The 71,102-nt window shown below is 33.0% G+C and overlaps 6 protein-coding genes and 1 long non-coding RNA gene across 11 annotated transcripts; 5 read left to right on the forward strand and 2 right to left on the reverse strand.

The window, feature by feature from the left end:
* The first annotated feature begins 4,305 nt into the window (after nt 1-4,305).
* Nucleotides 4,306-5,640, forward strand: LOC107894284 (uncharacterized). Its single transcript, XR_001683206.2, has 2 exons — nt 4,306-4,996; nt 5,110-5,640. It is a non-coding gene; the product is annotated as an uncharacterized lncRNA (long non-coding RNA).
* A 9,488-nt stretch (nt 5,641-15,128) lies between these two features.
* On the forward strand, nt 15,129-20,298 carry LOC107894285 (O-acyltransferase WSD1). Of its 2 annotated transcripts, XM_016819563.2 has the most exons (6): nt 15,129-16,482; nt 17,088-17,160; nt 17,246-17,313; nt 17,393-17,605; nt 17,687-17,824; nt 19,922-20,298. In XM_016819563.2, the coding sequence occupies exons 1-6, from the start codon at nt 15,685-15,687 to the stop codon at nt 20,075-20,077; spliced, it is 1,446 nt and encodes a 481-aa protein (XP_016675052.1). In that variant the 5' UTR covers nt 15,129-15,684; the 3' UTR covers nt 20,078-20,298. The 2 variants fall into 2 exon arrangements, with proteins under 2 accessions (XP_016675052.1, XP_040940530.1); XM_041084596.1 differs by lacking the exon at nt 19,922-20,298 and having other exon boundaries at nt 15,177-16,482; nt 17,748-17,781.
* A 2,213-nt stretch (nt 20,299-22,511) lies between these two features.
* On the forward strand, nt 22,512-23,909 carry LOC107894696 (uncharacterized). The gene has a single exon (XM_016819948.2). It carries the CDS (start codon nt 22,512-22,514, stop codon nt 23,907-23,909), a length of 1,398 nt encoding a protein of 465 aa, XP_016675437.2.
* Nucleotides 23,910-29,963: 6,054 nt separating this feature from the next.
* LOC121212215 (protein IN CHLOROPLAST ATPASE BIOGENESIS, chloroplastic) lies at nt 29,964-33,580 on the forward strand. 2 transcript variants are annotated; one of them, XM_041084597.1, is made up of 11 exons: nt 29,964-30,213; nt 30,767-30,850; nt 31,582-31,656; nt 31,766-31,808; nt 31,929-31,986; nt 32,157-32,324; nt 32,433-32,495; nt 32,596-32,690; nt 32,788-32,869; nt 32,965-33,075; nt 33,215-33,580. In XM_041084597.1, the coding sequence occupies exons 1-11, from the start codon at nt 30,114-30,116 to the stop codon at nt 33,353-33,355; spliced, it is 1,020 nt and encodes a 339-aa protein (XP_040940531.1). In that variant the 5' UTR covers nt 29,964-30,113; the 3' UTR covers nt 33,356-33,580. The 2 variants fall into 2 exon arrangements, with proteins under 2 accessions (XP_040940531.1, XP_040940532.1); XM_041084598.1 differs by lacking the exon at nt 33,215-33,580 and having other exon boundaries at nt 29,995-30,213; nt 32,793-32,869; nt 32,965-33,035.
* A 10,751-nt stretch (nt 33,581-44,331) lies between these two features.
* LOC107894287 (filament-like plant protein 7) lies at nt 44,332-48,559 on the reverse strand. Of its 2 annotated transcripts, none has more exons than XM_016819568.2 (7): nt 48,422-48,559; nt 48,254-48,333; nt 47,992-48,062; nt 47,735-47,870; nt 45,706-47,602; nt 45,348-45,408; nt 44,332-45,210 (listed from the first exon to the last, which is right to left on the reverse strand). In XM_016819568.2, exons 3-7 carry the CDS (start codon nt 48,049-48,051, stop codon nt 44,692-44,694), a joined length of 2,673 nt encoding a protein of 890 aa, XP_016675057.2. In that variant the 5' UTR covers nt 48,052-48,062; nt 48,254-48,333; nt 48,422-48,559; the 3' UTR covers nt 44,332-44,691. The 2 variants fall into 2 exon arrangements, with proteins under 2 accessions (XP_016675057.2, XP_016675056.2); XM_016819567.2 differs by having other exon boundaries at nt 48,158-48,333.
* A 7,906-nt stretch (nt 48,560-56,465) lies between these two features.
* Nucleotides 56,466-63,217, forward strand: LOC121212217 (probable E3 ubiquitin ligase SUD1). Of its 2 annotated transcripts, none has more exons than XM_041084600.1 (9): nt 56,466-57,145; nt 58,125-58,817; nt 59,516-60,283; nt 60,376-60,587; nt 60,669-61,034; nt 61,691-61,848; nt 61,934-62,097; nt 62,186-62,332; nt 62,480-63,217. In XM_041084600.1, exons 1-9 carry the CDS (start codon nt 56,780-56,782, stop codon nt 62,975-62,977), a joined length of 3,372 nt encoding a protein of 1,123 aa, XP_040940534.1. In that variant the 5' UTR covers nt 56,466-56,779; the 3' UTR covers nt 62,978-63,217. The 2 variants fall into 2 exon arrangements, with proteins under 2 accessions (XP_040940534.1, XP_040940533.1); XM_041084599.1 differs by having other exon boundaries at nt 56,561-57,145; nt 61,688-61,848.
* Nucleotides 63,218-63,493: 276 nt separating this feature from the next.
* Nucleotides 63,494-68,433, reverse strand: LOC107894289 (polyadenylate-binding protein 8). The gene is made up of 9 exons (XM_016819571.2): nt 67,613-68,433; nt 66,238-66,356; nt 65,463-66,119; nt 65,301-65,378; nt 65,138-65,227; nt 64,905-65,039; nt 64,593-64,766; nt 64,297-64,500; nt 63,494-63,931 (listed from the first exon to the last, which is right to left on the reverse strand). The coding sequence occupies exons 1-9, from the start codon at nt 67,851-67,853 to the stop codon at nt 63,683-63,685; spliced, it is 1,947 nt and encodes a 648-aa protein (XP_016675060.2). The 5' UTR covers nt 67,854-68,433; the 3' UTR covers nt 63,494-63,682.
* Nucleotides 68,434-71,102: the final 2,669 nt, after the last annotated feature.

Consider the following 71,102-nt stretch of genomic DNA (forward strand, 5'->3'; position numbering starts at 1 on the left):
AGTTAATTATTTCGTAGCAAACAGTCTTTAATACTTTTAGTTATCCCTATTAACATGACTCGGACCTGGACGGATACACGGATCCAACCCACACACTGGGGATAATATACAGTGTTTCATCGGCCGAAGCCGGAATACACCGTAAGGGTAACAGTAACAGTAACAGTCACAGTTAGGTACAGAGTACCTCTTCGGAATGAATCCGAAACAGTCACAGTAGTCGATACATATAGTGTCTCATCGACACACAGTCGGAATATCCCTGAACACTTCCAATCCTATGGCATGCCAAATATATTCGACTAGCCCGACATTATTAATAGGGTATTCAGTCAACTTTCAATTTCTACTTTCCGTTCTTAATTTACTTTCACTTCATTTAAATACCTTTCTTTATCAATTCACATGTAATTCAATTTTAATACAACATACCTTTTAATTCATTTTCCAATAATCACACATTCAAATATTTCATACGTTAATTACTTGTCACATATCAATCATGATACAACAATCAATAATCAAATTCAATAAGTTATAAAACATTATAATTCTTACCTTAGCATTTACATTTTCAAGCAATTCAAATATTAACATAACAATTAACTATTAAGTTCAGTTTTTAGAAATACAAACCGTAATTCTTGAGTTCACTCGATATTCCTCGTCCATTTTCTTTTTCCCTTTCCTCGATGACACTTTCGGCACTATATTAGCTACTGAAAAATTAACACAACATTTAAGATCATTAATATCATATTCTCTAATTTTCCATGAAACTTTTTCATAAATTCTATTTTAGTCCTATCACCATAACCTTTCTTTTTCTTCAAAATTAACCTAGTTTTCATCTTTATACTTACTTTAAAGTAATTTCTAGCTTTTCATATTCAACATAAAACTTCAATTTTGAATTCCCTTTAATTTAATTCTTATTATGTCAAAACTTATGAATTACTTTACAATTCAATTCTTCTCCTACTTCTAACTTAAATTCCTATCATTTAACTCATAATTCTTCAATTTTTTTAACTTAATCAATACATAAAAAAATCATTAACTTCCTAACTTTTGACATAATTCATGTAGCACTCTTCTCTAGGATTCCATAAACATTAAAATTACAAAGAAAAGGATCAAATTGACTTACCAATTAAACTTGAAACATCAAAACCCTAATTTTTCCTTTTTCTTTTTCTTTCCTCTCTTCTTTCTTTCTCCTGCTACCCGTGCCTTCTTTTTTTCTTTTTTTTCTTCATTTCATTTCTTTTATTTCTTAATTATATTACTTTATAATATAATAATATAATATAATACTTTAATTATTATAATTTTACTTATCAATTAAGTAAATACATATGTATAATACATGTGTACATATTATATTTTTACACATCTACCTTATTTTCACCATACATTTGTCGCCACCTTTTGGCTTAATTCCTATTTAGTCCCTTGATTTTTCTTTATTCTATAATTAGACTTTTATTCTTTATTCAATTTAATCCTTCTACTTAATTATTCCTAATTAAGCTAAATTCACTTTATTAGACTTTAATTAATCACTTACTTAACTTCGTAAATATTTTTAATAAATATTTACGAATCCATTTTTCATAAACGGAGACTCGAAATTACACTTTTCCAGTATCGGTAAAATTCAGATCATTACAGCATGGGGCATTCATTTCCATTAATCATGCCATAATGAGATTCTTGGTTCATGAATTTGATGCATGGATCCTTGAAGTTCATTCCCCACTTTGGTGCATGTATATTCTCATTCAATGGTTGAATTTATGAAGCACATTTCCTTGATTTGTTCATGAATTTTTCCTCATTAAGAAATGCATGAAGACATGTAGTTGAGTAACATTTGAATGGTCATAATGCATCTTCATTGAAAGCTGGTTCTTGAATATTTTAGAAGATTTTTGTGTGCATGCATTCGGCTAAATGAAAGGTCACTCTTGGGACACCAATAGGTCACCTACAACCAATATAAATAGCCATCATACTTTGCAACAAATCATTCCAAAATTCGACTAAGACTCACACGTATAAATAATATAAACACAAGACAGCACTTAGTTATTAACACACATGCACTAGACACACGCATATATGTAACATTTACGAGCAATGACCCAAACATACTATCATACGCATATATATATCTTAACATGCAACATGCAATAAAACACAACAACATAAAATGAACAACACACCACACACATATAATATGGACATATGACTCAAACTCATGCATTAACATAAATAACTCATGCAACATATTAAATATAATGCAAGTAAAATTTGTGGATTAAATTAAAATGCAACTTATTAAAATAAGAAAAATGTCTTTGAAATAGTTAGCCCAATAATCAATCAAGCCCATGAGATGTTTCATTTTGCACTTGGGCTCCTTGTGTTTGGGCCAATTTCGACTTCGTCGAATTACTTTGTACCATGATGTGACCTGAATCACATCAAAGCAGCACCACTTCTTATGTTCTATAGATAAAGTTCCTTTAATAGTCTCTATTAAACTTGTTTTAGAATGAGTTTTACTAATGCATCACAAACACAAACGATAACTTGCTTTTATCCATTGAACTTTAAAATTAAAAGTTACTAATTAATTGTTTGGTTCTCATTATCAATGTCTAATAATATGGTCAAAACTCATTCTAGTTGTGGTACTACTAGTTAAACAAAATTATTTCCTCTGCCATTTCATTATCTTAAATTTGAGATTGGATCTCTAATATAATCAATTCATAGACTAACATGGCCAAAATATATTTTACAACATATTTTTAGACATCGTCCCCTTTTATTAGGAAATAGTCGGCATTGGTTATGACCAGAACTCTAATTTTCATTCATATAAATTTTAACCATTCTATTTCCATAAATTCAACTTTAAGTTGGATAAACTAAATAAAGAAGTCACACTTTAATCCTATAAGATTAAGAATCATTTCAATTACTTTTTCTTCATAAGATAGTTAAAATTATTAGATTGTATAATTTCATACTGTAATTTTACTACATTATGGTTGTAAAATGTAATGGCAACTACAGTGAGAACTTTTAAAATGAGAACAATGAGAACTAAAATAATCATAGCCATTGAATCAAAATAAATGGTTCTACCTTATTAAAATAAAACCAACAACACTCATTTTTTCTATTCTTTTTCTTTTCAGTGTGTTATTAAAGTATCAAGGTGAAATTTATTTTTTTTGGTAATCTTTACTTTCATATTTAATTTCTATTTTTTTTTGAAAAAAATGGGAATTGAAAGCAAGATATTAAGGTTATTAAGATTAACCAATTTGTGTATTAGATATTTGTTTTTTTATTAAAAAAATTGGTTGACCATTTCATTTTTAAAAAACTAGAACTTTTACATTGATTGAGTAAAAAAGTAAGTACTTAAAATCAACCAAGAAAAAAATTTTAATTTTTTTAGAATGAAACGGTCTACCAATTTATTCAATCAAGAAAAACTAGTACCTAATACCCAATTTGATGAATCTTAATAACCTAAACTCCTTCCATTGCATTTTTTTCTTAAAAAATTAAATCTGAAAGCAAAGATTACCTAAAATTTTTTCACCCTAAAACTTCAATTAGACGGTAAAAAGAAAAAATGAATTAAAAGATTAGGTGTTGCTGGTTTTGATTTTAATAAAGTAAGATAAATACAAAATCTAAGGCTTAGAACTATTTATTTTTGATCTAATAGCTAAAATCGTTTTTGTTCTCATAGTTCTTATTTTAAAAAATTTCACTATAGTTGTCAATGCAAAATGTACATCTTTTACTAAAGAATGTTTAAATCAACAATCACGATATTATATATATCAATACGCTCTTTCATTCATCTTTTCACTATATTTGATGGATCCTTAAAATTATTGTCACATTGTAAGAAGGGGCATAGTAGCCACAGAATAATTCCTGCTTCATAATAAATTGATATTACAGTGTTAAGATTGCTAGAAAAACATATTAAAAAATTGAAACATGAAAATTGTTAGAATTAAGTGACCCAAATTCTTATTTAAATAAAATACGATGGAAAATAAAATAAAAGTAAAATCCATATAGAACTAGACTTTTTTTATTTTATTTTAGAATAAGGTTTTTAAACCTTATTAAACTCCATCTATTTTATATTGATTAGGATAAGGTGTTTCAATCCTACTAGAATATAGCTTTGCAAGCCTATAAATAGACATAGTCTATTCCTGTTGTATTTGATTCAAAATTTTCAACATAGTGAATTTTCTTCTTCTCTGCCCGTAATTTTTTCCCGAAAAGATTTCCACGTAAAATTTGTGTGTTCTTTATTTTATTTTATTTTATTTTTCACAAAAATAAAAAAAATGAAGTTAGTAAAATACAAAGATTTTGAGACGTGTAGAATAATTTTCTTTTAAGCATTCAATAAATAAGTCTTTACATTGTAAGGCCCAATTTTAGCCCGGGCCATACAAAAACCAAAAAACAAAATAAACCAAAACAAAAAAAAAACCAAAATTAAAGTCCAATGTCCATAATAATATCCCAAGCCCAAAATCCAAAATAAAAAGCCTCAAAATACAAATCAAATTGCAACGGCCCAATGACAAAAACTAGCCCAGGCCCGAAAGTTTAATATTTTTAGAACTATAGGGTTCCCTTTCCCCCTTGTGCCGCTGCTACCTTCGTGCCAGCTTTCACGCGCGCCGTTGCTTCATTCTCCACGTCGACATGCCCACTAATGGCTTCTCCACGCCATACACACCTACAACAGACTAACAAACAAAAGAGCAATGGACAGCAAATAACAGAAATTACAGCAAGGAAATTTGATTTTCTTATTTATTTTATTCTTATTTTTCAGCTATAAAACGAAATGAAATTGAATGTAAAGGGGGATTTTTGGGAGAGACGATACAAAATCTATACCAAAAGTTTGAATAGGAAAAAGAGTTTTCCAAAGGTGATTTTAAATCTCATTTTTTGTCTTTCGTTTTTGCTTCTATTTTTCTTTGATCTTCGTCATTGTATGTAAAAAACAAAATAAATGAAAGCGTTAATACTTATCTTTCTTAGGAGGCTTCGAATCCTTGTTTACGTCGTGGTAATCGAAGCTAGATGAGGATTGAGGTTAAGCATAACAAAACCCTCAGATTTGCGGTCGAATAAGGCCAGGATAAACCTTCATACGTTGCCGTCCGTTGAGTATGGAGGTGAAGTGGTAGAGCTTTTTGGTTCGGCTGAATGAGAGTGGAAGGGAGGCTTTAGGTTTTATTTTGATTCTTTTTCAAATAGCCAAATGTTGTTTAGGGTTTTTTATTTTTGTTTTTGTTTTATGAAGAGCATGAAACGGCACCGTTTAGGGCCTGTTTCAGTGGCTCCAAAACGGTGCCGTATAGGCCTTACCCGTGCGACCCGACCCGGTGCCCATCGAGATCCGCATGTTTTGGTCTTTGAGGGCTAATTGTGCATGTAGTCCCTCCTCTCCTGCACCGATCTTTAATTAAGCCTCAATCATGTTTTATTTATTTTTTACATTTTCCCTGAGATTTGCGCATTGTTACAATTTAATCCTTATTTGAACGCTGCGTTTTGAGATTCGAGATATGTGTATTCCAAGTCCCCGCTCATTTGTGCGCACTTTATTTCGATCCTCAGCTCTGTTTTAATGATTTGCTTTATTTATAAATTATCCTCTCAATTTTGTTTCTTATTTCAATTAAGTTTAAGTTTATATTTTTATATTCTTAAAATTTATTTCTTATTCATTTTTTAACCTATTATTTTAACATACTATTTTGAACTATTTTATTAATTTCATTTTGTGTTTTTCCTTTTGTATCTGGTTGAATTGTTTTATTATATAATTTATTATTTTAAAATTTTCTCCATGCAATTCTATGTTTAAATTTTTTTTATATAATATTTATCCTCATACATTCATATTTATATATACATATATATAATTCACATCGAATTACTTATTTAAATTCCTTTTCAAACATGTTCATATACTACTTCTTTTAAATTTATTTATATATTATTTGTTTCTTTTCAAAATAAAAAAAAATAGTTTCGACATACATGATATGTAATTTCGTAGGAATATATCTTTTAATGACATCTCCTTTTATAGAATTGTGTTGTTTTATAAGATAATTTTACGTAAAATTATGTCTTTAATTTATAAGATACCTTTACGTACAAAAGTTATAATTTGATAGACTTTTCTAAATAACAAAATATTATTACCTACAAACATTATAAACTATTATTACAAAATGCAACTATATGATTTAAGAGAAATGATTATATGAAATTGTGATTCCACGACATCTTTATCTCTTTTTAATAGGAGAATAAAAAATCAGATTTTTTCTCATCACTTTTAACCTTTTTAGTTGGATTTGAATTTTTTCATGAGGAAAAAATTAAAAATCAAAATCAAAAAGAAAAATATAATATATCATTTTTATAATAACAAAAAAAAAGATAAAAATGATGTGAAACCACAATTTCGATCCATGAAAAACTTTTTATACCTTTTCACTTTCCACATTAATGTCGACAATGGAATTCCCCAAACTTTGGTGAATTTAATTTAATAGTCTGATCTATCACTTAAATAAGTTGGCCCCATATTTCTTTTATAATATACCAAAGATAAGGTATTAAATTAAGCATTTAATTCATAGCGGTTTCAAGTTTCAATCATTAATTTATTTAAAGTTGCTGTTTTCAAATAATTTTGTTCTTTGATGACTGACTTCGAAACCCAACTTTGAAGAATTTTAGATGGTTTAACAAAATTTTAGGGTTCGAATGAAATTTTAATTTTTTATAGTCTATATTTTTATAATTTTTAAAAGATTAAATCGAATTTTTATAATTTTAGAGAGCTAAAGTGTAACTTTAGTTTTACTAATTTAAAAATTTTTAAAAATTTAAGAGACTAAATAAAAATTTTACATTTTAGGGGGGCCGGGCCCCTTCCAGCCCCCCAAATTCTCCCCTAGTTTTATTAGTGATATTTAACAAAGAGTTTAAAAGAGTCACGATTCAAATAGATAATCTGGAGATAACTAAGACTTTACAAAAAAAATGTGATAACAAATTTCGATATCGTTGTACTCACTCAGAAGATTAAAATTTAAAGGTGATTGAATCAATTTTTTTTAAATATATACAAAAAAATCTTTCTTAAGTTATTTTATTATAATTTTTAATCATATTTATTCTTTTTTAACACAATAATTAAAATTATTCATAATCCTTCTTCAATCTATAAATAAAAAAATAATATACTTTAACATATTTAAAACTATATCTTCCTGTATTAATCGACATTACTCAAAAGGAAATTAAAGAAGAAGAAAAAGGACCACTAATTTCACGTCTAATATCATAAAGAATGTCGCATCTTAAACTTTTGCTTTAAAAAAAGAAAAAAAAACATAAAAAGGATGGATTCGATTGACAAATCGCCAAAAGATAATGTATATTTAATTAAGCATTTAATTCATAGTTGTTTCAACTTTCAAGTTTCAATAATACATAGTACTAAGTTAAATTAAATTTAAATAAACTATAAAAATTGTCACTTTTATTTACATGAAATTATATTTTAGTTATTTATATTTGAAATGTTACGTTTTAATAATTTAATATATCGTTTTGTTACGAAGTGGTTACTCTACCATTAAATTTCGTTACCTTCCTAATGACGGTCTTACGTGACAGACTAAATAGATTTTAAATGTCAACTTGGATGTCCTATGTGATAGTTTAGATTAAATTTATTTAAATTAAAAACCTATTTTTATCTCAATAACTGGATATCTAAGTTGGAATTTAAAACTCATTTGAACTGCCACATAGGACTATCGTTAGAGAGATAACAGAGTTTAACAGTAGAATGACCACTTCGTAACAAAACAATAACGTAAATAATTAAAACGTAACATTTCAACCATAAGTAACTAAAATCTATTTTTGTAGTTTACCCATCAAATTTTTAATAAAGTATAAAACTTTTTCAATATTATTTTTTAGGTAAAATGATCTTTTAGATTTCTAAATTAGTCCTTATCAAAAAAATGGAGTAAATTAACCTATTGTAATTTTGAATGTGGACAATTAAAAATAATTAATCACCGTATTAATATTTTTTGTCAATCGTGTATAATTTTAATTAATATAATATTAAATTTAATTTTCGATATTTATATACTTTATTAATTCAATCTTAATTTTAAAAAATTTAATAAACTTAACCATAACATTTATACAATTATAAAATATTACGAAATTCATAACCAAAATTGATACATTATGAATTTTTTAGTGATGTTTGTTTGGTACGGCTTCAACCAATAGTTGATGTGATGATGTAGGTAATGCGTACAGCTTAGCAGTGTTAAAAGTCGGCACGCCATCGGCATGTGCGGAATCGTACAAAGCTATGTCGTGTCTTGATGTGGCTGAGAAATTTTTGCCCACTCCTTCCTTTTCATTTTAGTTTCAAGTACCGGAACCTTTACAATTACTCCAACCAAACTCATTATTAGGTGGGCTGCGGTCCTCTTGTTTTACTCATTTTTCGCTGAATTGTCATTCATCGTCATTTAATTTTTAAAAAGAAAACATTAAAAGTGGATTTAGATGAGTAGTACTTCTATCTATAATTAATATAAAAATAGTGGTGATAATAAAATTAGATATTATAATGATACTGTCATATGAAATAAAAAATAAACTAAAAATAATATATTGCTCCGTACCTCACTTCACTGTCCATCCAAAGTCACCTTAAAACACAATAATATGTTTAAAGAGAATCCTCCTCAGTACTGTAAATGCTAAAAAAAAAACCATTTTAAATGAGAAGTAAAATTAAAAATTGTGTTGGGAACGACAGAATTAAAAATTTTAAAGATTAAAAGTTAAAAAGTTGTGTTAAAATAGCTAATGTTGGGTTATTAACTTTTGTTTTCACTTCTTGCTAACTATGTTGAAAGAAAAACGGGTGTAACCCATTCGACCCGAGGGCCTTAGTAGGTTTATATAAATAATGGTTTATTACGCTAGACATCCTCAAACTATGATTTATATTTTAAATTAATTTATAAACTTCAACATGTTTCAATTGAATGCTTAGTTATTCTCTTAATCTAGTCATTAGCTTAAACATTAAATATTAGTTGCTTTTCTACAAACTGTTGTATTAATAACTTTGATCTAAGTTGTTTATGTTATTAGTTTAAATGTAATTAAAATTTGATTAATATATTTTAAATATTCACAGTTTCGAAATGTGTAATGCAATTGACTTTATAAATAAATTTCATCTCGACTCGAAATTATACTTATAATTTAATAATTTGTTGTAACCAAAAAAAAATTATATATATTTTTGGTGAATTACAATAACAAGGTAAAACTCGAACAACAAATGCGACTAGTGTGACTGAAGCCCAAGCCATACCTGAGATAATGAACACCCTTAACCATTAAGCTAAAAAAATTGATATTCACCACGTTAAAACAAACAAACAAAAAATCTAAAAGAGATAATAATCCAAAAGCCTTTTTTTTGCCAGAGATAGGTAAAAGTCTCAAAGTTAAGTTACAGTTTCCTAAATTAAACAAATTGTCAACCTGTAAACAGTGGATAATGAGAAAATTTTGTCCAACTTTTTTTTATCAGATGTTTTTATTTTATTTTTAATTTAATTATTTTTTAAAAAATTTAAAATTTACATCTTAACTCAAATAATTCTTATTAAATTCATTAATTAGAATATCATGTGTGGAAATAACAAGTTGATAGAATATCGTATTTGTTATAAATATCTTATTAAGTGGATGTCCATCATTATCAAGATAAAGTTTTGATGTACTTTAAATTCTAATAGTTATTAGAATTAGACCTCTACTTCTTTTATACTTCTTATGCCTATAAATAGAGATTCTGACAAAGCATTGTAATCACCCCTTCGATTAATAAAGTACATTCTCTATTGCTTTCATATTTTTTTTGTTCTTTATTCTCCCCATCTCTATTTATTTTATAACACGTTATCAGCACGATGATTCTCTATTTTTTTCAAAATCTTTAGAAGCCATCCCACAGATCAAATTCTTTTTCACCTTAAACTTTCACCTTTACAACTTCATCTTCAAGATGTTGAAAGATTCAATCTCAGAATGGATTATGGTTCTTATTCCTGATATTTGATTTATTGTACAAGCATGAGTAAAGTATGGATTTGTGCTCGTGATAATAGTCAAGGTGGCGACGATGATGTTAAAAATCTTTAGGTATATTTTACTATATTTTATTTATTATATCATGTTTATTATAATTGGAGGCTAATTATGACAACATGAATAAATAGATTTTGATTTGAAATCTCACGCATATTTGCGATGGTGATTATGAAATAAAGAATCTATTGGTATGTTTATAAGTCTGTCCTACTAGATTTGTTGCATTTCCCGAAGTGAATGTAAACATAAAGAAAATAAAAGATATAATCATGGACCACTAAAAGTGAGAATATAGTAATAAATAAGAGAACAATGAGAGTTCTCAAGATAATTCTTCAAAGGGTAAAGATAACTTATGTTATCAATATGTGATATGAAATATTATTGGTCATATATGTGGTGTTTGCCCAAATATTTTGTTTCTATTAATATTTTTTGAGGAAGGATATGAGAATGTAGTAATGAATTCTATTGTTACATATAGAAAATATTTAACTTATTTGGTACTGAAACAAACAAATATTATTCCAATATTTAGTAGTACAAAATTAGTCGAAAGCTCTAGAAGAGCTAATATATTAATATCTTGTGATGGTTAATTCATTGGTTTTAAAAGATGTTTATAATGGATCTTATATTAAGATTGTGAATGAGGAAAATATTATATTTCATATGAATCATTATTGCTATAAATACCTATTTTGAAATGATGAAAAAGAGAGTATTTATATTTATTTTATAATCTTTGTGATGTTTTTTTGTCATCATCCCTATTAAAAGGTTGAAAGCAAAATATTTTACCATGAAAGATTTACTTATAAGCAATAGAATATGATAATTCTATCTAAAGCTCGTTATAATTGGATGCACCTGAAGTTGCAAGTTTTTAAAAACTGTTAGTATAACTCTATAGTATTCAAAATAAGTTTTCAATTAAAATTACGTGGAAAAATAGTACTAACGAGAACTTGCAAAAGAACTTATGCATGAAAAGTCATTGGTTATATACTTGTTGTACACCTAGAAAATAAAATCCATTTTCAAAGTTTGCTATTAATAGATTTTTGGCGGCATTTGAATATTTTGGCATATTCCTTGAAGCGAATACTGTATATAATTATTTGGAAATTATATTTATTGACTTAGTGACATTATAGACTGCAAATTGATTTAGACATTTCCAGTAGTAAATGTCACAATAGTACTTATATATAGATACAAATTAAAATGAATGATAATAAAATTATCAATTTGTTACAATTAGTACAATTGAAACATATGTTAAAATAAACCAGAAGTTTACTAATATAAATGCATTTACTACTTGGCGTGACCAGTTAGACCATCCTGGATCATATATGATGCGAAAAATAATTAAGAATTCTTGTGGACATTCATTAAAAAACTAGAAGATTCTTTAATTTAAAGAATTCTCATTTGTTGCTTATTCTTAATGAAAATTCATTTTTAGAAACTCCAAAGCTAAAGTTAAGATTTAATGCCTTGCATTTATGAAATGAATATGAGCCCTTTCATTCACCATGTAGATGGTTTTGATATTATATGATTTTGGTGGATGCATCTACAAATTAATTACATGTATTATTAACTCACAACCTTTCGTTTGCGAGATTGCTTGTTTAAATGATTAATTTCAGATTATGTAATTAAAACAATTCATTTTGCTAATGTTGGTGAGTTTACATCCCAAGTTTTCAATAATTATTGCATGTCAATTGGGATAAAAGTTGAACATTCTGTAGCTCATGTTCACACAAAAAATGATTTAGCTGAATTGTTTATCAAATGCCTCCAACTAATAGCTAAATCATTACTTATGAGAACAAAACTTTCTATTTCAACATGAGATTGTATTGATTTACATGTTGTACACATCAAGTCAATAAATTATAAATACTCTTCATTATAATTGAATTTTGGTTAAGAGTTAAATATTTCCCATCTTACAATTTTTAGATGTACAGTATATGTTCCAACTGCTTCACCACAATGCACAAAGATGAGTCATAATAAGATATTGATAATGTATATTTATATCAGTCTCCTTATAATATTTTTGAGCTATTAATTCTATATTTAATTATAACATGAGTTATCAATTTTCCCAACATTAAGGGGAGAGGATAAAACTTGAAATAAATTATCAATGTCTAAGATCCTTGTATAAAATAATATGAACCAGAAGTTTAACAGATGATTCATTTTACAAATCAACTATCAGATTCATTAAATCTCACATACCAGCTAAAAATGCTCCAATACGAATTGATGTCCTAATAGGGCAAACAGTTAGTGCAAAAGAAAGTAATCCATGCCTGAAGCGTGGAAGATCGGTCGATTTCAAAGATAAAAATTCTCGTAAAAGAAAAGGAGCAAACGTTCAAGATGGTCCTATAGTGGAGGCAGGAGTTCCTGAAGAGACCCATGACATAACTAATTATAAAACTCAAGAAAAGATTCAGGTACCTAAAAGTGAAAATGAAAATGATGAAAATAAAGAGATCTCAATAAGTTATGTCAATTCGAGAAAAAGAAGGAACCAAAAAAAATACAGTTGTTGACAACAATTTTGCTTATAATATTACTATTGAGATAATAAAAGAAAATGAGGATCCTGAGTCTAAATCTATTGAGGAATGTAAAAATATAAAAGATTGGAAAAAAATGGAAAGATGCAATTCAAGCAGAATTCAATTCACTTTCTAAACGTGAAGTTTTTGGACCTATAGTTCAAACACCTAAAGGTGTAAAGCCAATAGGATATAAACGGGTATTTGTGCAAAAATGAAATGAAATTGATGAAGTTGTAAGATATAAGCTCGATTTGTAGCATAAGAATTTTTGCAAAGGCTCAACATTGATTATGAAGAGACATGTTCTCCTGTGGTGGATGTAATCACGTTTAGATATCTTATTAGTCTGGCAGTACGTGAAAAACTTAACATGCATATAATGGTTGTTGTTACATTCTATTTATATGGTACACTTGATAGTGAAATTTATATGAAAATCCCTAAAGGATTTAAAATCCCTAAAGGATTTAAAATTCCGAAAGGATATACAGTTTCTTGAGAAAATTACTCGGTCAGATTAAAGAAAAATTTATATGGATTAAAGCAATCTAGACATATGTGGTACAATTGTCTTAATGAATACTTGTTAAAAAATAGGTTACATAAATGATCCAATTTGGCCATGTGTCTTTATAAAAAGGTTTGAATCAGATTTTGTGATAATTGCTGTTTATGTTGATTATCTAAATATTATTGGAACTTCTAAAGAGCTTCAAAATACAGTAAATTGCTTAAAGAAAGAATTTGAGATGAAAGATCTTGGAAAAAAAGTTTTATCTTGGTTTACAAATCGAGCATTTAAAAGATGAAATTCATGTTCATTAATAAACTTATATGAAAAAGATATTAAAGAAATTTTACATGAATAAAGCATAATCATTAAGTATAACGATGGTTGTACGATAATTAGATGTGAATAAAGATCAATTTCATCCTTGCGAGGATGGTGAAAAGTTTCTTGGTCCTAAAGTACCATATTTAAGTGTCATAGGGGCATTGATGTATCTTGCAAGCAACACAAGACCTGATATAACTTTCGCTGTAAACTTGTTAGCAAGATTTAGTTCTTTTCCAACACGTAGACATTGGAATGGAATTAAACATGTATTTAGATATCTCAGAGGGACTATTGATAGGGGGTTATTTTATTCAAATGATTCAAAATCCCCATTAGTTAGCTATGCTGATGCTGGATACTTATTAGATCCACATAAAGGTTGATTTCAAACATGATATTTATTTACATGTGGGATATTGCCATATCATGACGTTCAACAAAGCAAACATTAGTTGCTACTTCTTCAAATCATGTAGAAATAATTGCAATGCATGAGGCAAGTCGATAGTGTGTTTGGCTAAGGTTATTGACCCGACATATTAAAAAGATATGTAATTGTCCTTTATAGGAAAAGATGCTAGCTATCTTATACGAAGATAATGCAACATATATAGCTCAATTGAAGGGTGGTTATGTCAACGGTGACAGAACGAAACATATTTCACTGAAATTATTCTTTACCCATGATCTTGAGAAAAGAAGTGATATAAATGTTCAACAAATTCGTTCTAGTGAGAATTTAGCAGATCTTTTTACTAAGGCATTGCCAACTTCAACAATTGAAAGACTATTACACAAGATTGGAATGCGTTAACTCAAAGATGTAATGTAATGTTGCCATCAGGGGGAGTCTAAAAATAAGTTGTACTCTTTTCCTTTAACCAAGATTTTGTCCCATTGGGTTTTCCTGATAAAAAAATTTTAACGAGGCATCTTTTAATAGAAGATTGTGTACTTTTTTTCCTTCATTAGTTTTTTTTTATCTCACAGGATTTTTTCTAATAAGGTTTTAACGAGGCACATCATTTACCAATTACATCTAAGGGGGAGTGTCATGAATATCTTATTAAGTGGATGTCCATCATGATTAAGATAAAGTTTTGATGTACTTTAAATTCTAATAGTTATTAGAATTAAATCTCTACTTTTTTTGTACTTTTTATGCCTATAAATAGAGACTCTAATGAAGTATTATAATCATCCCTTTAACCAATAAAGTTCATTCTTTTTTACTTTCATATTTTCTTTGTTTTTTATTCTCTCAATCTCTTTTTATTTTATAACATTATTTTTATTTTATAACATTATTTACATGTGTATAAAATTTTTTCCTTTTTGGTAAATGTAAACAACAATTTACAAGAACAAATTCATATGTAGACTGTCTTTAATGTTTTTTTCTTTGTAGAATTTCTTGAATCTCTATAGTGAATCATCAAACATGTGTAATACTTCATCATTTGAGAGGGCCATTTTTGTTAATGCCTTAGCAATATTGTTGGCCTCCCTGGGAAGATATCTCATCGACCACTGCTTTTCCTTAGTTAGTAGTTAGAATCTATTGAATCCTCTTGATTAAAATAGAGATCAATCCTACAAATTTACTATCACTAATAGCTAAATTAGAATACATCGACTGACCACACAATTTTATGCATAATATAAGTACTGATAATAAAATTGGACGGACTTATATTATATATTTTAAGCTCAAGAACTAATTTAAAATATAGGCATTAATTAAAGGAGGAAGTAATCCTTACAGGATACAGGATACAGGATACATGATACAGGATACAAGAGCCTGGAGACATATGTTATATACAGTACAAAGGACGTTGCTGCAGTTTCATTGTATTTTCCTTCGCCGAATTACGGCTTTGTTTAGCTTAGTCTTCCATTAACAGTTGATTCTTTTGAAGAATCTAATTACCCTTTTTATCCTCCGTCATGGTTTGTCCGGAAACTTCCTCCGACGAACCACTGACTCCCGCCGGCCGCCTTTTTCTTCAGCCGGAAACAGACGTCGTCATCCATTGTATCATCCGCGGCAAAAACCCCGCCGACATGGATGCTATAAAATCGGCAATTAAGTCTTCCTTGATGGTCCAACATCCCAGATTTTGCAGCTTGCTGGTTCGTGACAAGAACGGATTCGAGCACTGGAGGAAAACCCCAATAGACATTGACCAACATGTAATTGTCGTCAACAACCGGCTCGATAAATCGGGCAATTTCATCGACGAAACCCAAGGTTCCACCACCACCGAAGAAGACGATGAAGCGGCAGTGAATCAGTACGTGGCGGATTTGTCAGTGAGCAGTCCTTTGAGTACGGACAAACCCTTGTGGGAATTACACGTCTTGCCGGCGCACAAATGCGCCGTTTTCAGGATCCATCACTCTTTGGGTGATGGGATCTCTTTGATGTCCATGTTGATGGCCAATTGCAGGAGGACGGATGACGCCGAGGCGCTTCCCAAGATGGTTCCCGATAAGAAGACAGTAATTAAGGGCGAGAAAGGAAGGGATTGGTTCTGGTTGGTTGGTGTCTTGTGGTGGTTCTTGAAGATAGTTGTTTTCACCTTGTTGTTTTCGGTGGAGTTTGTACTAAGGAGCTTGTTAGTTTCCGACGAGAAAACGGCGATCACTGGCGGTGACGGGGTTGAACTCTGGCCGAGGAAATTGGCTACTGCTAAGTTTTTGCTTGACGACATGAAGCTGGTCAAAAGGGCCGTTCCCGACACTGTAAGTAACAAAAAAAAACTTATTGCTATGATTACGCCAAAAAAAGAAACATTACTGTAATTTTAACCTAAATTCTGGGAATTGGATTGTTTTAAAAGCAGATTTATAAATTAATGGCTTCCATCATTAGTTATTGTCATTTTAAGGATGGTTTGGCATCTTCTTCACGTTTAGCTGTAAAATTGGAAATTTGCCCCACTCTTCTGCCTTCCTGGAAAATTTGGAACGTCTCTGTTGTCAACGGAGAAACATCTTGGTTTAATTTTAATCTTAGTCCCTGTACTCTTTGAATTTTGAAACTTGGTTTTTCTACTTTTATTTTTGTCAAACTCTAATTAAATCATCTTACTTTTTCTTTTTTAAAGTTTATGGAAAAAATTGCAAAATTAGCATGATTGCATGGAATATGAATAATTGGAGTAAATTTTTTAAAATAACTAAAATTTAAATTCCATTCAAGAACTGTATGACAAATATTATGGGTTGGATGATGTTGTGAGATAATAGCATTTAAGAAGGGTTTTTTAGATTCAAATGTGGAGGCTGTTTTTGGTTAATTTCCAGTAATCCACTCAATTCCTCATCTTCTGTAAAATATGGTGCAGACCATTAATGATGTCCTCCTTGGAATGGTCTCATCTGGGTTCTCTAGGTACTTGGATCATCGAACCCCAAATGGTAAAAGTTTTTTTCATCCAAGACTTTGACTTGGATATAAATATCCAATATTTAAAATTGATTGGGGTTTATTGTTTGTTGTTAGCTTTGCATGAGGGTCTACGTATAACAGGGGTAGCCATGGTTAATATAAGACCACAACCAGGGTTGCAGGTTAGTTTCAGGTTTCGGGTTTCAAATTCTAATGCCCCTTTCCTATGGTCGAAATTTATTGAAGTTTTGCTTTGTCAAGGACCTGTCCAAGTTAATGAAGAGCAACACAAAAGCACGATGGGGCAACAAATTTGGTGTAATTCTAATTCCAGTTTACTATCACAAAGGTAGCAATGATCCTTTAGAGTATTTGAAGAGAGCAAAGGCCACGGTTGACAAGAAGAAACACTCTCTAGAGGCTTATTTCTCATACAAAATTGGAGATCTCGTAATGTCATTGTTAGGACCAAAGGTATAGTTTATTGTTTGTACATTTATTACTTGTATATTTTATGAACTAAGTTTTTTTTTTTTTTTTTTTTTGGTGTTGTAGTATGCTTGTATGCTTAATTACAAACTTCTCTGTAATACTACCTTCACGCTCTCAAACGTAGGTGGCCCTCTAGAGGAAATTTCACTTGCAGGCAACCCTCTCTCTAGCATTAAGGTCAATACATCAAGCCTACCTCAGGTACAATGCAACATCCTATCTTTAATTGTTATATAAATATATATTTGGATATAATCAACATCTAAACAACACCAATCAAAACCTATCAAATAAACACGAAACAACAGCAAACCAAGGATCAAGGTTTCCACTTCCACATCTTCCACGCCCACATGCCTTATGAGTTACTTCATCACAAACACCAAGTAACAAAGGGCTACTTACCTATCAAATTTGCTCAGCCAAAATCATAATTCATATAAATCACCAAAACCCAAGGTCTCTCTGATCCACCTATTTCTTGTACCCACCAATACCAAAAAGCAACATGAAAACATAAAAAGCTCACCCTGGAAATATCTCACACCAAAGAGCAAGATATAGTACCACAACACAGACAAAAGAAACCAATCCAAAACACCTGCAACTTTCATCAATAAACGCACAACGGCCACTCAACAAGAAAACACACCACCATGCTATAAAGTCAACACTATTCAACTTTAGTCCTGCCTCTTTTCCTTTTACCTTGCACCCTCTTTAGAATTGTAGACAAAAAATTCATCATCAAAAGCTTCTAAAGTAATCAATTTCAATCAGTTTTGAGCTGCTAAGATTGAATATTTTCTTCACGGCCCACTCCTTTTTGCATAGGCTCAATCACTAACTCTTGGGCCTGACCACCAATTGCTAGCTCCTCTTGATCTCTAGGCTTAGAATTAGAATTCATTATCAAAGAACCTCTTCTCAAAACATGACTATCTACATCATTCATAGAAATATCACTAAATGCAGTCAAAATAGAAAAGTTATCTTGGGACTCCACATTCTCGCCACCAACATCACAGTCCCAATTTGCATGTAATTACCCTTCCCCAAGTTCTAATAATTGCATGTAACGGCATTGGCAACATCCTTTCCCTTTGACTGCTCCCGATCATCAATGGAGACAACAAGCTCTAACAAATCCTTTTCCGACAACGGAACTCCAACTTCATCATCTAGTTCCTTAGACTCAAAACGCAAAGATGAAAGATTACCATAATCTCTCACCATCACAAAATTATCCTGAATACGATTCTCATTCTCCTGCACCGGCCTCTCCTTACTGTTTTTAGACTACTATCGATTTCGCAACTATAATTGTCATAATTCGACGTCACATTCCTCCAATAAGCTGACCTTCCTCTATATTTCGCCATATTCACATGAATACGATAGTTTCGAAGCGTCCTTCCGTCAAGTCGTTGAATTGCCTTTCTAGCTTCTCCAGCTCTCCTAAAACGAAAGAAGCCAAAACGTTGCCTTCTACTATCCTTCTTTTGTGGGATAAAAATGTCACACACTCTACCATAATAATGAAAGACTTTCCATAACCATCTCTTATCAATCGACATTGGAATATTTTGGACAAAAATAGTCTCCACCTTCTTGAACGCCATCCAACCTCTTCTTTAGGGAGATATTTCACTCTTAAGGCTCCTGATGCGAAAGGCTGTTAACGGAGACGATGTTTATTTGTTATATAAATATATATTATGTTATTACAATTTTTTTATTTTTCTTGAAATATTCATTTTCAGCTAATATTAAGATATGGTTATTGAGATATGGTCTTCTTACAATCCTCTAAAGAAATCAACATAAACATACTCATATAAACCTATCAACCCTATTAACCCTAGGGTGAGCCTAAAAGTTGCTCTCCAAAAATGAATTATAAATTTTAGGGACCAAAGTTAAATTTTATCATTATATTAATTTATAATTTAATAAAATCTGAAGGACTATATAAAAAATTTACAGTTTTTTTGGGATGTTAAAGCCCTTACTTGCACCTTTGTTTACACAAGTAATCAACTGATAACCTAAACCTATCTTAACCATTTTATTATAAAAAGTCAAAAACCTAAATAAATTATCAGAATTCAAAACAATTAAATCCAAATATTATCTGAAAATTTTCCTAAACCCAATTTTTATCCAAACTGAAATTACTTAAAAATTTTAAATTCATAACCCATGCACACGTAATTGTATGAATATGGCACTCAATCAAAATTTAAAGATGATATATATATGGATTTCTTAAGTGATATTTTTTGTTTCTGAATACAGGCAATAACAATGCACATGTTGAGCTATGCTGGTAAGGCTGAAATGCAAATTCTAGTAGCTAAAGATATCATCCCTGATCCAGAGTTTCTTGCTAAATGCTTTGAAGATGCCTTGCTTGAAATGAAGGAGGCTGTATTAAGGACCAATAAAGCATAGGCAAAACAATAATTATTTTTTTAAAACTTTAATTAATTAGTGTACAAGAAAAATTCATTACGAATTTTCCATACATAATTACGTTTAGGGTGTGTTTAGTATTGCTTTTAAGAAACACTTTTGAGACAAAAAGTATTTTTTTGACAAAAATATTCCTTAAAAAAATACTTTTTGAGAGGAAAAGTGTTTTTCTCGAGCCAAAAATCAAACTCTTTCTTTTATCCTTGTTCTATTCTAATATTGTGCAACCTCTTTTTTTTTTCATATTATCATTGTGTTTAAGATGTTATATATTTATAGAAAAATTTAATATATTGTAATTTTTATTTTATAAATATTTATATTATATTTATATTTTTTGCTATTATATTATATTTTAATTACTTTTTATTGTATTTATATTGAGGAATAATATTTTCGTAATAATTATATGATTTAGTTTTAGCTGATCTTAGAAGATATACATGTACTATGATATAAATTAGGTAAAATGTCGAATTTAGTTCTTAATATTTATTATTTTTTTGTTAATTTGGCTTTTATTTCTTTTAAAAAGAGAAATTATTTTTTTAACAGAAATATTGATTAAAACATTAATTCTTTTTAATAATCGTGACAACTTGCATGACGGTTCATATATACTCAATATAATATTATTTTTCTTATATGTCGTATCAATAAATAATTTAAAATAATATGATATTGTTTATTTATATACTTGAATAGTTTAAATTATAATGAAAGTGTAATTCATGATAGCTTAAAATGTTATTCAATATTTATCAAATTTTGAACCCCATGTGATGGCATGATGGCCAAGGGCATTCACTGTCCCAACTGTGGTCTGGGTTCGGGTTGCACTAGTTGTATTTGTTGTTCGAGCTTTACCCTATTATTATAATTCACCAAAATAAAAATAGAAATTAGATTTTTATTACTCTAAATTTATAATTATATTTTTATGTTAAAAATGTTCGATGATTTTATCTATTTAGAGTTTTAATTAATAATACAATAATAAGATATTTTAAAAGGGTGTAAAATTTATATGATGAGAAATTAAAACAAAATAGCAACAAGGAAATTGTAATAGTATAAGTTTTTTCATTGTGAGCTTTAAACTTTGTCACAACATCACTAAAAATCAAAATTTTAAAATTCCCTAAATTTTAAAAAGGTAAACTATAAAAATAGTTACTTTTATTTGTCCCAAATTACATTTTATTCACTTATATTTAAAATGTTACGTTTTAATCACTTATATTATCGTTTTGTTACGAAGTTGTCACTCTACCATTAAGCTCTGTTTCCTCTGAAGTCAGTCCTACATGACAGTCTAAATAAATTTTAAATACCAACTTGAATGTTCAGTTGCTGGGATGAAAATATGTTTTTAAATAAATAAATTTAATTTTACTTCTCTACTTTCAAGTGTAAAGGTTTACATTGTGACATTTAAATATCAAAATCCTTTGTTTTTAAAATTTTTGTTTACGCTTTTACATTTAAACAAAGTGTAAAGGATTTTGATATTTACTTCTCTTCTTTCAAGTGTTTAAATGTAAAAGTGAAAAAACAATAATAGCATTATGAAAAGAAGACCCAAATTGATTGAAAGACTTCAAAGAAAGAAAATACAGCACCAGATATCTACATAGATAGAAATTACATCAATAACATGACAAGAAATGGCCAATAATCCAAAGTAACTAATCTTACACTACAAACTGAATTCATACAGAGGCTTTAACAAGAATTTCATTATGCACTTAATACACAATAAATGTGCAATTTGCAACAGCTTTGCAATCTAGGTATAAACCAAAACTTAAAAAACAAAACAAATAAGAAGCTCCTCACTCTCCATTGCATATATATATTGACGGAAATTTGAAAAGGGTTACTCCTCACATTTTTACTTCAATTTTGTTTTTTTTTTGTTTCTAATAAATAAAAAAATAAAAAAATTGTTATGAACTAAATTCAATAACTATTTCATAGTTGAATGAAAAGATTAAAAACCATTGATTTTAATCACTAAAAATAGGAATGAACTTGATTATGTAATCCTTATATTTTTTTGCTCGGCCTGTGATCCTTCCATTGCTGATTTTGAATTGTTCAAAACCCTAAAATTTTTTTTAATAGTGAAGGGTTGATGAAGAAAGGAAAAAAATCAAAAAAATTATCAAAACCCTAAATTTTTTCTTTTAATAGTGAAAGAAGGTGAGAGGAAGGAAGAAATCACATAAAAAAAGAAATTGAATAAAATTAAATTTGGCGAGGAAATTGTTTTAATCATTTTAATTTAAATTACATAAAATAATTGGATAGGAGCATTTACGAAGTGCTATACTTATTAACTACTCATAAATATGTAATAATGCACAAAAAAAAGTGATGGAAGAGAGGAAAGTAACTCTAGACACAAGTTATGAGTTCTCTCTGTGAAAATAATGATTCTGAAAAATCCATCACTGAGGAGTTGATCCCTAAGAAAGTTCGGTTCAGAGAAGATGATGCTGATATAAACAAAAATATGTTGATCGACTCATCCCCAGAAAAATCCATCTCGTGGAGGGATATGCTTGTAGGCCAACCCTCTAAGGATACTCTTATTGATCTGGAAGAAAACGATGATCTGAATATTTTGGATGGGGACATTCAAAAAACTGTTGTGGATGGCGTACCTTCCATTTCCTTCTCGGAAAGGATTCACAAAATCCTTATTCAAGGTATGGAAAACACAGTGATTTTAAAACTCCTTGGTCGTAACATTGGCTTTTCGGTTTTGCAGAATAAATTGTACAACCTGTGGAGACCCTCAGCGCCTCTACATATGATGGATATTGAAAATGGTTATTTTTTGGTAAAATTCCAGAACAAGTTGGATTGTGAAAGGGCACTTGCTGAAGGACCTTGGATTATTTTTGGTCAATATTTGACAGTTCAGCCTTGGACGATAGCCTTTGATCCTACACAAGCTTACCCTAGTGTTGTGATGGCATGGATTAGATTTCCTGGTTTACCTGGATATTTGTATAATCATAAAATCATCACTGAGATAGGGGAAATGGTTGGTAAAGTGGTTAAGTTGGATATGAACACAGATTGCAGGACTAGGGGACGATTTGCTAGATTGGCTGTTTATGTTGACTTGGAAAAGCCATTGATATCTCATATTCTGATCAATGGTCGTAAGCAGAATGTTGAATATGAATCTTTATCCACAATTTGTTTTCATTGTGGAAGATATGGACATGTGGAAAATTCTTGTCCTTTTAAGAAATCTGAAATCACTAGTGAAAAGGAGAACTCACCATCGGAAATGTCATCGGAGATTCAAAACACGGCCAAGGTTGACGCGGAGAAGAGTTACGGAAACTTCGGACCTTGGATGATCGTTGAGAAGAAATCAAGGCGGAAAATCAGGGATAACGTGCAAAATTCCTTGCAGAATCAACAGAATGGGAAAGATGGTTCCCGATTTAGAACCCTTATTAATAAGGATATGCACGAAGATGATTTTGAGGGTTTTCTGCCGGATACCAGGCGTAATAAAGGGAAGGAAATTATGCATGGCAATTCGATGGAGAAAATTTCTGCTACTCCTAATAAGGATCGAATATTTGGAGAAAGAAACCATAATAATAAAAATTTTTCAAAGGAGGTGGGTCTGATGGGAATTAGTGGCCCTAATTTTAAAGGATCAAAAATCAAACTGATTTGGAGGAACCAAGGCGAACTGCAGTTTCTCTGGATGTTGGTAATCTTGACTCGGGTAGACATTCGGCGGTTGTCTTCCATGAAAACACCCAAGCCAAGGAAATAAAAAATGCTCATCCTTCTCTTGTGCTTCCTGGTGGTTCGGGTAAATCCTTTAAAAATAAAGGTAGAGGAAGTTTTAAAAAACAGAATAAACTCCTCCATGGAAGCAATGTTCGCTTCAAAAATTCGGGAGTCCAGCGAATACCTCTGAAGGAATCGATGGAAGTCCTTGCCGAGAGTATCTCGTCTTTTGCAAAATGTAATGGTGAGGTTGATTCTAGCCTCAAAATTGATGGGCAAAAAGAGGGAGTTAATGTCCCTGGGCAGTAAGGATATCCTCTTTATTATTATTTGTTTTGATATTTTGTTTATTTGCTATTACGGATTTGGTGTAATTTTTATATAATTTAGTTTTTATATTTATTATGGTTTTAAATCTAAAAATTTTTTCATGGAATTGTCAAGGGAGCGCTAGCAGGAAATTTTTACGAGTCTTTCAAGAATACAATGCTGAGCATAGGCCTGATATTGTTTGTTTGGTGGAACCGAGAGTGAGTGGTAAAAAGGCTAATCTTATTATTGAAAATTTGGGGTTTAACTATTCACATCGGGTTGAAGCTGTTGGTTTTTCAGGTGGCATATGGGTTGGATGGAAGGAGTCTATTCAAATCCATATTGTTCGAAGTCATCCTCAGTTTATTTTCTTACGTGTTAATAGTTTTAATCTTAATATTTCTTTCTTTATTTCATTTGTCTATGGAAGTCCTGACAGGTCTAAACGGAAGGCTCTTTGGGAAGATTTAAAATCAGCTAATCCTAACCTTAATTCTCCTTGGTTAATTATGGGGGATTTTAATGCAATTTTATCTCATTCAGATAAAAAGAGTCCTGTTTCCGTTGGTAAGCGTTGTGATTTTTTGGTAATTTTGTTGATTCCTGTGAGTTGCAGGATTTGGGATTCATTGGACCTGCTTTTACTTGGCAAAGAGGCAATACTTTTGTCAGACTTGATCGGGCCTTAGCTAATGACAATTGGGTGTCTGCTTTTCCACATTACTCTGTTTATCATCTCACTCGTATTAAATCTGATCATAGGCCTCTTTTGTTATCTACTAGATCTGATTGTAGCTCCATTCAGGGTAGACCTTTCAGGTTTGTAGCAGGATGGACGAAACATAGGGATTTCTCTAATCTTGTTAGAGAAAGGTGGAACTTCGCAGGTAATATTTTGAATCTTTAAATAATTTTACTTTTTTTGCTAAAGAATGGAACAGGAATATCTATGGCTTTTTAAGTACTCGTAAGAGAAACCTTATGAGATCGCTTAACAACATTCAAAAATCCTTGGAGCACTCTCCCTCAACGTATTTAGTTGGAAAGGAATTAGAAATTCGGGACGAATTGGAAAATGTTCTTGATCACGAAGACCTACTTTGGAGACAAAAGGCTCATTGTGATTGGCTTCAATTGGGGGATCGTAATACAAAGTTTTTTCATAGCCGTACTTTGAGAAGAAGGAAATTCAACCGTATCTTTGCCTTACGCATTGATAGTGGGGAATGGTGTTCAGATCAAGACATCCTGCGGGCCAAGGCGGTGGAATTCTTTGAAGGACTTTATGGAGAGACTTCTTCTACCTTGAGAGATATTCCCATTGATGGGTTCCCTAGATTTAATTATTCAGAAGTTAATTTTTTGGAGGCTTCTGTCACTAATGAGGAGATTAAAAGGGCAATGTTTGACATGGCTCCGTTGAAAGCTCCTGGAAGTGATGGTTTCCATGCTCACTTTTTTCAAAGTCAGTGGGATATTATTGGGAATGATGTTTGTCAATGGGTAAAAGATGTTTTTGATGGACGACAGATAGATCCAGAATTGAATAATACGCTGATTGTGTTAATCCCTAAAAAAGAGAATCCTGAGGATTTTACCCAATTTAGGCCCATTAGTCTATGCTCTGTTCTTTACAAGCTGGTTATGAAAGTTATTGCCAATCGGTTTAAGGTGGTATTTCCCAAGCTTATATCCCAAGAACAAGCTGGGTTCATAGCTGGGCGAAACATTTCTGATAACATCATTTTAGCTCAAGAGATCATACACTCTATGCGCTGTAATAGAAAAGGAAGGAAATGGATGGCTATTAAGTTAGATTTGGAGAAAGCTTATGACAGAATTAACTGGGAATTTATTAGTGCTTCCTTGTTAGCTGCCAATATCCCTGCCTATTTAAGGAAAGTTATCATGTCAGCTATTTCTTCATCTTCTATGCAAATTCTGTGGAATGGGGTGCCTACTCAGAAATTCAAACCTAAGAGAGGAATTCGCCAGGGTTGTCCCTTGTCGCCCTACTTATTTGTGCTTTGCATGGAATGGTTAGGTCACTTTATTAGGGCAGAAATAGAATCTGGAAAATAGGTCCCAATTCATCTTTCTCGTGCAGGTCCTTCAATTTCTCATTTGTTCTTTGCGGATGATTTAGTGATCTTCTGTAAAGCTCATATTGACCAAGCTCGATTACTGGATAACATTCTAAAACTTTTTTGTGATATTTCAGGACACCGAATCAGTGTTAGGAAAAGTAACATTTTCTTTTCCAAGAATACTGAAACTGATGTTCGCAATCAAATTAACCAACTTTTTGGGTTCCAAGAAGTCCGAAACCTTGGTACATATCTAGGTGTCCCTCTTTTACATGACAGGATCACCAAAAGTACCCTGAGCTTTATAGTGGACAAAGTGAGGAAGAAACTGCAGAATTGGGATGCTAGGAAGTTGTCTATTGCAGGGAGAATTACGATGGCGCAATCGGTACTTCTCTCCATTCCTAATTACTTAATGCAATCCTTGATGATTCCGAAAGGTGTCAGTGCAGACATTGAAAGGTTGGTCAGAAAGTTTATTTGGGGTAGTTCTGATGGGCATCCTAAATTATCTCTAGTGGGTTGGAATTCTATCTGTCAACCGAAGTCTCGGGGAGGTCTTGGATTCAGACATCTGGAAGATCAAAATTCATCTTTCCTTTTGAAGATTGGATTTAATCTAGTGTCTAAAAGTAATGCACTTTGGGTTCGTGTCCTTCGTGCCAAATATGGTTGGAAAGATAATTTCCCAGATTCTATTAATAAAAGTCAATGCTCTCATTTATGGAAGGCTCTCTCTAAGACATGGCCGTTGCTTCGAGAAAATCTTGCATGGTCTATTGGAGATGGTGCTAGTGCTCGTTGTTGGAAAGATCCTTGGATTCCAGGTATGGGCCCTTTAATCTCTTCAATTCCTTCTTATGCTAACCTTAATTTGGATTGTTGTGTTAGGGAAATGGTCAATTCTGATGGTTGCTGGAACTTGGATCTATTTCGTGTCTGGGTGTCTGAAGATACTATTAATAGAATCATTAGCATTCCTCCTCCTCACCCTGACTCTGGACCAGATAGGATTATTTGGACCAAGTCAGCTTCTGGAGTCTTCTCAGTTCGCAGTGCCTATTGGCATTTGAAAGAGAACTCTTGGAATTCCCAGGAGGATTATTGGAAGATTGTTTGGAAATATCCAGGTCCTCAAAGAGTAAGAGTTTTCCTTTGGCTTGCTTTCAAACAAAAACTTCTTACAAATTCGGAACGAGTTAGAAGGGGATTCAGTCATTGTAGTTCCTGTTCTATATGTGGCCACGAATTTGAGGATTTGGTTCATGTTCTTCGGGATTGTCCCTCTGCGAAAGAAGTGTGGCGACTTGTGATTCCAAATAAGTTAAAACAAAGGTTTTTCTCTGTCTCTCTTCAGGATTGGCTTATTCTTAACCTTTGTTTTCATGAAAGATTGCAGGATTATGGTCTCGTGTGGTCTTGCCTGTTTGGACTAGTTGTTTGGCGTTTATGGAAGAACAGGAGTTTATTTATCTTCCAACATATTTCATGGACGGCATCGGAAGTGGTGAAAGTTTCTAGCTGTTGGGGCCGTAATTACATCTCTCATGTTGGAGATATCATTAACAACAAGCAGAAATATCCTTTGATGGTCAACCTTGATGATACTTGGGTGTTTTTATCCACTGATGGAGCAGTGACCAGAGATTCTGGTTATGCTGCAATAGGAGGCGTGGCTCGTGATCAGAATGGAAATTGGATAGTGGGATTTAACAGATTCCTAGGCGTGTGTTCTCCATTTGAAGCTGAAGTTTGGGCCATTCTAGACGGTATCCTTATTTTACTTAATAAGGGATATAAAAAAACTATTATCATGACTGATAATCTTGAAGTTGCCCAAATCTTGAATGATATGGATTCGGAAGATTCAGGAATCACTGTACTCCGAAGGACTCTTCGCATCATGCAATCAGAAGGGGAGTGGAGGATTAAGCATATATCAAGAAATCAAAACTTGGTAGCGGATCGTCTTGCTAAACTCAGTTTGAGTTGGAAATCAAGCTTACAAATTATGGATGAGGCTCCTAGGGACATTTTAGATTTACTTCAAGAGGATAAAATTAATGGTTGCTTTATGTAATTGATGTTTCTTTTCACCAAAAAAAAAAAGTGATGGAAGAGAGTTAAATCCGAGAATAACACTTGTAATTTTTTTTGTGTGTAATTATGATAATAATCTCTCTTTTATGCTAAAGTTTGGATTAATACCTTAATTTTGATTTGATTAATTTGATACTTCTAGATTTATAATAATATTATTAAATTCAAACGAATAATACTGTTACATGAATTTTCTTTTAAAATAATTCCAAACATTTGATTTACATGAAAGTTTATTATTAATTGAATATGATTAATTTAACTTTCTAGTCATCCTAATTGCGTGATCAAATGATAATTAAAAAAATTATATAATTAGTAAAATTATGTCAATTTATAATAGGGTAATCTACAAAAATAATCACTTTTGTTTGCCTCAGGTTACATTTTAGTCACTTATTTTTAAAATGTTACGTTTTGTCACTTATGTTATTATTTTGTTACGAAGTGATCACTTTACCGTTAAGTTCCGTTATCTCTCTAACGGTAATCCTAGGTGTCAGTCCAACTAGATTTTAGGTGCCAACTTGGATTTCTACATGGGATGAAAATATATTTTTAATTTAAAAAAATTAATTAATTAAAATTTTCAAACTTAAACATGAACTAAAAAAACTGTTCATCTCCCCTTTTTAATTTTTCTTCTGTCTCTTATTTTTTTCAATGGATTTTTTTTTCATTTGACTAGAAAAACTATTATTAAGATCAAAATAGTTGAAATCAACAATAAGAAAGAATAATCTGGAATACCCACAAAGAGATTGTGAACATACAAGTTGATTCAGATTAGAAAAAATTTGATTGAGAAACCAATTATTCAAGAACTGTGAAAGAACTAGAAAACATAATTCTTAAGAACAAGAACAGTAAAAGTAACAACCATTTTCTGAAAATTTTAAAATTAGCTTGAATGATATATGTTCATAAAAACATGTTTCAAGCTGTATTTTATGGGATGTCTACTGACGCAAAATAAAATACATGTTTACAAACAATTTCAAAAAGTAGAAGAAAATATCAAGAATTTTAATTTAGGGTTTTCATTAAACAATAAAAAATCTAATCTTTTTTGTTCAGTATTGAATAAAAGAGATAGAGGAATGCAAAGAAGACATACCTGAACCCTCTATTGAATCTATCTTTATAAAGCATTCAATTTGATTTCAACTATTTTGATCTTAATAATAGTTTTTCCAATCAAATGAGAAAAAAAAACCCATTGAAAAAACAGAAGAGATGGAAGAAAAATTAAAAAGAGGAGATGAACTGTTTTTTTAGTTAAGGTTTAGGTTTAAAAATTTTAATTAATTAAATTTTTTAATTAAGAATCTATTTTCATCCTATTTAGAAATCTAAGATAGCACTTAAAATCTAGTTAGACTGCCACGTAAGATTACCGTTAGAGAGATAACGAAACTTAACGGTAAAGTGATCACTTCGTAACAAAATAATAATATAAGTGACTAAAACGTAACATTTCATACATAAGTAACTAAAATGTAAATTGAGACAAATAAAAGTAATTATTTTTATAAATTACCCTTAATAATATTATCGAATTACGCCTCGTAATAATTTTTGGAAAAGGGGAGTTAATTGATGAAACTGACCTATTTGTGTATGTATGGTCGTGGTTATGTCACGTTTGATTTGGTTTGGTTGGGTGTCTTATCTTATTCTCTCCACAAGCAGCAATAAGCCCTGTAATTGGTGTCTACACTCTCACAGTCCACAAATTCAGCAGCAACATGAAGGCTGGGCTGCTGGGAATGCTGAACTCACCTCCTTGTGCTACCTCAGTTCCTCTCCGTCATGTTAGAGCCAGGGTTACTTGTTCTTCTTCCTCTGGTAAAATCATAGCTTCCGCCATTGTTTCTCAGCTTTTCTTTCGTAGTTGCATTCCATTTCAACTTTTGAGTTTCGCCACTCTAATATGGTAATGCTAAAGCTATTTTATGTTGTTATGTCAGCTTACTTTTTTAGAAAATGGGTTCATTTTACTTTATTTCTTTAACTAACTTGTGGGCATATTTATGCAAATTGATTAGGATTAGCTGTTTATTTTTAGTACCTCTTTGGTTGAGTTTAGTTTAAGCTTGCCTTTGTATGTGAAGCAAGTGTCGGATGTTTACGTACCACAGTCAATCACAATCAGTTGATTCTTGGGTATTTGGATTGCTGTTCTAATTTTAAAATGAAATTGGGGCTTGGGGTCAAATGGATGTCAAATGGTGGCAAAGGGTCAGAACCCAATTTGTAGTTAGCTAGCTAGTCGGTTAAACTAAACGCCAGTCAGTTGTGAATATAGATTGAGCATATGATTCTGTTTTGTTTTGCTTTCAAAATGTTCTTGGTCATGTTGAACTTGACAACTTAAACGGTTTTAGTTAACCAAATGCAGGCCATATATCATTCATTAAAGATGTAGCTGCTACTCAACCACCTGAGAATCTTCAGCACTTGCTTAAAATGCTTCAAACTAGAGGTATGTAGCAGTTAAAATGATTCAAGAATGCTTTACATGATTCACTCAATTTCATGTTCTTGCTAAAGTTTAGACCATTAGTTTATTGATTACATGGTATATTTTAGGATAATAGTGGTGTTGATCATAATGATTGACTAGGAGTAAAAGTTTATGGCTCTTTGACCCTTTTTTTTTCTTTTTGTCATTATCACTGGGAACATTAACTCATACTGATTGAATTCATGAATCTGTAATTAATCTTGACATCTTTTCTTGGCTGATAAATTTTCATTGATACATCTGAAGGCAATAGGTAGCGTTATAATTATATCTTGACTAATGCTTCCTGTATTAAGATAGGCAGACTCTATTGAAGATATGCATTTTCTGCAGATTGGTCGTCTGATTATGTTCATCGTAATGAACTGATTGCTTATTGCATTCTTTTCCATTTTGATCCTCGTTACTTGGGGGGTATTAGAACTCTCACATTTCTGGAAAATGTTTATTTCATAGTAACCTTTAAAGAAATGCTTGGTATTTATGTCTTTGGTTTCTTCTTTCAAAAGATTTCTTAATGAGGTTGATCTTGTTTTTGCTTATCATTGCATCTCCAAATTCACTTACAAGGAGATGGATAAGAACTGATGTTTGAGTCCGGAACATACATTTCCTGAAAATAGAAAGCTTCTTTTTACTTCCACATGTATGCCACTTGAACCCTTAGCTTTCATTTGCTTCATAAACAGGTGAAACCATAGTTTCTCCGGGATCGAGGCATGGGTTAATCCCTCTTGCCATTCCTCTTTCAGAAAATATGTCAGGTTAGATAAGGTTTTGCTCACTTTATGAGAAATACTTATCAATTCTCTCAGTAGTTTTATTGTGGAAATGGATTTAGGTATATATATAACTGCTATTCCTTGAGAATAGGTTCTATGACTGCTTTGCTGCGGTGGCCAACAGCTCCACCTGGGTAAGAGACTCGAATCTTCATGCTTTTTTATTTCAACTTTTATCTCAAATACATTTGTTTATATTGGCTAAGCTTTGATTGCCTTAATTTATCTTCATGCAACTGTTGCTATTCACACAGAATGGAGATGCCAGTTGTGGAAGTTCGCAAGCATGGGGTGTGGCTTTTAGCCAACAATGTAATACATTAAGCTGAAACCATGCATCAAAATCATATAGGGTATTATAAATGATGCTGAATGACCCAGCGTCTTGGAATTGAACAAGTAGCGCATAGCTTGAAGCAGTTTATTTGTCAGAACTTATATGTGGAAAAAGTAACTCACTATTTCCAGCTTTTGCGACCCAGGTAGATCAATATATCCATAGAATCCTAGTTGAAGAAGATGCTGATGAATCACATGGAAGTAATGGTGAATTATTTCATGCTTCATCTGAGGCTGGCAAGAAACTCTATACTAGGGGTGATTTTGCTGAATCAAAAATCTCCAATCTTGATGGTTATCTCTTGAAAAAGGTACATGAGAATGTTTATGAAATAGTTGAAAGTGAAAACAACTCAGTTCTTAAGTTCAGTGTTTAAGGTAAGATTGTTGATGGTGGCAAATCATTGTTCTGCCATCAGGTTGGACTGTTTCCAGATTTGTTGGAGCGAAAAGTTATGCGACATTTTGAGGAAGGGGATCAAGTAAGAATTTGTCTGGTTTGAGTCGCTAATATTTCATATATTATTTTTTGTGGTTGTCTTAAACATTTTATTCTCTTTTTGACAACTATGGGGTTGGAAGGTTTCTGCTTTGGTGACAGGGGAATTCTATACAAAGAAGGATCTCTTTCCGGGATTTGGAAGGCCTTTTGTATTTAATGCAGAGGTTTTGCTTAAGTTAGTATAAAGATTTTATAATTCCATGCTTAATATCAATTCACTGTGCTTCACTGGTTCTAATTCTAAAGAGGGTTTTGTAAATCCTTTTATGTAGAGTAGGGCGCACATCAGAGGCAAAAGATTCTGCAAGGGTGGCTTTGAAATCACCATGGTGGACTTTAGGCTGCACATATCAGGCAAGGAACTTTGTTTTATAATTGACATATTCCTTTAAGATTTAAACTGTCTCCCTTCTTTTTACATTCTCTTCCATGGATGTATTATTATTCAGGATGTTGCCAGTATTGCACAGTGGGAGGATGAGCAAATCGAGTACATCAAAGAGAAGGTGTCGGAAGAAGGTAGACAAGAAGACTTGAAGAAAGGGAAGGCTCTGCCTCAGGTAACATCATGGAAACAATAATGTCATGCAAAAATTTAGCCACTGATACGAGGAAAAAACACTTCTATGGTATTTTTTAAAAAATGGCCAAATTCTTTCGTTGACTGTTAACTTAGTCAATGCTGAAACTCCTCTACAGGTAGCATTAGATGAGGCTGCTTTTCTGTTGGATTTAGCTTCCATTGATGGAACTTGGGGGGACTATCTGGACCGCATCGCAGAATGTTACAAAGAGGCTGGTCTCGGTGAAATTGCAAATTTTATTTTGTATAGAGATTAAGATTTGAGCATGAGTAAAAAGAAACCAATAGTTGAGAAGTTGCCAATTTTTGAATGACTTTATTCATATAGAGAGGAATAATTTTATTTATTTATTTATTTTCGAGAAACTATTGTTGTATAGAGTGAGGTTGAAAAATCATCGATGCAGACTCTGATAGGTTCACTTGGAGAATGTTATTGCTTTCTTACTTATGATTTGTTCAGTTGGGATGGTTCTTCTATATATTTTCGTCTTCTTTCTGCTTGGTGAAGGTTGGAGAATGTTTTTAAGCTCTGCACAACTGGTGCTGGGAATAAATCCGAGCTTAGCCTAGCTGGTTTATGCAATCACCTTTTACCTAACTCTATATCTACAAGCCCTTTTCCTATTCCCAAACTGCAGCTTCCTTTGTAAAAACAGATAGAACTAGAGAATTTTGTTGAAAATTTGCTTCAGTTATTATAGTCTAGCTAATTTTAGGTATAATCATATCTTTGATTTGTTTCAGATTTTTTAGAGATTTTTTTTTGAGCTTATGATTATGTTAGTAGCCTATTTTTAGTTAGTAGCTGTTAACTTATTTACTATAAACACTAGTTTCAGTTCAATAAAAAGTTTTCCATTTCAATTACTTGAGTTGTCAGTTCAGTTTTCTTCATTATTTTAGTTTTCTTTTCTGATAAAATACAAACAATTGGTAATCATCTTGAGGGACCTATGTTAGTGTTTGTTGCATTATGGAAGCTGAAATTAATTTCTCTTCAATTGCGCCACCTATTTTTTATGGAGATAATTATCAGATTTGGGCAGTGCGAATGGAGACTTACCTGGAGGCTATAGATCTTTGGAAAGTCGTGGAAGAAGATTACGAGATTCCTACATTGCCTACCAACCCTACCGTGACACAGATCAAAACACAAAGAGAAAAGAAGACAAGGAAATCAAAGGAAAAAGTTTGTTTATTTGCTACAGTTTCACCAACTATTTTCACACGAATTATGTTTCTAACATCAGCAAAGGAGATATGGGATTATCTGAAGACTGAGTACGAGGGAGACGAGAGAATTCACAGGATGCAAGTGTTGAATCTTGTACGTGATTTTGAGCTGTAGAAAATGAAGGAGACTGAGACAATCAAGGAGTATTCTGAAAGGCTCCTTAACATAGTCAATAAGGTCAGGTTGCTAAGTTCATCTCTAGCAGTTCAAGGATTGTGGAGAAAATTCTTGTAACAGCACCTGAAAGGTTTGAGGCTACCATCACCACTTTAGAGAACATGAAGGATATGTCAAAGATTACTTTGGTGGAACTCTTAAGTGCTTTACAAGTACAAGAGCAAAGGCGTGTAATGAGGCAAGAAAAGGTTGTCGAAGGTGCTTTACCAGTTATGCATCAAGATGATGGAAATAATAGGAGGTCAAAAAACAAAAAAGTTTCACATTGCGAGTGTAGAAAGCTTTGCATTTTGGAAAAAAAGTAAAAGTGGAAATAGAAGATTAGGAGTAAAGAAGGATTATCCTCCATGTCAACATTGCGGCAAGAAAAGTCTCCCTCTTTTCAAATGCTGGAAAAGACCAGATGCAAAGTGTAGTAAGTGTAACCAAATGGGACATGAAGCTGTTATTTGTAAGTACAAAAATCAACAACAAGTAGATGAAGCGTAAGTGGCAGATCAAGAAGAAGAAGATCAACTTTTTGTTGCAACTTGTTTCACTAGTCACGAAACAAGTGAAAGCTGGCTCATTGGCAGTGGTTGCACTAATCATATGACACATGACAAAGAGTTACTGAAGAGTACTGAGTCCAAAAAGGTCAGAATTGGGAACGGTGACTATATTGCAGTCAAATGAAAGGGCACTATAGCCATTACAAGTTGTTCAGGTACCAAGTTCATTACTGATGTTTTATATGTACTTGATATTGATCAAGATCTGCTTAGTGTTGGTCAATTAATAGAGAAGGGCTTCAAAGTGAAGTTCATGGAAAAGGCATGCGTGATAAAGGATGCTACAAGAAAGAAGATGTTCGAAGTTAAAATGGCAGAAAGGAGTTTTTCTCTCAATCCAATGCAGGAGGAGCAATCAACTTTTCTAATCAAAGAAAGCATTGTGGCTGTGGCATAAATGGCTCGAACACTATCAATATTAGGGGATATTGCAGATGAAGTCAAAAAAAATGACAATTAATCTTCCAGAACTTGATAATCACATACCAACATGTAAGGCTTGTCAATTTGGAAAGAAAAATAGAAAGCCATTTCCCAAGACAACACAGAGAGTCACTTGTAAGTTGCAATTGATTCACACAGACATATCTGGACTTCAAAGAACACTTTTATTAGCATGTAGTCAGTATTCTGCTACTTTTATTGATGGTTTTACAAGAATATGTTGGATTTTTTTCTTAAAATTCAAGTTAGAAGTGGCTGGAGTATTCTAGAAATTCAAGAAAACTGTGGAAAATCAAAGTGGCAACCAAATTCAAATATTGAGGTCTGATAATTGCAAGGAGTATACATCAGAAAATTTCAATGCATTTTGTAGAGAAGCTAGCATTGAGCATCAGTTAACAGCTCCCTATACTCCGCAACAGAATGAAGTTAGTGAAAGGTGAAACAAATACATCTTAGACATAGCCAGATGTATGTTACATAAGAAAAATTTACCCAAAACTCATACCTCGATTTTCCTACAAAATAGATTGCCTACAAAAGCGATCAAGGATCAAACACCCTATGAGGCTTGGTATGGTCAATAACCATCTTTAAATTTTCTCAAAATATTTGGTTGTTTGTGCTTCACTTACATTCCACAGATCAATAGAGACAAGTTAGACAAAAAGGTACTTCCAGGAGTCTTTATCGGCTATAGCACTGTTGTAAAAGCTTATAAAATTTTTCAACCGCAGTCTGGGAAAATTGTTATAAACAGATATGTTTATTTTGTGGAAAATGAAAAGTGGAACTAGGATGAGAAAAGTGGCCAAAGACAGTAGATCTGAAGCTTAAATTTCTTGTTTCAACCATAAATAAAGATAAAAATTGCCTGAATGAGTTGGTAGATGATGTTCCAATAAGGGGTACTAGATTGCTCTTTGACATTTATGCAAGATGTAATATAGCTGTTTGTGAATCTGCAGATTTTGCCACGACAATAAAGGACATAAAATGAATGGTTGCAATGAAGGAGTTGTCCATGATTAAGAAAAACAAAACATGGGAGTTGGTTGATCGACCCCATGATAAGAAGGTGATTGGAGTCAAGTGGGTGTACAGAACCAAGCTTAAAGTTGATGGCTCAATTAACAAGCACAAAGCAAGACTTGTGGTCAATGGCTATGCATAAGTTTCTGGCATGGGCTATTCAGACACCTTCGCATAGTTGCTTGTTTGGACACCATAAGACTTTTACTTGCTGTAGCTGCTTAAATGAATTGAAGAGTGTATCAGCTTGATGTAAAATTAGCTTTTTTTTTAAATGGCATTTTGCAAGAAGAAATTTACTTGAGCACCCTAAAGGTTTTGTGAAGAAAAGAGAGGAAGACAAGGTGTTTTTTCTCAAGAAGGCTATTTATGGGCTGAAACAAGCTCCAAGAGCTTGGTACAGTAACATAGATGATCGTTTGCTGAGCTTGGGTATTGAAAAAAATCTGTCTGAGACCACTCTTTATGTCAAACGTTAGAATAATGATATTTTGATAGTCTCTCTTTATGCTGATGATCTCTTGCTAATGGGAAATGATGCATGGTTGCTTGAGGAATTCAAGCAGGAAATAATGAAGGTTTTTGATATGACAGATCTCGGATTGATGTCTTTTTTTTTTTGGAATAGAAATTAAACAGGTTGAGCATGAAGTATTCATCCACCAAAAGAAGTATGCTAAGGAAATCTTGAAGAAATTCAAACTTGAAGAGTGCAAGGAAGTAAGCACTCCTATGAATCAAAAGGAGAAGCTGTGCAAATAAGATGGAGCTGATAAAGTTGATGATGGGATATTTTAAAAGTTTGATCGGTTGCTTAATGTATCTTACAGCAACACGTCTTGATATTTTAAATGCTATAAGTATTTTGTCACGATTATGCATTGTGCTAGTGAATTGCATCTCAGGGCTGTCAAGAGAGTAGTTCGTTTTATCAAAAGCACTAGTAATTTTGGTGTTAAATTCACAAGAAGCAAGGAGTTCAAGCTTGTTGGCTTCTTTGATAGTGATTGGGGAGGTTCCATTGATGACATGAAAAGTACATCAGGCTGTTGTTTTACTTTTGGATCTGGTGTCTTCTCATAGTGCTCGAAGAAGCAAGAAACTGTACCTCAATCCACTGCTAAAGCAGAATTTGTTGCTGCAGTAGTTGCTGTTAATCAAGCTTTATGGTTGAGATTAAGTGATATTAACCTTGAACAGAATGAAAGCACAAAGATTTTTGTTGATAATCAAGCTGCCATTACAATTTCTCATAATTCAGTATTTCATGGGAAGACTAAGCATTTCAACATTAAGCTTTTCTTTTTCTAGAGAAGTGCAAAAAGAAGGTAACATTATATTGGTTCATTGCAAAACAGAGGAGCAAATTACAGATATCTTCACCAAACCGCTCCTAGTAAGCAAATTTGAAGTTTTGAGAACAACACTTGGTGTTTGCAGCATCTGAAGCAATGAGAAGTGTTGAAGATGCTTCAGTTATTATAATCTAGCTAATTACATCTTTGATTTGTTTCAGATTTTTTTAGAGATTTTTTTTGGGGATTATGAAACGGACCAGAGAAACATACATGTACCCAGGGATTTAAATAGCAGTCTGAAACCGCTATAGCGGCTGTTATATAGCAGTAGTGGCACCGTCGGAAATCGCAACGGCTGAAAATAATAGTGTGAAGCGGAGTCACACCGATAACGGTGGGTCGCGGCCGTAATTTAACTGGTAACTGCCGGTTGCGGCAATAACGGGCCGCTATTCCCGTTATATCCCGTTATAGTAAATTAAAAAAAATTCCATCTCCCTCCTCTAATAAAAATCAGCAGAAACAGTGAAACGCAATAAAACAAAAGAGAATATATTCCCCCTGCAAAATCAGTGTTTTCAATAAAAAAAAGTAAAAAGAAAGCAAACAAAACTGAAACCAAATAAACAGCAAATAAGCAATCAAAATTCAAAACTCCTTTCTCATATTTCGGTCCCTAAACTAAAACCCAAACGACAAACAAAGCAAACTAATCACTTGCACATTCAGATTCAGAGATTGATAATCTTCAAGTAAGTACCTGAAACTTTGTCATGTTGATTCTTGCTTGTTTTTGCAGCATATTCCAAGAATTTGATAGAGTTTTTTTGAAAGGATAATATGAGTTTTGAGAGGATGATAGAGTTTACATCACAAAGTGAATCAATTCCTTACTAATCGTTGTAAGATCGAGAAAAATGTAATCAATCCAGCAACGGAGATGAAAACGAGCAAGAGAAGCGAGATCTTGGAAGCTGGAAAGTGGAAACTTTAAGGCCTCTTCTTCAGTTTTTCTTTCTAATATTTCTAGCGTTTGATTTCCCTTTTTCTTTATTTTTTTCATTTTTATTTTCCTTTACTCCTAGCCAAAACCAAGGCACCGTTTAGGCTACCAATGTTTTCTTGACAGGTCACTCTTTAATGGGAGTAATATTTGACACTTTGACTTAAAGTTAATATGCTGTAAGACTTGAAATTAAAGCTCATAAATGGAATTCATTATAACTATTAAACATATATATATATGTATATAATCATTTTCAAAATAAAACCACTATATATTATTTAATGAGAATGATATCCTCACTATATTTATTAAAATTAATATAAAAAACGAGATTTAATTTGAATGATAAAATTGAGGATTTGAAAGTTTTTAAATATGATTATTGTTTATATTTTTCTATATGTATTTTGGATTTAAATTAATTTTTTATGTATTTTGTATAAAATGTAAAAACACTTTTATATTGTAATATTTGCTACTTTGTAAAAAGGTTATGTTTTTTAATTAATTTCCAATCAAGTTAGTGTTTAGTTGACTCTTGACATTAACTTATCGACAATTAAGTATAATATAAATATTTATATTCTATTTGTTTAATTTTTATTGATATAAATTTTAACATATTAATAATTTATGAAATTAAATTTTTACATACACATATGGAGTTTTAATAATTTTCTTATGTAATTATATACTATGCTAATACAACCATAAAAAATCATCTATACTATAAATTAAGGAGTTGATTGAGTTGATTGAGTTGATGTAACCTAATAACCGAGACCAAACTCAATTAGAAAATTATTTTCCATTCATTTTATAAAATAACAAATATTATTTTGAGGTATTTATATATTTTTATATTTGATAAATTTAGAAAAAAATACATGCATATAAATGTAAATAATGACATTTGAAACCCAACATTAAAATCATCTTAACTTTATCATTTCATCCCCTTAATTTTCATAGCAATTTTTTTATAAATATATTACGTAAATGTTTTCACATGCTATTTCTATAAACTAGTATAAACTAGTAAGTATTTAAAGTGGAAAAGAGTGAATCCCACCTCTCACTCCCATCCTCTTTTTAACTTGTTGAAGCAAAGTATATTTGGGTTGATTCATTAGAGTTTGGAGAGATTTTACAGAAAATAAAAATTGCTTTGATATTATATTTTTTAATATGAAAGCTTCAATTTTATCAAGTTTATAATTTTAATTTATATGTTATTTTTTGATTAATATTGTAATTATAATTCATAATGATAATTATTTATTATTTGTTATTATTATTTTAAAATTTCATAACTTTCATAATTTATTATTTTTTATTATTATGTATGGATTATGCAATAAATTTAAATGTTCCATGTTAATGATGTTTACTTTTTTTTTTGTATTATATTGTTGATAATATAAGTAATGAGTTGCTTATATTTCTAAATATAATTTTATGTTTCTTATATATAAATAAAAATAAAGCATGCCACCACGTGAAGAGTTCCCGACTAAATGATTGAAGGGTGCACCAAGTAATGATATAGGTTGGCACTTTGGAACTCCAGTGTCAAATACGAAAGAAAATATCGTATGTAAACTTTGTGGTACAGTTGTGAAATGAGGACTAACGCGATTTAAAGAGCACATTGCTCATAAAACTGGCAATGTTGCACCATGCCCTAATGTTATTGGTATGTGATACTTTATTATTATTTTTAAATGTTATTATAAATTTTCTGTAAAGATTATATATAATTGATAATAATATAAAGTGTGAATTATTTTTTTTATTAACAGGTGTCATTAGAGAAAGTATGATGAATATATTGAAAGAAAGCAAGACAAAGAAAATAGACAAAAAGAGGAGAAAAGATGAATTCTTATCTCAATTAAGAGAAGATGAGGATGGACACGAGGAATTCATTGATGAGGTTTCTGCTATAAGGCAAGCAACTCGAGAAAGTATCTAATCACAACACGAATGGCATAGAAAGGTTGGAATAACATTTATGAAGAAGGGCGATCTTTTAATATCATAGAAAAAGAACAAGTAAATCCATCCCAAGTGAGTCAGAGTTTACCTTAAGGGGAGCTATACTTGAATTGGCTAGAAGCAAAAGTTCAAAGCAACTAAAGGTCAGTGACTCTATTTTAAAGACTTTTTGAAAGAAGATAGGTGAAGCGGTATCTAAATTATTAATATATGAAAGACTTCCTTTTCAATTAGTAAGCTCTACATGGTTGTATAACTTAATTCAAGTGTCAACAGAAGTTGGACAAGGTGTAAAGCTCACAACACCTTATGAGATTTCAGATGTGTATTTAGAGTCAGAGTATCAACGAGTTCGTGATTGGGTAAACGGACTAAAGACTCATTGGAACGAATTGGGTGCAACTCTAATGTGTGATGGTTGGACCAACAGTTTGAATCAAATGCACATCATTAATTTCCTTGTTTATTGTAGTAAAGGAACCATTTTTTAGAAATCGGTAGATGCCTTAAGTGTTCATAGTGGAGATGCTGAATTCTACTACAGTTTGCTAGATTCAGTTGTAGAAGAAATTGGAGAAAATTACATTGTCCAAATAGTGACTGATAATGAGGCGGCAATGAAAGCTGCTGGAAAAAAATTAATGTTGAAAAGAAAACATCTATATTAGACCTCATGTGCAGCTCACTGTTTAGATTTATTCCTTGAAGATATTGGAAAGAAGCCCAGTGTAGCAAAAGTGTTAGATGAGGCAAAGAAAGTGACTTGCTTTATATACAATCACATTTGGACTGTTGATTTGATGAAGAAGTATACACAAGGGAAACAAATACTTCGACCCGCTCTTACTCGATTTGCAACTCATTTCATTCAACTTGAAGAGATAACAAGACAAAAGCAAGGTCTGAGAGAAATGTTTAATTCAAAGATTAGTATTTTATAATTAGTTAATATAATTACTTAAATATAACAACTTTTAATGATTTTATTAGTTCCAAATAATTTAAATTATATTATTTTAAAATTTTTCTTATGAATATATAGGAATTTAAAGAATCAAAGTGGGGACAGCAAAAGTCAGGGCCTGCTTATGAAGCCAAAAAAATTGTTTTGGGAAAAGATTTTTGGAAAAAAGCCAACGACCTCATAAAAGTTTACGAGCCCCTAGTAAAAGTATTGAAACTTGTGGATAGCGATGAAAAACCAACAATGGGCTTTATTTATGAGGCTGTTGATAGAGCTAAATGAGCAATTCAACAAGATTGTCGATATTTCACCGAGTATGAAAAGATTATTGACAATAGATGGAATTTTATGCATTCCGACTTGCATTCAGCTGGTAAGATAAAATGTTTCATATAATTAAGAACTATTTTTATATTTTATTATTTTAAGCTTTAGATTATTATTATTTAATGATATTCTTATAAATTATACTTAGGTTATTTTCTTAATCCTCAATTTCAATTTGGGGTGGAGCATTCTGAGAATGTACTAATAGAAACATTAGAAGGTACAGAATAAGTAATTGAAAGATTAGAACCTTCTCTTGATACTCAAGTCAAAATCGTTAATCAGGTTAGATTCAAGTACTATTATTTGTTACTTAGTTACATAATTTGAAATATAATTTTTTTTACTCTATCTTTTATTTATGCAGTCGTTACTATTTAGAGATAAACATGAGACATTTGGTACTCCATAAGCACAAAGAGCTTGGAAGTAAATGAATCCGGGTAAACAGTTAATTAAATTATTTAATTTAATTTATATTATTTAATTATATTGTACATTTTGAAGTTATTTTGAAATTTAAATAATATTATGCAGCTGAGTGGTGGATAATATAAGGCACTTGTGTTCCCGAATTACAAAAAATTAGCAATTAAAGTGCTTAATCAAACAACTTTAGCATCAAATTGCGAACGGAATTGGAGTACATTTAGTTATATTCACACCAAGGCAAGAAATAGGTTAAAGTATAAAAAACTTGAGAAACTAGTGTTTACCTATTATAATATGAGGCTTCAGGTAAGGCATCAAAAAAGAATGAGCACTAATGATATAAATGCTAGTTTTAATCCTATCAACAATGAGCACTAATGATATAAATGCTAGTTTTAATCCTATCAACCTTATCATATCTTTGAATATGTTGATCCACTATCAGAATGGCTTCATGAGAAAGAGAATCCGTTATTAGATGGTGAAAATGCCGGTGTGTTGCCTATGGATACCTCTGATGATGAAATGGATGTTGATCAATCTCAACAACAAAATTTGTCTCATTCAAGTTCTAGTTCAACGCTAAGTCAGAGTGGCGATAGACCTGATGGTGGTGGTTTAAGTCCAATTGATGAGGATGATGGATATAGTGGTGATAGAGGTGAAATTAGGTCTTCTAGTTAGTATGGAGGAGAATATGAGGTTGGAACTACTAGTGGACATTTCCGTGATAGATCAGAGTTTGATGGAAATTTGTTTCCTGAACCTAGGGAAGATAGAAGTGAACCTAGAGCTCCATCAAAAGGAAAAGGCAAAAAGCATACTTCTATAGGCTCTTCATCTGGTAGGAGGTCGAGTTCTAGTAACCTTGGGTACAGTGATTCATCTACTAGCACTCAAGGTTTTAATCCACCAGAACAACCTTCATATTTTCAACCTTCACATGGTTATCCGCAATCATATGGTTATTATCCACCATTTCCTAATTATGGTGTGCCATACCAGCCCCAAATGCATCCTCCACCACCAATGTATCACCCACCTCCACCTCTCATGTATCCTCCTCCTCAAATATATCCTCCATATCAATTATATGAAAATAAAGGTGAAAATGTCACTTTTTTTGGATATATTTTTGGACAAAGGTCAAGAGAATCAAGTCAAGAACGCTCTCAAAGTGAAGGTGAAGGATCTAATCTTCCTTGTCATTCTACTAATTGGTGAAAACTAAATCGTACCACTACCATTATTTGTAAGGTATGTTTTTTTTAAAGAAAACTTTTGTTAATGTTCTTAATTTTGATGATATTAAAACATTTAAAATATATCTTTAGATAAATGAATGGAGTATATTTTATGAAAAGATAATTAAGAATCCAAGCATGTTAAACTATATATGAAAGTAGAATGAGAGTGAGAATAAGTTATAGGAACTAGGAATAATTAATGAGAATTTATACATTTATCTATTCTTTTTTTCTTTTTGCAGCATAGAATGTTTATATCTTCATCGTCTTCAAAGCTGTCAAGAAATATTAAAAACATCTCTCAGGTATGAATTTTCAATTATTTTATCTATAAAAACTTTCAAGCTTATTAAATATGATAAATGTTTAATATTTTTGTCTTCTTTTTTACTTTGTTATTAGTTAATATAACATTATTAGAAAATTCATAAATAAATATAAGAATAACTAATGGTTATAAAAGTTGTGTTCTCATATCATATTAATAAAAGTTCATAAGTGTTAGAAAACACTCTAAAAATCATTAAAAGTGACTTTTTATAATTATAATTAAAATTATTATGTTTTACAATAGGTTGTGCGAATTTAAAAAAATTCACGACCGCAATACCCGCAGTGACCGCAATAGCATCTGTTATGTCCGCAACCACGATAAACACAATACGACCGACAATGCGGCCGCGATCGCAATTTAAATTCCTGGATATACCACTCTAGGATGCTATATATTTATATCTCGCCATACTCGGTAATTAAGGTGGAAAAAATCAAACAAGAAACCACTCACAACACCACAAACCCCGAAAACTAAAAAAAAAACCCATGTCTCCACTCCTTGTTACCAGGGAATTTGGTCCCAGCCTTCTTCGCCGTTTCTCGGTCACTGCTCAGTCTTTTGGTGACAAGATTTCTTATTGTGACCTTTCTTCTTTCCAAAAAGCAGCCTCCTTAGGAAACCAAATCCTTGCTTCTTGCTTGGCACTATTGCCAAAGCCAAAATTCCAGCATTTCCACTTTCATTCTTGGAACCAAGATATGCTTCTGATGCCTTTAACAGCAAACCTGAAGCTTGCATGTTGTTGCAGTTATTGGGTTGTGGAAAGGATGAATTCCCTACTTCATGGATGCATAAAGTTCCTTGGATATTGGGAGACTGGAGCCCTTCTTCTTTAGCACCACCATCAGCCAGCATTCGATCGCGCAAGGAGAAGCGTTTGTTCACCCCTCTATTGTTTATTACAGTGGTGGCAGCACCACCACCACCACCCTTGTTGGAGAAAACCCTGTGAAGGAGAGCTGCATCATGTGGTGAGGCCAACACCTTTAGTTGCTTACCTATGTTCATAATTGTTTCTTGGCACTCTGCTAACTTGACTGAAGCGGCAGTAATTTCCCAACCCTGTATGTTGGAAAACCAGACCATAACATCAGTATTTGATATCTGTTTCCATCTTCATTTGCATTTCTTCTCTCATGTGGTAACGTAGTAAATTTATGCATGTAAATTGAAAATAGGAGGCACTGTGAACGACTTACATTTTGAGATTGCTTGCACTCTTGATTCGTGACATATTTCGGTGTTTCTTTCTTTGCCACACTGTGTGTTTCATGTTTCAGAAATCAGAACTATATGAATGAAGTACGTCTTGTTCATTAACATCTCGGAAATATTCCGCCATAGTTAGGGCAGTCAATCCAACTCTCATACGAGCTCCTGGCGGTTCATTCATCTGACCGTAGACTAAAGCCACTTTTGATTCCGCAAGATTTTGTTCATTAATTACTCCAGATTCTTTCATTTCCATGTAAAGATCATTTCCTTCACGAGTCCGTTCACCTAAGTTCTTTTAGTTATCACATGACAGGAATTAAAACTAGGGTACAAAAACCTTACCTCTCTAACTGGAGTTGAAGCTCAAAACATGCCTCTTCTAGCTCCTCACAACAGTTATTTTTGTACTCCAACTCGACTTCCAAAGATGAACATTTCTGGAAGGTTTCGTTCAGTTTAGCTTTGGAAACTGTGATTTGGGTTTCGAGATCTTCATTTATTGATTTCTGATTTTCAACCTGATCCTCCATCATATCGTTTGATTCTTTTAGCTTCTTAAGTTCTGCTTGTAAGCTTCCAATGCTTTCTTCTGATTCACGAAGTTGTAACGTCAAGGCCTCACCCTTGCGAGTTTCTGACTCGATCCTGGCTTCCATATTCTTCAAATCAGATTTTAATCTCTTGTTTTCTTCTTCCAGGCTACACCAAATATTGCAACCAAAATGCCTTTTGATCTCGTTCCTTGCACTTGAAGCTTCCGTAGGAGTAGCACAATTGTTTACAATCCAGTCTAAAGCAAATGAGAGTTCTTCAGCAAAATTTTCAAGATCAGCCCTTTGATTCAACAGAACATCACATGTACAAAGAAACTGTTCTAAAACAGTTTCTAATTCAGAACTTTGGCATTGAAAAACACGGACAAAGTACTCTTCATGACCTGCTAATTGTTTGGGACTTTGATTTCTGGAACTGCTTGAGGTATTGTAAGATGTTAGACCAGTTCCTTCAATCAACTCAATGATTTTACAGATTGACTTTCTCAGATTAGAATGAAAGTGTTGCTTCTTTGTTGTTCCGGTCAAGGTCTCAACACTAGAGGCACCGCATACCGAACCTGCAGTCGGAGATGTGTTCAGAGATTTCCAGGCAATGTAGCCATTGACATCAGGAGTATCAGATTCTATGGTATGCATTGAACATGCTGGTTTATTAAGAGCAGACAAAGTGATTTCAATGTCCTCGATAATTTCATCTAAACTTCGGTCTGAAACACGTTTGTGCTCGAAGATGGCATGCAAAACAACCTGAAGCCAATCAGATGATCCTTCAGCTACCAGATCTCTTGAGTTCATCCCTTTTGTGTTGCTGAAGCCACAGTGATCAGACACTTGATTATATCCATCTCCAGAAACTAAGGCTAATTTTTCCATCTCTTCAAAATCATCCATTAATCTCATTTCTGGAACCGTAATGGCCTTATGCTGCATCTGATTCTTAACTCTCCTCTGTACGGTCACTTCAGATTCCGAAACCAAACCATTAGTCCATGAACAATAAGAGCTGTTTCCATTAATACTTCCAATATCAAAACCTGATGTTACAGACAGTTCACTTGATATTTGACTACTCCTCACCAGCTCCATGGACGGCACCTCAACCTCAGTCGGCCTGGATGATGTTTGAGAACGTGCTAAGTTCGATGAATGGATCATTATTGCCTTAAGAACCATGTTCTCTTCTTCCACATTAAGTAATTTCTGGCATTCAGCTTCCAACTTGGTTATCCTCTTTACACTGTCCAAATGTTGCTTATGAGCTAAATCAGCTAATCTACGATTGTATTCCATCTCTTCGTTTCTGATCTCAAGCTCCTTCTCGACAACATGAAACTCATATTTCAGAAACGCGTTCTCCTTTTCAATGACATCTAATCTAGCCATTAGTGCACTGAATTCCGCATCCGCCCGAGACTTGTGCTTCCGCTGATCTTCGATTAATTTTTCTTTCACCACCAGGGCCTTACTCAGACGAGAGTTCTCAATGACCAACTCTTCGATCCTCCTGTTTGTCTCTGTCAGCTTGTCTTGTAATTCATTTGTTGCTCTCTCGAACTCACTCGATGGCTTCATGGCAGCATCCGAGCGAGCTAACTTTTCATCTGCCATTTTTCCCTGCCTCAAAGCTTCATCAATCCCTTCCTTTAAAAGGGTTGCATCAGCTTCTTCTGCCTTCTCCCTACCTACAAGAAAACATCAACACAAACATATCAAAATCTACATAAACAAAACAAAGTTATTAAGATGTCAAAATTCATATAAACATAATGATTATGACACGTGAAATTAACACAAAGGGTTACTAGGTAAATCACCTGCATTGGATTCTTGTATCATTTGCACATTTTCTGTCACCACATCCTCCTTAGCATGACAGTCAAGGAGAACTGAAGCAAGCTTTTCATTTAGATTTTTCACAATTCTATCTCGTCCACTATCAGGCATTTGTACCTATTATGTACAAAAAAACATTGATCCTTGGTTCATTGTCGATTTGCCATATATAATATACAAAGGTTTAAGATACCATGAACATGGACAAAGAAAAAGGTGTGCGATGTTTTTTGGTTACCTCTTCATCAATTCGCTTCAAAGAACATTTTTTCCTCCAAAGCCATGTTTTCTGGTCCATGACTTGGATTCCTATTTCACAACCAAAGAAGAAAACAGAGTCATATTTACAATCTTTAACAGATCAACCTGCAAACTTGTGCTAGAAAATCATGAACAAATCTTACTTGAAGCAAAAACCCAAGCTTCCATAAAAGGGAAAAAAAAACTATATATCTATGAAGAAGAAAGAGGAGTTGAAAAGTTTAGTGGCTCTCACTCACCTATGGCTATGCAGAGAATATATCAAGTGTTGAACAACAACAGCTATAGACTGATACTCAAAGTCTCAGACCACCATTTACTGCATGAACATGATTGAATGAGAATTAAGAAAGTAAAGAAACTGACATTGAAGTGAAAGAGCAATGATTGTAGCTTAAATTACAAACCACATTAAACCCAAAAACCAGAAGAGCAATAAAAGTTTTGTGTTGGGTTCTTTTTTTTTTTTTTTTGACATAGGATGCTACTGTATCAACCGACAACCCATCAAAGCTACTTATATAGTCAATGTTATAGTCAATGTTAACAGCAAAAGTAATGGAGGAAAAAAAAAAGGAAAAGAAACAATGAAGAATGGTGAAAGAGAGTAATAAAGAGATGAGTGATGATAACGGGAGAAAATTAAAGGGAAAAAAAAGGGGTTTTTGCATGATTAAATCAGTGGATAAAGTCCAGCTAAAGTAGAAAGTTTGTCCTGAAAATATAGTTTATATATATACACACATGCAAGATATTTCTATAATTATAATCAATATTAAATTAATGAACAAAAATAATCAGAATTAATTTCGATTAAATCCACCTCCAAATGAAAGACAAATTCTTTTAATATTTTTTCTTCATCTTCAATATTCAAAGCCAAAACCTTTAAAATCTCTAACTTCATTCCACTTCAAGTAACATACTTAAAAAGGAGTCGTTAGTCTGAAGAGGTAGGAGGGGTTTTGGAGGACACGCGCTAGCCGTTAAAGGAATGTTGATAAGCATGGGGATTTGCCAAAATAATGATTATGTTTTGTGTAAGATCTTTTATTAACTAAAATAAATAATAAAGCTTTGAGTTGTTTTTTTTTTATTTTTTTTTTACTTTTTCTAAAATTGAATTAGTAGTTGATTTGTTTTGATTGCGGTTTTTTTTAATATATTATATTCGATCTGATTATTGAATTTAAATATATAATATTATATTACGATGCCGAAACAACCATTTCTAAATTTTAAGTATAAACATATGTTACAGATATCCAACAATTTCATCTAATAAATCTCGATTAATGTATCACTCATTGGCATACATATTTCATTGTCTAACAGCATTAACATTCATACTTATTTGTCTAAATGCCATCATCAAAGATTACCAAGTGACCAAAATATGCCCTAATCAACAACTCGTATTAATCAAATTTAAAGATTTTATAGGACCTTTAATTACTTAGGTACATGCCGTTACAACTTACAAATATAATTAAACATTACAAAAGCTTAGTTGAGCTAAGTTGTGAGATTTGGATGATGTTGACTCTCCTTGATTGATCCAAAACCTAATCGTCACGTGTGCATGAAAACAACAAATTCGTACGTTAAGAACTAAAATGTATATATATATATTAATCAATTAGTGTACTATTAGTTCAATTGCAATTAGAATTATAATGTAAATTACTATTTTACAGTTTAATTAATATTGTTGCTCAAAATCATTGTAATGCGACTTATGACTCATGTAATACATATTGATATGCCCTCAAAGCATCCGTCTCATAAACTTGCATGGTTTTTCATATGATAATCAAATCCCAAAATCAATATTGATTATTAAGTGAACTACTTTCCATTTTCATGATTACATCACATATCTTTGTTCATATAATGCAACATGGTATACTCGAAGTGTCGTCCCTATTAACCGGACACAGATTCAATATCGGATACACAGATTAATCCACTATCACACCAATATAAAAATGCACCCAGTGCTCATCGATACATCTGAAGCAATATACATCCAATACTAATCGGTATAAATTGAAATATCCTCGTATATTGTTCTTAGGGCATTATTCTTTATTGTTTATTACTAAAACTCATTGTACCATGTATAGTGTTGCATTATCTAGCATAATTCACAATCATAATTATACGTATTATATAATTCGACATAGCTCAACCGAATTAAGTAGTCAAATGTATATTTATCTCGATTATGTTCATCACCAATATCATCCAATTATAATTAACTAGTTATTTGAAGAATAGATTGAGAACAATTATGAGAGAGCACAAATCGAACGTTGTTCGTTTTTCATCTTTATGTTGTCCTGTTAAATATGACTCCTATTTTTAGTCAAATTTGAAAAATAGTCTTTCAGTTAAACTCTGTTTACTTGTTTCAATCAAACACTGATTAGTTTAGATTATTTTATTATTATTTGATCTATGAATTTAGCCTATAAATAGGCTCTTTTACAACCTTAGAAAATACACCCATTAGAGATTATAACTCATAACACATTTAGAGAATTTTGTGTTTACGTTTTGTGGGTTCTTTATTTTCGGGTTTTCGGGGTTTAGTTTTTATCTCCATCTTTTGTACTCTTCGTTCTTTTGCCATTATAGTAAAATTATTTTTGCCCGTGGTTTTTTATCCTCTTTGGAGGGGTTTTTCCACGTTAAATTTGTGTGTTCAATTTCTCAATTTATTCTGCTATTTTCTTGTTCGTTACTTAATCGGGTTAAAATCCTAACATGTCCCGTGACATTCCAGCATCATTTTCAACGTCGTTCAAATTACAAGTATAAAAACATTATTAAATCTTCAAGTTAAAATATATGTACATTCAAATTAAACTCATTTTACATATTTTTCAATTAAATCCCTTATTTCAATTAAATCCAGCTTCATAAATATACTACAGAAACTTCATCCTATCATTAATCACTATCAACTTTCAAATTTTTTATCCTCTTACATATATATAGGTCCTTAATAATTTAAACATAACCACTAAACTTTAAACTTAATTTTACAATATTTTAAAAATGTATATAATATAAGCAAGCTCACATTATCAAGTACTTCATGGTTTCATGTCCAATTATTGTTATATTGTTTAATGACAACTATTACTAATATTAATAATTAAAGAAAATCTAACAATTAGACTATTTATATCAAACTAATGTCATGATTAAAGGATAATAATGTTAATGGCTTTTAATGACTAGATTTTGGCAGTGCCACTAACATGAATTGGCCCATGGTTTAATTGCACTTCAAGGACTTTATTGAAATCCCAATTCAATTTCACTAGTTTGAATCATTTTCAACTTAGTCCCCATAATATTTTTAAATATTCTATTTAATTCATTACGAATTAATTTTATTTCTAAATTTCATATTTGACTCTAAATTACTCCATTAAAAATTTACAGCTAGCTCGGGTTAAATAAATTTGATCTCAAAATCGAATTTTTTGATAATGATAAAAATAGGGTCATTACATTTTTAGTTCAATTAGATCCACTTATTTGATCATCGATTCGATAATAATTAATTAAAAATAAAAAATCATAAACCAATTCAATCACTCGTTTTTCTGTCTCAATTTTTTATTTTCATTAGTTCACAAGCAATTTGATCTATATCTGATTTTATGGGATTAGTTGAACTGGTCAAGCCCTCGACTTTTTAGTTCAATTAATCGGTCCAATCTAATTTTGACATGTTGGTCTCTTTTATTGAGATATTACATTTTTTTAATATTATTTGTTAAATTAGTATTCACAAAAATTATTTATCAAAATACATTTAAAAAAAACATCTTGACATTCTAGGAGGTTGAGCTCAAGGTTTTATCGAATCACCTGAGACTCTAGGCCATGCATGTTAAGAGGGAAGTGCAGTTGATAGTACCTGGATACCCATTGGTATCGAGTTCAAAGTTTTGAACATTGATTAGGAAATTTATTTGTTGTCGTTCCAACCAACCTATTTAATTATTGGAAATGGACGACTCCCAAATTATTTTAATACCCAATTAAAATGATGCCACTCGATACAGGAAAAGAATATAAGCGACTTGCACACATTAAAAAATATGGTTGAACACACTTACCTTCGACAGTAATATGATTGCAATCTCTTCTGCGTAGTATGAGATCCACACTTATAACTCTCATATTTAGTGATATTTTGGTATAGTTTTCATAGTATTTAGGAGCTAATTTTAGCATTTAAGTTTTTATTATATTTTATAGGCTTTCAGATTAATTATATTTTTATTTGAATTTTGCTCAATTTTTATTATTTTTAAAATTAGTTTGAGTTTACTTACTATTTCTCTTTCTTCACTATTTCTCTTTCTTCTTTGTAGGTATCATATACAAAATTGAAGACTTGGAGCATAGAGCAAAAAGTGGTAAAGGAGAAATCTTCTGCTCCATTGAAATTAATTTAGCACGGTAGAGTATATTCTTCAATTCAAAAATTTTGGCAGCAAACTGTCCACTCCATCGCAAAATATCCTATGTCTGGTGGAGTGACACAATAAAAATTCTAAAAATACAGGTGACGAATTTTAAGAAAGAAAAAGTACGGAAAATGATAAGAAATCACTTAGTGGCTAAAGAAAAACTATTTCACGCTAAGGGACACTTCAAGCTTGCAAAGATAAGAATAAAAAGAGATTTGGAGAGCTCGGCATAAGTTTTTTAACTATTTTCTCTCTATTTTTTTTAGTAACCTATCTATCAATATTTCTTTGTCACCTACATATTTAATTTTGCATTTTATGGTCATTAGTTAGGTAAGTGCTAACTGTGATAGCTTTTAAAATTGACATAATAACAAATTTAACCTTCAATATTTATACATTATGTCAATCTAATTTTGATTCTAAAAAATCTAATCCTCAACATTTACACATTGTGTAATTTGGTCTTTTTTGTAGGTTTTTTTTTGTGATCCTTTCACCTAAAAAGCTAAAAAAATAAATTTATCAGCTAAATTTGATTAAAAATATATTTTCTCATTCTTTTAAAATTAACCCTTAATGTGATCACAAAGAAAAGTAAAACTACAAAAAAAAAGAGACCAAATTACACATTGTGTAAATGTTGAGGGTTAATTTTGTTTAGAATCAAGACTAAATTAACACAATATATAAATGTTAAGGGTTAAAATTACTATTATGTCAATTTTAGAAGAATCCACCATTAGCCAAATGGTGACCAAAAAAGACAATTAAATAGTTTGATGACCATTTTTTGTAACTTTTCATAGTTGGGTGACCAAAAAAGAAATTTACTAATAATTAGGTGGCTTAAAATGTAATTTACCCTATTTTTTTTTATTGATGTAAATTTATTTTTAATCTTTGTGTTTTTTTCTCAACTCATTATGAATTAAACTTTATTTTAATTTTTTAAAACAATGATGGATCCTTAATTAATTATTTATTTTTCTCTTTTCTAATTATTTAGTAAGTCATGTGGTTATTTAATTTGCTTATCTGATCTATTAATTTGATAATTTTGTTAGCTTTAATTTCAAATATTCTGATATAACAAAATAATCTTTTGATCAAATTGGCAAAACTATATATTAATTTTCGGAAAATTATTTCAAGTGATTCAAATTTTAGTTGAAAGATTTAAAATTTTATAAGTGTTAAAAAAAGTCTAAAAAAAAATTCTAAAATGTTTTAAAGCAAGCTTTTTGAACCACGTTTCGATACATATCTTATAGCTATCAAAACATATGAAGCCAGCAGGCTAATGGCTTCATAGGTATTGAAACCCGTAGGCGAAAGTTCTAATACCCACAGAAGTATCGAAACTTAACCTTGTACAGTCCAAAACATAGTAAGTCAGTAAACATTTCTGGGCAACACAAAGTATCGAACGACAGCTGCAGAGATATCGGACCTAAACCAAGAGGTATCATAACTTGACCCCAGGTTTCGATATATACAGGTCTAATGGTCATAAATTTTAAAGCGAGGTATTAGCACCTAGACTGTGAGGGTGCTATAATGAGAGACAAATCCAATTGTAGGGTTCATAAAAAATAGCAGTGAAGTGTTGTAACACCATAGATTGAATCCTGGTCAGATCCTCAATCCAATCACCATCCATGTATTCAATTCTTAAAATGGCATTATAAGTTCTTGGTCTTGAAGTACAAGCATGGAAGAATTTTGTATCCCTTTCACCATAGATAATCCAATTTGCTCGTGATTTTTGAAACCAGTGTAGTTGTTCTTGTTCCGTGAGCTTAAGTAATTCCTGTCTTAAGGCAAGATTCCTTGGAATAATCCGATGGAGAGTTAATATGTTGTTGCGCCATAGCTAATTCTTCTGAGTACGTCTTTTCCATAGATTACCAGATGTAGTGTGATTCCATTCTAATAGGCTATCCTTAACAAACTTGAGTTTACGAGCAAGAGAATATTGATCAGCTGACCCATTACAACTAGTTTGCCCAGCTTGTCGCACTATCTCCCTACACTACAGATGGGCTGTCCTCGTTAATTCAAACCTATAAGGTCTACATCGAAATGGTAATCAGTAATCCGTATGTAAGATCATTGGTCCATGATCCGAAAACATAATTGGCAAGTTTAACAACCGAGGACGTTGAAAGTTTTGAAGAGCATTGTCATTGCAGAATACTTTATCGAGTCGTTCCTAAAATACATCCTCGCCATCCTGATTGTTGGTCCAGGTGAAATGTTGACCAATCGGTGGGATCTCTAATAGCCACATTATCAATGTAATCTTGTAATTTTTCTGCCCTTTGTAATGCATCTGATATGAAGTACAGCTTATCTTTTGGATGTAATACTTGATTAAAATCATCCCAAGCTATCCAATCATCTTGATTCGGTATTGAACAATAAATATTATACACACTATCCCACACCTGATTACGTTTATGCACACACAGCTGTTTATACAAACATGAAAACCAAAGCGAAAAGGATCCATCCACAATATACAACAGCAAAATATGTGCTTCTTTTATTATTGCTTTAACCATAAGACGAGCTTTCCACATTACTACTAAGCCCCCTCCCTTCCCGTTACAAGGAACAAACTCAGTTATGGAAGCCTAATCTATTAGTGAGAGGCATGCATTTTTTAGGAGTAGCATGGGCTTCCATCAAGAAGCACAGATTGACTTTGTAGTTGTGGACCAGTTTGCAGCAGTGTTGCAATGTAAGAGGCTCTCTTGCATTCGATGCTAATCTGATCATGGCTCCATGGTAGGCTGAGTTGGGGCAGCCTGCTTGAACCCTACCAAGTCAGCATCATGCAAATTTAATTTGATTTGTTGCAACTTTAGCTAAATCGTCAGTATGTTGTTGGTTCAGCATTCCGTATTAATGAAAATCGAGTCACCAATCGAGGATCCTTCCTCAAGTGCATTTAACATTGTCTGTTGCAAAGAAGGATCATGATGGCAATCAACTAAGGACGTTTGCCTACGGTGTATTGCTCCGGATCCTATGTTTGGTTCATCTAAGTTTGTCGCTTATTTTGGAGTTAGAAGTGGAATCATAGTCAGTCTGGTCTTCAGCTCCAATTGATAGAATCATCCCTAAATTCATAGCATGTTGTTCATTATTAACAGTTCTTGTGTTGGTCTCATCCATAAGAACAACATTATGGGCAATTTAATCTGGGCTTAAAGGCTAAACTAGGATGTTCTGCCACGTTCCAAACATGGAAGAAGTACTCCATATGGTCGTTTATTTGTGTCTTTGAAATTTGAGTAGAGAACTTTGCAACCTGTCGAGACCCTCCCCTTAACGTGCCCATACGGCTACTTTCAAGTGGTTCCGCTGCTGGACTAGTTCTTCCAGGGTCAAAAATAATTCTTGCATTAGTAAATGATACCTCTCCCTCGGATAAGCCTATCCATGGTTGATTATTTGGAGGCTGAGAGAAATTTTCTTTTATTTAGAATTTGATTTTCCATTAATTGAAATTAAATATGAATTTTTAATATTGAGAATCTTAAATAAAGAAAAGAAAAAGAAACTATTCATGTCGGCTTCCATTTCCATTTCCAAAATTAAATAAAAAAATTGTTTAAAATGATAAAAAAAATAAAATATTTTAAAATTTTTACTATTAATGTTACTATTAGGTACACGTAATAATTTAACGTACAATGACTAATTTATTATTTTTTTGAGTACATAAAGCAAAATACAATCCAACTTTTAGTATAAATTTTTTAATATACTTTTATTAATACTCAAACTAATAACTTGATTGGTAGAAAAATCTAATTAACACGGTATTTTGATATTTCAACTAAAATATTTTAAAATTTTAATTTAAAATATCAAACATAATTCAAGGATTATGTAACATAAAATTGAGTTTATATTCTAAATTCTAAAATAGAAATCAAAGCACATTGAAAGACTTGATATCATATCATGTAACATAATGAAGGTGAGGCAGCTACAACAGAAAAATCTAATGTAGAAACGAAAGAGAAGCCAATGAGAATCTTCCGCGTATACAGAATTCCATTCTTCCGACTAGCCTACATATCCGGAAAATATAAAAAGGAACATTAAAGCGTGAGGGGCAAACTCGTCATCAGAAGGAGTGTTTTTTTTTTTTCAAACCAAACTCGTCTCAACCAAAAAAAAAGGATAACTAAATATAAAATACCATCTTGACTCGGTTCCTCTCCGGCAAACTCACTGGACCAACTCAACACGATGGAGATCGCCCCCGCGGTTCCGCCATCTCATCCCCTGGGCGGTGAAAACCCCGTTTCTTCTACAGACGACGTTTTAGCAGACAGCGGAAAGCCTTCGCCATCAACATCAACATCGTCATCGTTGTCAGAGAAGGATGAAAAAGCGACGTCATCTACGGCGTCAACGGTGTCGTTGGGGGCGGTGGCTTCGAGATATGATCCGGATATGGAGGAAGAAGAGGAAGATGTTTGCAGGATCTGCCGGAACCCGGGAGATGCTGACAATCCGCTTAGGTACCCCTGCGCATGTAGCGGCAGCATCAAATTTGTCCATCAAGATTGCCTTCTTCAGTGGCTTAATCACAGCAATGCTCGCCAATGCGAGGTTAGTGTTTATTTATTTGTAATTATGGTATAAAATTATAGGTATTTTTTTAGAAAAATTAGGTTAGTTTCAGTTAAGGTTTTAGTTCTTTAAAAAATTTAAATTTCATTATTTGGTGTCTGATTTAGCTTTGATTATTGAATGAGCAACAGAGATGATTAATAAATGAAGACAATTTTGGTCTCTTCTTTCAAGTCTTTTTTTCTGATAATTTTTATAATAAAGACTTCCATTCTAGTCGCAAATTTTGAGAGCTCTCCATTGTTGGAGTCTTGAACATTTGAAAAGAAACAACTTTTATTTTTGTGTGTTTTGTATGTGCTATGGTTCTCCAACTCGGTGGTATTTGAAGTTGTGTGGGATTTGAGAAGAAAACATGGTTTTCTGAAGATTTTCATGGGTTTTGAATGATCGGAGAGGTCATTAGCTGCAACTAACTTCTTTAAGTTATAATTGAATAAATACAGGCGGCAATAGTAATTATTGTGGAGCAATCAAGCTTCAGGTTTCTTTTTAATGTTGCTAATGCATGATGATGCAAACTTAGTGCTATCAGAGGTAGTCTTAGACTTTAGGTTCTTCATGCTAAAATGTTGTGCATAAGGTACAAGTGTTTCTATGTTGTACCATATTTTGCGAAGCCACGTGAATGGAGTTTATAGCTTTTGAGGCAGTTAGCAGTTCTAAAGTATTTTCTGTTTCAATGTTGTGGGCATGGTTCTCTTCAATTCTTATTTTGGTATGCAAATTTATGAACTGGCATATCTGAGCTAGTTCTCTATTGCCTCTCCCTCTTTCTCTGTTTATGTTTCAGCCTCCTCTCCCTCTTTTTTTCTTTGAAATAGACTTAATGTAAAAGATCTTATTTTCCATGCGTCTCCCCCCCCCCTCTTGTTAATTTGTTTTCTTAAATATATGTGCTTTGGGTGGTAGATTTGCAGTGCATTTTAGTGCTTTAACTTAGTTGACTTTCTTGCAGGTATGCAAGCATGCGTTTTCTTTCTCCCCTGTGTATGCAGAGAATGCTCCAGCAAGGCTTCCTTTTCAGGAGTTTGTTGTTGGGATGGCGATGAAAGCCTGTCATGTTCTACAGTTCTTCTTGCGTCTTAGTTTTGTGCTTTCAGTTTGGCTCCTAATTATTCCTTTCATTACCTTTTGGATATGGCGCTTGGCATTCGTCAGGAGTTTTGGTGAAGCTCAGAGATTATTCTTAAGCCATATTTCAACCACAATCATTCTTACTGATTGTTTGCATGGGTTCCTACTATCTGCTAGCATTGTGTTTATTTTTCTTGGAGCAACTTCTTTAAGGGATTACTTCCGGCATTTACGAGAGCTTGGAGGACAAGATGCTGATAGAGAAGATGAAGCGGATAGGAATGGTGCTCGTGCTGCTAGGCGACCTGCTGGACAAGCTAATAGGAATTTTGCCGGTGATGCTAATGGTGAAGATGCTGGTGGAGCACAAGGTGCTGGTGGAGCTGGTCAATTGATCAGAAGGAATGCTGAAAATGTGGCTGCTCGTTGGGAAATGCAGGCAGCTCGTCTTGAAGCTCATGTGGAACAGATGTTTGATGGCCTGGATGATGCTGACGGTGCGGAGGATGTACCTTTTGATGAGCTTGTTGGCATGCAGGGTCCTGTTTTTCATTTGGTTGAGAATGCTTTCACTGTAAGTTTCTTTGGTTGTATCAATTTTACTATCCATGCTTAGCTTCTAATCTGTGTTCTTTCACTAATGTTATTTAAGTGCTTGCTTTGCTTGTTTGTTGCGAATATTCTTGGGAACCTTTAGGTGCCGAGACTAGCTTACGGATATATCAGCCTCAAAAACAAAGGGTTATTTGTATGCTTGCATTTATGTGTTTAGCGGCATAGGCTAATGATGCTAATTTGGAGTCTGATAATAAAAAAAAAAAAAAAATCAAAGTTTGGCATTTGGTTGCATGACAAACTTGATATACTTTTAATGGAGGAAATTCTTCATGAATCATTTTCCTTGTTACAGAGTGTGATTCTCGACTTTCTTATCACTCCTTCAAATATTTCCACTTCCAAAATATAGACATTAGATTGCAGTGTGTGGTTTTATCATTCTATGCATGACTCTGGATCCAATTATAATCTTATAACTTCATTGTTTTGTTTATATGTTACTACTTCGGGATCTCGATTGCGTAGAATTAGCTCCATTGTAAGAGACATGCCAATGCATTTTTTTTTTCTTTAAACCTTCCCTTATTTTAGAGCTTTAAATTGTGACTATCTGCGATAGCCGATAAGTAGATACTCAGAAAATAAACTAACTGCAATATTTTAGCCTTTTTCCTCTGATTAGCATGATTTCATCACTTGATGATTTTCCTGCAGGTTCTAGCCAGCAATATGATATTCCTTGGCGTTGTAATTTTTGTGCCCTTTTCTCTTGGCCGCATTATTCTCCATTATGTATCTTGGCTTTTCTCTTCTGCAAGTGGTCCTGTTCTGTCAGCAGTCATGCCAATGACAGACACTACCCTTTCCTTAGCAAATATCACATTGAAGAATGCATTAACTGCAGTTACGAATTTGACATCTGAAGGCCAAGACAATAGCATGCTTGGTCAGGCTGCAGAAATCTTAAAAGCAAACTCTAGTGCAGTAGGTGAAGTTTCAAGCAACACAAGTGCACCATTTTCAGCAGATCTCTTGAAAGGAGCAACTATTGGAGCATCAAGGCTGTCTGATGTTACAACTCTTGCTATTGGATATACATTTATATTCTCTTTAGTCTTCTTCTACCTGGGCATTGCCACTTTGATTAGGTACACTAGGGGTGAGCCTTTGACAATGGGGAGGTTCTATGGAATTGCTTCAATTGTCGAGACAATTCCATCCCTCTTCAGGCAGTTCTTGGCTGCAATGAGGCATTTGATGACAATGATTAAAGTTGCCTTCCTTCTTGTAATTGAGCTTGGGGTGTTTCCTTTGATGTGTGGATGGTGGCTAGATATATGCACCATAAGGATGTTTGGGAAATCAATGTCTCAAAGAGTTCAGTTCTTCTCAGTCTCACCTTTAGCTAGCTCATTGATTCATTGGGTTGTAGGAATTGTATATATGCTACAAATAAGCATCTTTGTCAGCCTTCTTCGAGGGGTAATCCTCTTCTCCATCCCATAATAGCAATTTTTATCATAAGCTGTTATATTGTAGCATGAGTCTGATAATATTATTTTTGTTATAAGCAGGTTTTACGCAATGGTGTTCTGTACTTCCTTCGAGACCCAGCTGATCCGAACTACAATCCCTTCCGTGATTTAATTGATGATCCTGTAAACAAGCATGCTCGGAGGGTCTTGTTATCAGTTGCAGTTTATGGAAGTTTGATTGTGATGCTGGTATTTTTGCCAGTCAAGTTTGCTATGAAGATGGCACCATCTATCTTCCCACTTGATATATCGTAAGAGCTGCACATCCTTTTTTTAATTCACTCACTTATGTATACTTATTTTTAGCTTACTAAATGATTTGTTTGTTGCAGGGTATCTGATCCATTTACTGAGATTCCAGCTGACATGCTTCTCTTTCAAATATGCATTCCATTTGCCATTGAGCATTTTAAATTGCGGTCAACAATCAAGTCTCTTCTCCGCTACTGGTTTACTGCAGTTGGCTGGGCATTAGGCTTAACAGAGTTTTTACTTCCCAAACCTGATGAGAATGGTGGCCAGGAAAATGCCAATGTAGAACCAGGTCAGCCAGATAGACCACAAATTGTGCAACTAGGTGGACAGGAACAGGCCATGGTTGCATTTGCTGCTGATGATGATCCAAATAGAGGGCTCCTTGCATCAGGGAATTCTAATGTCGTGGAGGAGTTTGATGGGGATGAACGAGCTGATTCAGAGTAAGTAATATGGTGCTTTTGAATAGTCTGTAAAATGGTTCTGATTTACATTATGGTCTGGAAGTAATTTAACTTTGCTTAGGATATTTTTGCACGCAGCTTTACTTGATGTTCTAAATTCATGACAAGTAATTGACATTTGAAGATTATTTGGTCATTGAATTTGCACTTACGAGTTATTATTGATGTTAGATTTTGTATAGGTTAGGTGCAAGAGATTTTAACTATTTATTTTGTTTAGGCACATTGGAACGATATGTATTTCTCAAACACTATTTCCTGAACTTTGATCATATTTTGGGATGAGTATTCAAATTATTCTTTATATCTGATTCATCCAAATGAATTCTGCTTTATTTCATTGCAGAATAATGACTGTCCTATGCCTGTTGATGTGCAAAGATTAGCATTGCCATCAACTCAGTTGTTTTCTTATACTGAATGGAGAGTTGTCATAGAAGTTTTTGATGTTTTTGGTTAACAGCATTTATTTTGATGTTTAGCATTTATGTCTGTTAACTATTATAGACTCAAAACATAATTTCTGTTTTGTTCTTTTTCATCTTCTTTTACTACATTTAGTCAAAATTGAATTGCTTTGTTTGTACCTGGCTCCATTTTATAGTGTCTAATAATATTGATGCATGCTTTAGCAGGTATGGCTTCGTTCTTCGCATTGTTCTCTTGCTGGTGGTCGCCTGGATGACTTTGCTTATATTTAACTCTGCCCTAATAATAGTTCCTATATCACTTGGGCGTGCTCTTTTCAATGCCATTCCTCTTCTCCCAATAACTCATGGCATTAAGTGCAACGGTAATGTGGTTTGACTTTTTCCCCCCTTGTTATAGTACCTCTTTTTTTATTCCAGTGCTAATTATTTTTCCCACCTGAATCATAGACCTCTATGCTTTCGTCATTGGAAGCTATGTCATTTGGACAGCTATTGCTGGGGCTAGATACTCCATTGAGCACATTAGAACAAAGAGGGCGGCAGTTCTATTTGGCCAAATTTCCAAGTGGAGTGCCATTGTTGTTAAGAGTTCCATGCTGTTATCAATATGGGTATGTCATCTGGTGTTAGCTGGTTTTCTACTTGTTTCACAGCTCAGATATCTAACTCGTAGATCTTTATTGGTGCTGTGATGTCCAGATTTTTGTCATTCCTGTACTTATTGGTCTGCTTTTTGAGCTTTTGGTGATTGTGCCAATGCGGGTGCCTGTAGATGAGAGCCCAGTTTTCCTACTCTATCAGGATTGGGCATTGGGTCTCATTTTCCTTAAGATCTGGACTAGACTGGTAAGACCACCATTTCATGTGCAGCTGAAAAAATTGTTATGATGCAATTGTCTTTGGTTTTTGCAATAGACTTTTATTTTTTGCGTTTTTTTGTAGTTATTAGATTATTCTCTCAAGGTCTGAAATCGGTTTTTCTTATATGCACAGGTTATGCTGGATCATATGATGCCATTGGTAGATGAAAGCTGGCGAGTAAAATTTGAAAGGGTAAGAGAAGATGGTTTTTCTAGATTGCAGGGCCTTTGGGTATTGCGGGAGATTGTATTTCCCATCATAATGAAGCTGCTGACAGCCCTGTGTGTACCTTACGTATTAGCCCGAGGGGTGTTTCCGGTGCTTGGCTACCCATTAGTGGTCAATTCGGCTGTCTACCGCTTCGCATGGCTAGGCTGCCTTTGCTTCAGCTGCTTGTGCTTTTGTGCAAAGAGATTCCATGTCTGGTTCACGAACCTCCACAATTCTATCAGAGATGACCGGTATCTTATTGGTCGTCGACTTCATAACTTTGGGGAAAACTCGGAAGAGAAGCAAAATGTGGCAGGGTCTTCCTCAGAAACACAGATTTCTGATCTGCGGGACACTGGAATAATCCAGCATGACCGAGAGGTTGATGTGGGGCTGAGACTAAGGCGTGCAGTTAATTAAAAACGATGCTGATGCTCGAAAAGCTTGTACGAATCTACGTTCCATTATTGACAAGCTGGTATACGTGTTAGGTAGTGTTTGAAATTGGCCAATACAATATTTGGCTTACGCTTACTTTTTGTGCATAGAATACACAATAACTTTGCAATTAGGGTTTGTCTTAAAATTTCAGCAAGTTAGAAGATAAATAATGAATTACTATTTGATTTTTATATATAAAATGCTCATGATTTTGTCTGCTCCAATGCCCAATAGGTTTCGTTCGTTTAGAGAATGCATATAATCTCCTGCAAAAATGCAATACAACCTTTCAAATCACGGCCCCTTTCCATTAAAAAAATAAACCAAAACCAAAACAAAATACAGCTCTCTAGGGGGTAGAATCAGCTTGAGAATCTACTTCCTAAAGCAATTAAAAACATAGTAAATCTCCGTAAGCTAAATGCATCTGCAAGATTATTCACTCAAAAGAGAAACAATCAATTCGATCCCGAAGATATTTTATGATGCATGAAATGCATAACTCAATCACATAGCAATTAATTATAAAGCATGAAAGTCTTGTGTCAGACGGTATTGAAGTTCCAAAACACTCTGTAGAAGTATAGAGTCATAACCAGCTTCAAACGAAGCAACTGATTCAATCTAAACAAAGGCCACGCTACGATGGTGTTCAAGAAGAAAACTCTAGCAGGCAGTTAAAACTCAGGAGACAAGGTTGTCACTTAATGACAATGAAGCCAGTTGATCAGCGGCAGCACCACCAGTTTGTTGCTGCTGAGCCACAGTTCTAAGAACCTCCATTGCTTCAGCAACCTTCGCTTTTAGAGCTTCTGGTGACTCGAGCAAATGCAAAACCTCAGTCTGATCCATCTCCAGAAGCATCCCTGTAACTTTAGCTGCTGCATCAGGCTCCAGCTGTTCAACTAGAGGATAAAGATTCTCTCCCAGCATCTACACATATTCATCCAAAGCAAAAATTTCAGTTACCCAAAATGGTTCAAGCATTTTCAGAAACTTGTAGTGAATCTTTTTAGGAAAGGACTCATTACAAGGACATCATAGCAATATTTTTTTATGTATCACCAATGCATACAGGAAGGAAATTACATAGAAGTTCACATCTCAATACGGAACTCTATATTTTCTAATTATGAGGTACCTTATTAGGGTATACTCTTCAACAAAATTTTTGTAATTAACACTTGAAAGTTGACTAGAAGGCATTGTATGTGCGACAAGTATAATCTAAAATTGGGACAGCACAAGTATGCACAGAAAAGAGTAGACAATAATAAATAAAGCAAAGCAGTGCATACCGTTCTCTGCTGATCTGGTGTAGCATTTGCTAGGGCTGAGGCCAAGGCTCCTATCGGAATTGGCTGAGAAATTGATGCATCACGCATTGGCATGCCACCCATATCATATGGAACAGAAAGCATGCCTCCAGCAATGTTAGGCATTGAAACATCAGGTAGACCACGCCCTGGTGGATAGCGATAGACCCGCCCTCGCGGTAGCATCTGACATTTAAATGAACCATCAGATGAAGAACTTACAAGATATGAACAAATATATTGAAGATACTACAAAATGCAAGAACTGATGAAACAACCTGCTGCTGCATTAATGGAACTGGTTGCTGACTTTGCTGACCAGCCCCAGCCCTTCTACCACCGGGACGCTGACCCTGTTGGCCTTGTTGAACCATTGGTACAAAGAAATTTGGCATGGGAGCTCCACCAGGCCTCATACCAGGGACGAGCTGCTGTTGATACCCAAATCCAGGCTGCCAAAAGAAAAATTCATAAACAAAACCAGAAATTTCTAAAGAAGATTTTACAAATATTATTTCATTGATTAATCCAGTAGGTTAAAATATACCTCCTATGACTACCAAGCAATAAAATTCAAAACAAATAATTACCTGCGGAAACATTGCTGGAGGTGCTTGACCATAAAATATTTGCTGCCCAAGACCTGGACCACCAGGTGGGTACATTGGCATACGAGGAGCAACTGAAGGTGACATTGTAACTGGTCGCATTTGAGAAAATTGAGCCTGTAAAAGACGCAGCGCATGTTTTAGCACAACAAAAAAATTTAAAACCGTTCTCAATTACAGTTTGGTCAAGGCTCAAAGCAAATATCAACACATACCTGTAACCTGGCTCTCCTATCTTCCTTCCTTTGAGCTAGTGCAACATAGAGAGGTTTGCTGACAACCATTTTGCCATTCATCTCTGCAAGCTGTCAAAAAGAACAAAGCAAAACTTATTAGCTGATAATAAGATCACGAGTAGGGACAGCATTATCAACTTACAGCTCTTGATGCTTCTTCTGGAGTTGAAAATGCAACAAACCCTGATCCTTTGCTTATCCCACTAGTATCTCGCATAACCTGTTACATTAGAATAATAGGGTTCAGCCAACTAATTAACAGAATCGATCTAACATTACTAGTCCATAGAACATGCTAACAAACCTTGCATGACGTTATGATACCATATTGAGAGAATAGCTCTTTAAGTTTTTCATCACTTATGCTGTCATCCAAATTCTTAACATACAAGTTTGCTCCTTGAAACTTATCTGCTGCCTCTTTCATTGACTGCTCAAATCGAAGTTTCAGATCAAGCTCCCTTTCAGATTTCTTTTGCGCTTTCCCAACATACCACTCCTTATCATCAAATTTCTTTCCATTCAGAGACTCCACAGCCCTAGCAGCATCATCTGCGTTCTTAAAGTTTACAAACCCAAAGCCCTTGGATTTCCCATCCGGTTCTCTCATCACCACAGCACTAGTAATCAGACCAAATTCGCCAAAAATGGTTTTCAAATCGTCATCACTTGTGGATTCTGAGAGATTCTTTACATAGACGTTGTTAAATTTAACGTTGCTGATAGAACTGTCTCTTTCCTGCTTGCGAACAAAGGGGCCCACATAGACTTGCTTATCATTCATTAGCATGCCATTCAGCTGCTCTATTGCTTTTTGGGCAGATTCCTCATTGTCAAATTGAACAAAGCCATAACCTTTTGACTGACCAAAGGAGTCTGTGGCTACCTTGCAAGAGAGAATGTTCCCAAATGCAGAAAACGTATCATGCAAGGCTTTGTGGTCAATTCCCTTGTCTAAATTCTGCCAGATCCAACAAGCATGGCAAACAAACATAAAATAAACCATATATGATTTCTGAAGCACAGATTTACAAAACAAATCTGCAGATATAACCGCATGATTGTCAAATTTTCATTACCTTGATAAAAATATTCCCAGCACCACTTTTACGAAGACTAGGGTCTCGATTAGAATACATAATCCTGATAGGCTTTCCATTCAGAAGAGTGAAGTTCAGAAGGTCCAATGCCCTTGCAGCTGTGCGTAAACAGCAGAAGATGACATTCAGAATGAAGAGCAAACATTTTTTTCCTATCTAGGGATCAAGGCAGTCAAAATATTAAGAATGTTCTTTTCAAATAATGTGTATTACTATGAAAAATTGCAGCTTGAGTTGGTCTCTACCTTGCTGATAGAGACCAACTAGATTGACAATTTACATGGAAGTCTGAGAAGATAATGTATAAGCATTTCTAAGCAAGGATATATTATGTATTGCTCTTTTTCCTTTAGGCTAGTATCCCGGATTCTGCTGTTTTATCTTCACAAACTTTCTCCTTTTCTCTCAATATCACAAATACTTTTAACATTACATTTCTTACTTTCTTATCATTCTCTCCACCCATTTCAGGGTACCCAAAAAGGCTCGATATGTATTACTGCATGACGTTAGGGTTCTTTTTGGCTAGAAAATAGGTTAATATTAATGAATAAAGAGGCAGAAATACTTCCATATCGATTACAACATCTAAATAGACTTCATATCCTAGCATGGAACAAAGTCAAAAACAAGCAAATAAGTTGTAATCTCCATAACACAAAAGGGCACCATATCTTAACAAGGAAGATCAACATTAACAGGCATGTAATCTGCATTCAGGAATGATAAAACCCAAATACATATTATACCCTCAACGGACTATAGTTCAGATGGCTGATGAATAAGGCTCACTTGGTATAAAACAAGGCTACATCACACAAATTTCCTGGCTGCTTGATACATGGGAATTCAAGATAAGCTCAGACAAAATGCGTTTGCTATATTCTTTTTAACAAAATCGAGAGTTATCATATTAAGAAGAAGATCATCAATCAAAATGCATGTGAAGAACAACCTTTAGAGAACACACTCAAAACCTACTTCTTCATGTCCTGCCTAAATCAACTTGACAATACAGATGTAGCACTAGAAACAGTTTACTGTAAGATAGATATCATAATACAGCAAAAAGCAAATTAAGTATAAAAATCTATACAAAATCCTTAATATGCAGGGCACCTTAATACCATAACTATTCTACGCTCTGTACCAATATCATACATTTCATACTAAGTAAATGAAAAAGCCAGGCTAAAACTTTAATCTGTAATCATCTTTCTAGAAGAATCTTATATTTACATCACCATTCAAATGCTAACCAAAGCAAGAATCCATTATTTAAAAAATGCAAATAAACCATAAGCAACAGAAACAAGAAAAAAAAAAACTAAAACTTAGAAATCTGAAATGTTACCATCTTGTGGATTTCCATAATTGACATAACCATAACCAAGAGACCTCCGGGTTGACAAGTCCTTGCAAACCCGAACCGTAAGCACTGGACCCACGTGGGCAAAGTAATCATAAAGCTGAGCTTCCGTCACACTTGAATCCAGATCCCCAACATAAAGCGACGTCGGTACAAACTGGTTGTTCCCTCCACCAGCTCCATTGTTAACACTCCCATTTTGCCCCTGGACTTGAATCTGCGCCATCTCTCTAAACAGAACAGCTAAAACCCACAAAAAAAAACCTTTTTTACAGATTTCTTTTTTTTTTCTCTGTTTTTTTTTGGGTTTTCTTTTTCTTCCCTCTCCTCTTGTTATTAATTAAAAAATCCTAGAGAAGATAATAAATGAAACAAACTAAAATCCCAAGTGCGTTCGATAAACCTTACTAAAGTAGCAAACTTTCTTGTCTTTTGTGAATATTTTTCTCTTTTTTTTGGCTTTTTTTTTAATGGAGGAGAGGGAAGGGTGGAGGAAGAAATGGGTATTTACCGCCGGCTTAGAGAATACGGCGGCGCCTGAGATAAATAAAAAAGGATAGATTTTTGAAGGACAAGGAGAAGTAGCAGCTACCACAATACACAACTGAAACAAAGGGTTATAATATAAGTTGGAAGGTTTCTTTATTTTCCTCTAAAATAAACCCTAAGATGGATCATAGGAGGAGGAGGAAATCTCCGCCGTCGGATTAGGTTTTGGACTGCTTCTTTGTGGGGCCTCAGCTCGCAAATGACGAGGTTAAAGAAAAGCCTGCTAACGGTAGATTCTTGGTGGAGGTGAATCATGTGCAGTAATAAAAATTTGGATGAACATATGTCGTTTTTCTTCTTAATATTTTATTATACCCATGCACACTACTGTTTGCAAAATCTAAAATTGTATTAAATAATTTCTCCCCAAATTTTATACAATGTATTATATTATATTATATTAATTTGTGTAAAATCCACTTCAACTCATTAAATTATTAATAAATTTACACTTTGCTTACTCAATTAGAGATACTCATGGGCCAAGTTAGATTGAGTTTAGGTCGGTTCTAAGCATAATATTAATCTATTTTATATTTGTTCAAGCTCGGCTTAACATGAAATGTGTCTAAAATTTTGTCCAAACCAACCTATATTTGAAAAAACTAACTCAAACTCATTTTAGACTTCCTCATATTATTTTAAATTTTTTTAAAAATATTTATATTATTTTAATTTAATATTTAATAAATTTATTTTTTATTAAAATTTTTATATAATCATCTTAATATTTTTCTAATGTTTAGATTAAAGTAGAATTATATATTTAGTATAGATTTATTTTTTTAATGTGTTATAAATTACATAATTTATAAAGATAACATAATATAAAGTATCATTAACTTAAAAACTAGACGAGTCAGGTCAAGATCGGGCCTCGAATATTCGAGCCCGAGTGTGACCCATATTTTACATGGGTCTAATTTTTTTGTCCAAGTCTATTTTTCGAGTCTAATTTTTTTACCCAAACCAAGCATTTGAGCCTAGATAAGTAGTCCGACCTATGAATAGGTCTAAACTCGACTTCAAAAAAGTTACAAAATCACTTAAATATTCAAAATTTTTCATTTGAATTATTGGAAAAATATTTTGGGATTTTTTACCCTCGGATGAATTAACTTAAATTATTTTGCAAAAGGCTATGAAAGAGTCTGCTACCCTAGCACGCTATTGTCTACCGTCTTTGGCAAGAGTTCTAGATTTTTCTGTTATTTTTTGTCTTCTACTATTTAAAGTCGGCGCATCCTGCACATTTGTCTCCTACAATTTGAAGAAAGATAGCCAAGGTGGAAATCTGCATAAATGGAAAATGAATTAGCTCAACTGATGATAAATGAAGAAGAAGACGAAGTGATTCAAATACAAACAGATCTGCACAGGGAAAGAGTGGGGGAGATTTTTCAACTAGTTGGTTGTTTTCTGACAGCCAGCATAATTTACTTTCCAACAATGAAGAGTACTTTGGCGAATCTGTGGCATCTGGTTCGAGGTGTCCAGATCCGAAATCTGGGGGATAAATGGTATTTGTTTCAATTTTTTCACATTATGGATTTGGAAAGTGTTATTAAGAGTTCTCCTTGGATCTTTAATAATCATCTGCTGCTTCTTTATAAACTGTAATGGAGGGAGGATCCATTACAAGTGCCTTTAGTCATGACACCTTTTTTGGTACCGATCCATGATGTCTCTATTGGTCTATTTATTAAGAATTTGGCGATGTAACTAAGGAATTTCTAGGGGATTTTCTGGAATATGACGGATCGAATCTGGGGAAAGAGAATAGAAATTTCATAAGAATTCGAGTTCAAATTGATGTAAGGCGTCCTTTGAAAAGAAATAAACAAATTTTGTTTTGTGGGAGACGCTCATATGTCAGTTTTAAATATGAGAGGTTGTCATTATTTTGTTTCTACTGTGGAAGATTGGGACATTGCGATTCCTTTTGTGAAGCAAAGATGATATTTGGAGTGGAAGTTGTTGAAATGGGTTGGGATTTATCTTTGCGAGCTCAATCTTGAAGAGTTTTAGCTATGAATAGTATATGGCTACGTGAGGAAGGGGAGGGGAATGTAGGAGGAATTGGTGAAAATAATAGAGGATTAGGGAATGGCCAACAGAAGGCAGAAAATAAAATAGATTCGAAAAGATTGTGGATCCAGTTCTTGGTTTTAATTTAAAAGGGGGAACATCATTTTTTGGCCAACGGATGGAAAATGTATTGTTAGATCAGGTCCATACTACGATGGAACATGATCTAGAGGATACAACATTAATAGGAGAGGAGGGAAAGAAGAGATCTAGAGGGGAAATTGACGACTTACCAGAAAAAGATTAAATTAATAAGGTAATGTCAAGGAATAGGAGAATGGTGGAACTGGAGCATTTATTATCGGCGGCTGCCAAGAGGCAAGCTGACCGAGCATAATAAAAATCTTAAGTTGGAATGTATGTGGTTTGGGGAGCCCACGGACAATTCAAAGACTTCGGCATTCGTTGAAGATCTATAATCCCCAAATAGCCTTCTTTATGGTGACTAAACTTTGTAGAATCCAGATTGAGAGAGTTCGACGGAGTTGTAGCTTTGCAAATGGTATCAAAGTTGGATCGGAGGGTACTAGAGGAGGATTGTGTTTGGCATGGCGAAATGATACTAACATCATGCTTCAAAATTTTTCTAAAAGACATATTGACGTAATAGTGGAAGATACTGAAATTAATTATAAATGGCGATTTACAGATTTTTATGGAACCCTGTATGCTCAAGATAGAGAAGACTCATGAGCTATTTTGAAAAATCTCTATCATGATAAAGATATCCTTTGGTTTGTATATGAAGACTTTAATGAAATTATGTATGGGTTTGAAAAAAAGGGAGGTCTACCTAGAGATAAAAGAAGAATGAAACTGTTTCGAAAAACATTAGAAG

The sequence above is a fragment of the Gossypium hirsutum genome, chromosome A13 (assembly GCF_007990345.1).
Source record: "Gossypium hirsutum isolate 1008001.06 chromosome A13, Gossypium_hirsutum_v2.1, whole genome shotgun sequence".
In the NCBI taxonomy this organism is placed as follows: domain Eukaryota; kingdom Viridiplantae; phylum Streptophyta; class Magnoliopsida; order Malvales; family Malvaceae; genus Gossypium; species Gossypium hirsutum.

Excerpts from the sequence above, each read along its gene's own strand:
- LOC107894287 (XM_016819567.2), bottom strand. The coding sequence starts at position 48,182 with ATGGAAGCTTGGGTTTTTGCTTCAA. Across the intron at positions 48,063-48,157 it reads AGCTTGGGTTTTTGCTTCAA|GAATCCAAGTCATGGACCAG; the intron begins GTAAGATTTGTT and ends GTTGTGAAATAG. Across the intron at positions 47,871-47,991 it reads TGAAGCGAATTGATGAAGAG|GTACAAATGCCTGATAGTGG; the intron begins GTAACCAAAAAA and ends TGTACATAATAG.
- LOC107894696 (XM_016819948.2), top strand. The coding sequence starts at position 22,512 with ATGAGTTCTCTCTGTGAAAATAATGATTCTGAAAAATCCATCACTGAG.
- LOC107894289 (XM_016819571.2), bottom strand. The coding sequence starts at position 67,853 with ATGGCGCAGATTCAAGTCCAGGGGCAAAATGGGAGTGTTAACAATGGA. Across the intron at positions 66,357-67,612 it reads TTATGGAAATCCACAAGATG|CTGCAAGGGCATTGGACCTT; the intron begins GTAACATTTCAG and ends GTTTACGCACAG. Across the intron at positions 64,767-64,904 it reads CTCCAGCAATGTTTCCGCAG|CCTGGATTTGGGTATCAACA; the intron begins GTAATTATTTGT and ends TTCTTTTGGCAG.
- LOC107894285 (XM_016819563.2), top strand. The coding sequence starts at position 15,685 with ATGGTTTGTCCGGAAACTTCCTCCGACGAACCACTGACTCCCGCCGGC. Across the intron at positions 17,161-17,245 it reads GGATCATCGAACCCCAAATG|CTTTGCATGAGGGTCTACGT; the intron begins GTAAAAGTTTTT and ends GTTTGTTGTTAG. Across the intron at positions 17,314-17,392 it reads GACCACAACCAGGGTTGCAG|GACCTGTCCAAGTTAATGAA; the intron begins GTTAGTTTCAGG and ends TGCTTTGTCAAG.
- LOC121212217 (XM_041084599.1), top strand. The coding sequence starts at position 56,780 with ATGGAGATCGCCCCCGCGGTTCCGCCATCTCATCCCCTGGGCGGTGAA. Across the intron at positions 58,818-59,515 it reads TGGTTGAGAATGCTTTCACT|GTTCTAGCCAGCAATATGAT; the intron begins GTAAGTTTCTTT and ends ATTTTCCTGCAG. Across the intron at positions 60,588-60,668 it reads ATCTTCCCACTTGATATATC|GGTATCTGATCCATTTACTG; the intron begins GTAAGAGCTGCA and ends TGTTTGTTGCAG.
- LOC121212215 (XM_041084597.1), top strand. The coding sequence starts at position 30,114 with ATGAAGGCTGGGCTGCTGGGAATGCTGAACTCACCTCCTTGTGCTACC. Across the intron at positions 30,214-30,766 it reads TACTTGTTCTTCTTCCTCTG|GCCATATATCATTCATTAAA; the intron begins GTAAAATCATAG and ends AACCAAATGCAG. Across the intron at positions 33,076-33,214 it reads AAGGGAAGGCTCTGCCTCAG|GTAGCATTAGATGAGGCTGC; the intron begins GTAACATCATGG and ends ACTCCTCTACAG.